The sequence below is a fragment of the Eleutherodactylus coqui genome, chromosome 6 (assembly GCF_035609145.1).
Source record: "Eleutherodactylus coqui strain aEleCoq1 chromosome 6, aEleCoq1.hap1, whole genome shotgun sequence".
Lineage (NCBI taxonomy): Eukaryota > Metazoa > Chordata > Amphibia > Anura > Eleutherodactylidae > Eleutherodactylus > Eleutherodactylus coqui.
The window spans coordinates 209,554,576-209,626,664 of NC_089842.1; the positions used below are offsets into that span (position 1 = coordinate 209,554,576).

The following is a 72,089-nucleotide window of genomic DNA, read 5'->3' on the forward strand; positions in this document are numbered from 1 at the left end:
TGTTGGCCGAAGCCAACCTGCATTTCATCTTACATTACCTCAGCTTTAAGGGAGGCACTGCAATGGGATATTTTTATGTACCATCAGGGGTTTCCAGGGAGCCACCCATGCTGTGGGTGCACACAGACTTTCCATAGCGGAGTTCTACCTACCTGTGACAATTTAAATTACCCAGACTGACTGGGGCATGCAGTGTGGGCCGAAGCCAACCTGCATGTCATCTCACGTTACCTTAGCTTTAAGGGAGGCACTGCAATGGGATTTTTTTATGTATGGTCGGTGGCTTCCTGGGAACCACCCCTGCTGTGAGTGCACACTTCCCATCGCGGTGTTTGACCTGTCTGGCACAAAGACACTGACTGACTTGGGTAGGGGGCAGAGTGCGGATGGCTTTCCCCTTGCGGTGTGAATTGAGCTATCCGACACCTAGACAGAATGAATACTGTGTGGGCACATTGATTCCCCATAGCTATGTAACTCATGCCCACGTTTGCAGCTCCTGACGGAGGTGGCACAGGTTTGGAATGAAGATCGAACGCCAATTTCTCATTGATTCTCTACAGCATTGTGGGCTGTCGCCCCGCCCCTTTTAAAGAGGGTCGCTACCTGGCCCTGCCAACCCTCTGCAGTGTGTGCCTCCGGTTCCTCCTCATGGCAGACGCACTTATAAATAGACATGAGGGTGGTGTGGCTATGCAGCCAGCGTGTGGCATGAGGGCAGCTGAAGGGTGCGCAGGGACACTTTCGTGTGCGCTGCGGACGCAGGGTTGTGCGGTGGGGTTGGGCAGCATGTAACCCAGGAGAAGAGGCAGCGGTGTGTCCCGCAGGTGGTGCTTGTGCTTGGTTGGAGGTAGTGTGGTGCTAAGCTAAGGTGTGCCTTGCTAATGAGGGTTTGTCCGAAGTAAAAATTGTTGGGGGGGGGGGGGGGCACTCTTGCCGCTATTTTGGCTTAATAGTGGGACTGGGAGCCTGAGATGCAGCCCAGCATGTTGCCCCTCGCCTGCCCTATCCGTTTTTGTGTCGTTTTCATCAATTTCTTGGGTTTTCCCGATTTTCACAAATGAAAACCTTAGTGGAGCACCGGTCATATACAAAAATGCTCGAGTCGCCCATTGACTTCAATGGGGTTCGTTACTCGAAACGAACTCTCGAGCATCGCGGAAAGTATTTTGGTGCTCGCTCATCTCTAGTGGAGACTATACTAGCAGCCAAGGAGAAACCAACCCCATGTTACTGCCAATCATTTTGGCATTAGATGCTCAACAATTAGAATAAATTAAATAGGTTTATTTTTGAAGTTTAGGTGGATACTGTATCTAGAAGAACCCTACTAAAATATGAGGAGTGCATTGAAATTTCATGGTTATGTTTCCTTGTTCAAATTTGCTATTGCTGGAAGCTAACGGTGGTGACCACTGAGCCAATGCATCATCCATTTTAAAGGGGAACTCCAATGGTTAAAAAAATTTTGACTGCAAATATTGAAATCAGATATTAAAAAACACAATACTCATCTGTTAAATCCTCCATCTGCCTTCTGCCAATGCTCCACCAGAACAGTGATACTGCATGTACAGAGGACTTAGCTCACAAGTATTGGATCTTTTGTTATTTTATGCCATATTCTACTGCTCAGGCTCTGGGATCCTGCCACTTACTAAAACCAGCTTCCCTGACGGCTGTGACAGCAGCTTCAGAGAGCAGCGCTGCTGGACACTTTCAGTGGCTTCCCCGGCTGCTTCTTCTTATCCGGAGGCAGTGACAGCAGCTTCAGAGAACAGTGGCTGTGGGGACTGAGGGAGCAGCAGTGCGGCATCAGGGACTAGACACCACAGTGCTGGGTGACACTGAGGAAGGGGGACGGGGATGCTGTGGTGCAGGTTACTGCAGTAACACTAGCCGATGCCGCACCCCACATGTGCTGCCAGTGCAGGGAGGTCGGCAGGGAAGCCTCTGTCACCACTGGATAAAAAGAAGCTGCTGTGCCGCCGGGGAAGCCACTGTTAATCAGTGCCTGGACCTCAGAGCCCAAGCAGGGGGAGGCAGCCCTGCAGCCAATTAAAAACTGGGGGCGTGCCCAGGCTGTCAAGCAGCCTGTATCTTGTCACCACCCACACTTCCCGTAATAATATCGTACTGAACTTAAAGGGGTTGTCTCGCGCCAAACGTTTTTGTTTTTTTTCAATAGGCCCCCCGTTCGGCGCGAGACAAACCCAAAGGATGGGTTAAAAAATATATATATATATTACTTACCCGAATCCCCGCTCTGCAACGACTTCTTTCTTCCTTCTCCAAGATGGCCGCCGGGATCTTCACCCACGATGCACCGCGGGTCTTCTCCCACGGTGCACCGTGGGCTCTGTGTGGTCCATTGCCGATTCTAGCCTCCTGATTGGCTGGAATCGGCACACGTGACGGGGCGGAGCTATGATGACGACGCGGGACCAGCTCTCCGGCACGAGCAGCCCCATTCACAAGGCAGAAGACCGGACTGCGCAAGCGCGTCTAAAAACGCCAGAAGACATCAGAATTAGACGGATCCATGGCGACGGTGACGCTAGCAACGGAGCAGGTAAGTGAATAACTTCTGTATGGCTTATAATTAATGCACGATGTACATTAAAAAGTGCATTAATATGGCCATACAGAAGTGTATAACCCCACTTGCTGCCGCGAGACAACCCCTTTAACAATGGAGCACCAAGATGACTGGTCCAAGCAAAACTGAGCATGCTTCTCTGAATCATTCTAGTGAGATGTTATCAGCACTATAAAAGGGTTTTTGATCATTGCTATTGTAGGTAGATACATATGCAAGGCCTTATGTTAACTATGGTGCCATAGGTATTTAATAGGATGATGTAATGTTACAGTTTAATGATTGTCATGGCGCATAAGGCACCTGATGTATGACTAAAGTAAAGACTAATAGAGAGTAATATTGTATATTTTAAGTCCTATCGAATGCAGTGATAAACATGCGAACAGCAATGGGGTCAATACAGAGATCTCTCCCGTGATTTTTTTGATCCCAGGACTGGGACTGTAACAAGGGGGCGCCCTCTACGTCTAGAGGAAATCCAGAATTATTCTTACTGTTAATTCCTTTTCTATGAGTCCATCATGACAGCACACGTGGAGGTTGCCCTCTTGACCTCATGGGATAGGAAGACGAGTTCAAAAGGCCACCTGCCACCACCATTCTCCAGTGGCTTCAAATTATCACAACGGGTACGTGGCCCAGTCTTTTTTTGCTTCTGAAAAACAGCATACTGTTATGTTACGTGCACCATATACAGTCATTTACCAGGATGGGTAAGTATGTGCTCTCATGATAGACTCATGGAAAAGGAATTAACTGTAAGAATAATTCCCGATTTACTATTACGTCCATCCTGACAGCACACATGGAGGCAATACCAAATACCACAGGCACATTAAGGGGGACCACGGCCTGGAGGATCTTCCGCCAAAGGCCAGTTCTCTAACAGAATGGAGATCCAAGAGATAATGCTTAGAAAATGTGTGGACACAAGACCGTATTGCAGCTTTACATATCTGTTCTGTAGAGCTTCACAACCTTCAGCATATGGGGAAGCGAGAGCCCTTGTAGCATGGGCTCTTAACCCCCCAGATCTCTGGCTTTATATGCTTCCTGAATTGATGTTTTAACCCCTTAGTGACCAAGCCTGTTTGCGCCTTAATGACCAGGCCAAATATTGCAAATCTGACATGTGTCACTTTAACATGGAAAAACACCAGAAAGGTTTTGCATATCCAAGCGATTCTGACATTGTTTTTTCACCACATGTTGTACTTCATTTAGGCAAAAAAATATACCAATAGAATTTGTGTTTATTTATTAAAAGCGCCCAAATTGGGAAACTTTTGAAAAAATCGTCATTTTTTTCACATTTCCAACTGCAATATCTTAAATATGTGCAAACATAATATAGAAATTTTTGCTAAGATTTATATTTCCGCCCATTTACTTTATTTTGGGTGCACATTGGAAAAACTTTCGTTTTTTTTAAACCATTTAGGAGACGTACAAATTTAACATTACTTTTTAGCATTTTGAGAAACACTTTGTTTTCCTGCACCAAACCAAGATTGGAAAGGCTCATCAGTGTCAGATAAATAGATACCCCCACAAATGACCCCATTTTAACCCCTTAAGGACATGGCCTATTTTGGCATTGAGGACCAAGCCATTTTTGGTATTTTTTCATCTCCATTTTTCAAAAGCCATAACATTTTGGGGAATGTACGGCTTTTTTGATCACTTTTATTGCATTTTTTGGGAGGCAAAATGCTAAAAATTCGCATTTTGCCTCTGTTTTTTAGCTTTTTTTTTTACGCTTTTTGCCGTACAAAATAAAAAGCATGCTCAACTTTTTGTACACGTTGTTACGGACGCGTCAATACCCAATATGTTGGGTTTTAATTATTTTTTTTACCTTTTTTATGCTAATATTAGAAAAAGCATAAAAAAGGGGTTTTTTTAGATTTTTTTTTTACATTTTTATTTTCTTTTTTTTCACTATTTGAGTCCCTCTGAGGGACTTTAAGGGACTTGCAGCACTATGCCTATTATCGCTGTCATAAGGCATGGCAGAGCTACTGCTCTGCCATGCCTTATCGCTTATACAGCGATCATAGGCATAGGCAATATAGGACGCCAGTGTCTGGCGTCCTGTTGCCATGGTGACAGGCTGGGCTCTCGCGATGACATCGCGAGAGCCAGCCAGAGACACAGAGGGAGTGCACTCCCTCTGTGAACTCTTTCCCTGCCGCGATCTAAGTAGATCGCGGCAGGGAAGGGGTTAACAGCGGGATGTCGGCTGTGACTGACATCCGGCTCCCACTGCGGGATAGCACGAGGTCAGCCATGATCTCGCGCTATCCCAATGACGTACCGGTACGTCATTTTGCGCGAAGTACCAGCCTGCCATGATGTACCGGTACGTCATGGAGCGGGAAGGGGTTAAAAACTACACCCCTTAGTGTATTCACTGAGGGGTGTCATGAGTATTTTGACCCCACAGTTTTTTTTCAGGAATTAATTCAATTTAGAGGGGAAAAAGTAAAATTTTATATTTTTGCAAATCTATCATTTTAAAGACATATTTTTTTCCTATAGTTTACATGAAAATGAGGATTTACACCCCAAAATGGATACTCCTTTTTCTCCCGTGTTCAGAAATATACCCATTGTGGCCCTAATGTTAGATCTGAGTCCACAACGCGGCCCAAAATGAAAGGAGTAGTCAGTGTCTTTCAAAACACAAATTTTGCTTGAAGTCCTTTTAGGCCCCATAGCACACATGTAGAGTTCTTGAGCGCCCAAAACCATAGAAAACCCCCACAAATGACCCCATTTTGAAAACTAGACCCCTTAAGGAATGAATTCAAGCCAAGCAAAAGGAAAAAATTGTGATTTTCGTTTTTTTTGGCAATTCTGTCATTTTAAAAACAGCTTTTTTTTGTACAGCACACATATGAATGAAGACTTGCACCCAAAAATGGATACCCCTGTTTGTCCCGTGTTCAGAGACATACCCATTGTGGCCCTAATCTTATGTCTGGATGCACAACAGGGCCCAAAATTAAAGGAGTAGTCAGTGGCTTTCAGAAGATAGATTTTGCTTGAAGTCCTTTTAGGCCCCATTGCCCACTTGTACAGTACTTGAGCGGCCGATACCATAGAGAACCCCCACAAATTACCCCATTTTGAAAACTAGACCCCTTAACGAATTTATCTAAGAGTGTACTGTGTATTTTAACCATACAATTTTTGAATAGATTTAAGCAAAGCAGTAAGAAAAAATTACGATTTTCATTTTTTGGGCTATTGCGTCAATTTAAAAACAGTTTTTTTTTGTACAGCACACATATAAATGAAGATTTTCACCCCAAAATGGATACTCCTGTTTGTTCCGTGTTCAGAAACATACCCATTGTGGCCCTAATAGACTTACAGGACACATAGCTAGGCCTACAATGAAAGGAATACCCGTTGGATTTCAGGGTACAACTGAATAAATTCCGCTCAACAAGCTGCTCCTGAAACTGCATGAAGGCGAGCGTTCCTGGGGCTTCTTGTAAAATACGTATTACAGGTAGCGGTCTGAATAACGCTGGGCTCGCGCAGCCGTAGGCGGAATCCGCTTGCGGAGGCCTGCAGCGGATCCCAGCTGTGAGCCTGGCTGTGACCCTGCGTATGGCCGCGTAATGTACTGCGCATAACTGCGTACTCACACAGGCAGTCATGCGCAGTACACCGTCGCAAGGAGATTTTAAGTTTCCTGGGCTCCCCGACTCCTGCACATGTGTCCGGCATTTTGTCGGCGGTCGCATGTGCAGAATCCGGGTAAGTTCACGGAGTAGGATCGCGTCAGGGTGCAAATACGGAGGCCTCTGGTAAAAAGTTTCATCTCCTCTCACCGATCGCATCGGTGAGGGGAGATGAAACTTCAATTTTTTTTTAAAACTTTTACGTGATCGCCATTATCCATTGTATGACGGCGAACAGGTGATCAGGAACCGCTCACCGCGGCCCCCCCGTGAAATCTGCAGGCTCTTGGCTCAGTTTTGTAGCCAGGAACAGGGAGAATTTCAATTATCCTGGCAATCCACAGCTTTTGCGCATACCTCCGCCATTTTGGCGATGGGCATGTGCGCAGAAGCTGGGGTAAGGTCCACGGATAAATCTGGGGGCCTTATGTACGTACTTTCATCCTCCCTCATGGATATGATCTATGAGGGGAGATGAAACGTATGCTTTTTAAACTTTTTAAAAACTTTTTAAAACTTTTTTTTTTTTTAACTTTTTTACACTTTTTTTTAACTTTACATGATCACTGCTGTCAGTTGGATAACAGTGATCATGTCCCCGGTATAATCTCTCTGCTCCTAGCTACACATGGCAGCCAGGAGCAGAGGTATTTTGAATTTCCCGGGACCTGAGCCCCTCTGTGCACGCGCCCGATGATTGGCATGCGCAGAGGGGGACTTCGGGTCCCGGAACACCGGGGATATCGGCGGACCTCAGGTGAGTATTTTCACCTCCCCTCATGGATCCAATCCATGAGGGGAGGTGAAACTAGCACTTTTTTTTTACATTGAAAACTTTTTCGCGATCGCCGCTGATAGCGGTGATCGCGGTCCCCGGTAACACCTCCTGGTTCCCGGCTATCTCCAGGAGCTGGGAGCCAGGAGATTTTGAATTTGCTGGGGGCTCCCGGGCTTCTGCCATGCGCTTGATGTCATCGTCTGGCGCGCATGCGCAGAAGAGCGGTGGCGGGTCCGGGAGGACCAGATCTTCAGCGGGCAGCGCGGAGAAGGCGGGTGAGTATTTTCAGCTGCCCTGATGGATCTGATCCATCAGGGCAGCTGAATCTTTAACTTTTTAAGCACTTTTATTTACTTTACTGCGATCGGTGCTATCCATTGGACATTTTCAAAACTGCTCTGAGCTCTGCATAGCTCAAGAATTTAGAGCAGGCATAAGCCGGATAGGAACCTTACTGTTCCCCATCTGTTGCCTGTGCTCCCTAACCTGGCTCACTAGCCCATTTGTATATGGACAATTTAAGCTTTTGTCTAAAGATGATTGCCTTCTACCTCCTGCTGACAGGATTTCCTGCTGGAGGGACCTAGAGTGGAACCCATCTGCAGACAAGTGGTCCTATGATCAAATACCCTTGTTTTGTTTAAGGAAAGAGGAGTAACCTTTCGAGGAATCAAGAAATACCCTGAGAACCTTTTAGGTCTCTGAGTTTAGGCTGGAAATAAAATATTTCAAACTCATTTTAACAGGAAATCTAATGTATTTTTGGTACGCTGGGTGGATGGGAATAACCCAGGGAATAGTAGAACTAATAGTCTTCATTTTAGACTAAATTCAGAAATGTACTGATTAAGGGACTTTAAAGTAAGTATGGTTCGAATGGAACCGTTAGGTTAATAGCCCAAGCAAAGATGAGTAATAACAGGAAAAAACTATATCGCTTAAGGAATTGGATAACACCTCCATATGTGTTCAGTCTGAACTCCCTGCTTCAATCTCTCTTGGAGAAGAAGGGACTGGGTTTGGCGTAACTATAACCCTTTTAGGGAAAAAGGCAAACATTCTATTTTGGATCCTGGAGATACTTTCGTTCTGGGACAAAGAGAGGCTATTATGCTAGTCATCTTTTGAGTAGGTTCATCTACCCATTTTGCCCTCACCTGCAGTTTTTGCAAAAAAAGATTTTTTTTTCAATAACTACTCCCCCTGAGATGGGAATGGAGCATAGCTTATTTTTTGAGACGGTGTCTTCTAACCAGGCCTTAGGCCATAGAGCACGCCTTGCAGAGTTTTCAAAAGCTGCGCTTTTTGGCTGAAAGCATACGGTTTGCTGCAGAACCTGCTAGCTTCAGATGGTTTCTTGGCTATGAAAGCCACAGACACATTGAGCGTGCCACTGAAGTGGCTGCTATTATGGTTTCTGGAAGACTACATGAAGTCTCACATGATTCCATGGGGTCTATCAGCTGGGCTCCAGCAAGGTGATCGCATGTAAATCAATTTTAGGCACTTCACTCCAGAGTTCAAAGTTTTAAACTTTATGGAAGCTAGCCAGTCTTTTACAAAGTTGCTCCTTTCTGCTTTAGCTGTTGGATTTAAAGTAGAATCTAATTTAAAATAGAATCTCTCTATATCATATATTATTTTCCCTTTTTGTATAGAGAGCAAGGAACTGCTGAGCTAAATTCTGGATCCATTCTAATCCAGCTAAGGTATAGCGCCACATTCCCTCAAGGTGCTAATGAATTTGGGTCCTTATTTGCTGGTCTGGAGGGATCCAGCTGGGGTTAGAAACTGGTTCTCTGACCATCTGGCGGAGATTACCCATCAAGGATTCCAGCTCCACCCTGATTAGCCTTCCTCAAGCCTTGGCTATGGAGTTTCATCCTGCATTAACAGGTGAGTGCCATTATACCAAAACATATACTATGAGTTTTTGTTCAAGTGAACTACTCACCATCCCTTGACTATGGATTTACATCTTGCATTAACAAGAAAATGCCATTATACCAAAACATATACTATGAGTTTTTTTTTTCCACTGAACTACTCACCAGGCCTTGGCTATGGAGTTTCATCCTGTATAACCAGGAGAATGCCATTATACCAAACATATACTATGAACATTTGTTCCAGGCAAACTGCTCAACAGGCCTTGGCTATGGAGTTTCATCCTGCAAAAACAGATAAATGCCATTATACCAAACATATATCATGAGTTTCTGTTCAAATGAACTACTCACCAGGCCTTGGCTATTGAGTTTCAACCTGCATTACCAAGATAATGCCATTATACCAAACGTATACTATGAGTTTTTGTTCCAGTGAACTAATCACCAGACCTTGGTTATTGAGTTTCAACCTGCATTACCAGGTAAGTACCATTATACCAAGCATAGGCAACAAGCTTTTTGTCCAAGTGGACTACCCATGGTTTGTAGATTTCCCTTACTACTTCCATGCTGTCCATAGCGTTAGGAGGAGACACTGAGCTGTAATACAGCAGGAGAAGCTCATTAGGGATTCAAACCTGCCAACTTCCCTTATAGCCCCGCAGAAGAGGCTCTCTGGGGCAGTAGAGCCACCTCCTTCGTCATTGAATTTTGGTGGGTTGATGCCACCGGAGCGCGCATCTGACATCTTCCCGTGCAACGCGGCGCCAAGCCATCATCCAGTGCTCCTGCACCGGCTGCCACTAAATGTCAGCCCCTCTGCAGGGATGCCAAGCATTTGCAGAGGGGCAGCGATCGAAAGACCACCTCCGCTCTCTTGAACAGGTAACCGGACTGAGTGAGCTTATACCCTGCAGGGTGCTCAGTCCGGGCCCTTCTGCAGGGATGTCGCAGCCTTTGCAGAGGGGCAGTGATCGAAAGACCGCCTCCGCTCTCCTGAATGGTTATGCAGACTGAGTGAGCTTGTACCCCGCAGGGCGCTCAATCCGGGCCCTTCTACAGGGATGCTGCAGCATTTGCAAAGGGCAGCGATCTATAGACCACCTCCACTCTCCTGAGCAGGTACTGGACCAAACTTCCGTGGTTAGCGCTTTCTCTGCTATACATGGAGAACTCCCTCTATATCCTGTTGGGACAGGAAGAACACTGGAGAATCGTGGTGGCAGGTGGCCATTTGAACTCTCCTCTTCCTGTCCCATGAGGTCAAGAGGGCAATCTCCATGTGTGCTGTCAGGATGGACGTAATGGTAAAGAAGGTTTTTACACAAACATAGAATGGGGAATTCTTACTGTAAAAGCAGTGAGACTATGGGACTCTTTGCCTGAGGACGTAGTAATGGTGAATTTGATAAAAGAGTACAACAGGGGCCTGGATGCCTTTCTTGAGCGATACAATATTACGTGTTATAGCACTGATTACATCAGAAGGGTCGGTGATCCGGGGATTATTTTGATTGCCAGATTGGAGTTGGGAAGGATTTTTTCCCTTAAATCAGGAAAATTGGCTTCTACCTTATTGGTTTTTTTTTGCCTTCCTCTGAATCAACATTGTGGGGGAAGAATAAGCTGAACTGGATGGATATGTATCTTTTTTGGCCTTATATACTATGTTACTACATTAATGTACCTGATGAGGCTTCTATGCAGTTGTTCTGATGTTGGTTCAGAGAAATATGAGCGGAATGATTAAACCAAAGTGAGTCACAGGAATCCTATATTGTAGTGGCTTCATTGCATTTACTGTGTTGAGTGTGCTAAGCTAACAAACTTCCATACAACCTGGGAAGAAGGAAGCTAGATGTGGAATCCCAGCAGCCACCTGTATTTGAAATAATATTTAGAGCCCTGCACGTAGATTGAATGACACTATCGAGAGTTACATTGCTAAATTCTAACTACTACCTTGCAGAGTACGGGAGCTCAGTGATGAAGTAGCGGTGGAAGTAAGGTTGGGAGATCGAAAACCGATATATCGAAATATCGATATATCGCTAATGCTTTGGCGATACTTTTCATCGATATTGTTATGCCCGATATATCGGTAACATCGATAGTTTAAGTCAATATAATATTGATTTTTGTAAAGAAGAAACGTGTCTTGTGGTCCGGTGACCAGATTTTTTTTCTTAATATTCCGCCCTTTCCTCTGTGTTGTACAGGATGTAGTTTTGCTGGCGGCACTAATAAACTTATAAACAAGTTCTAGAAACTTTTGGAAAGCGTGAAGTGACTCTTTGTCACCATAAGGCTGGGTACACACACATAGGGCGGATTTACAGCTTATTTGCCACGGATTGCCGTTGCATATCTGTATTGCGGCCATTCCGTTGCGTTTGCAGTGCAATGCAGTGCAAATATGTTTGGCCAAAATGCCATTCTCACAGGGCGTATATTTTTCCGCAGAGCCGCAGTGCGGATATGCAACTGCGGCGTGGTTTTCAAAGATGCAGCATGTCCATTCTCTCGACCTTTCTGCTGCGCTTTTTTTTCCATAGGCCCCCATGAACGCAGCTAAAACCGCTATAAAATCCGCAATAGCTTTTTTTGCCTTGGTTTTTCAAAGCGGTTCCACAGCAGATTGTTCGCATGAGAAAAGAGAGGCAATAAAGTTTGTTCACAGGAAGTGGTACAGCGGCCATTTTAGGTGCTTGGCGCCATTTCAGCCTGGACATCGTGCAGCGAGAAAGCAGGGAGCAGGAGCTCCTCCGGCAGCACCACACCCAGCGGCACCACCTCCCCCAGCGGCACCACAACCCTCGGTGGGACCACCAGCACCACCACCATCACCACCACCACCGGCAGTGGCACCACAACCCCCAGCGGGACCACCAGCTGGCCCACCGCCACTACCTCCACCGGCAGCGGCACTACAACCCCCAGCGGGACCACCGCCAGTGGCGGGAAAACCACCACCAGCAGCGGCGGCACCACAACCGCTAGCGGCACCAGCAGCATGACCACCACCACTACCACCACCGGCAGCGGTACCACAACCCCCAACAGGACCACCAGCAGCTTGCCCACCACCACTACCACCACTGGCAGCGGCACCACAACCCCCAGTGGGACCACCGCCAGTGGCAGGAAAACCACCGCCAGCAGCGGCTGCACCACAATCCCTAGCGGCACCAGCAGCTTGACCACCACCACTACCACCACCTGCAGCTGCACCACAACCCCCAAGCGGGACCACCACTACCACCACCGGCTGCGGGACAACTAACCCCGGCGGGACCAGCAGCTTGCCCACCGCCACTACCACCACCGGCAGCGGCACCACAACCCCCAGCGGGACCGCCAGCTGGCCCACCACCACTACCACCACCACCGGTAGGGACATTGCCGCCCGCCCTGGGAAAAATACACCGGCAGAGGCGGGAACATCCCCACCCCGCCAGTGGCGGGAAAACCACCACCAGCAGCGGCGGCACCACAACCCCTAGCGGCACCAGCAGCATGACCACCACCACTACCACCACCGGCAGCGGTACCACAACCCCCAGCGGGACCACCAGCAGCTTGCCCACCACCACAACGACCACCGGCAGCAGCACCACAACCCCCAGCGGGACCGCCAGCTGGCCCACCACCGGCAGTGACACCACAACCCCCAGCGTGACCACCAGCTGACCCACCACCACTACCTCCACCGGCAGCGGCACTACAACCCCCAGCGGGACCACCGCCAGTGGCGGGAAAACCACCACCAGCAGCGGCGGCAACACAACCCCTAGAAGCACCAGCAGCATGACCACCACCACTACCACCACCGGCAGCGGCACCACAACCCCCAGTGGGACCACCGCCAGTGTCGGGAAAACCACCGCCAGCAGTGGCTGCACCACAACCCCTAGCGGCACCAGCAGCTTGACCACCACGACTACCACCACCTGCAGCGGCACCACAACCCCCAAGCGGGACCGCCACTACCACCACCGGCTGCGGGACAACTAACCCCAGCGGGACCAGCAGCTTGCCCACCGCCACTACCACCACTGGCAGTGGCACCACAACCCCCAGCGGGACCGCCAGCTGGCCCACCACCACTACCACCACCGGCAACGGCACCACAACCCCCAGCGGGACCACCAGCAGCTTGCCCACCACCACTACCACCACCGGCAGCAGCACCACAACCCCCAGCGGGACCGCCAGCTGGCCCACCACCGGCAGTGGCACCACAACCCCCAGCGGGACCACCAGCTGGCCCACCGCCACTACCTCCACCGGCAGCGGCACTACAACCCCCATTGGGACCACCGCCAGTGGCAGGAAACCACCACCAGCAGCGGCGGCACCAGCAGCATGACCACCACCACTACCACCACCAGCAGCGGTACCACAACCCCCAGCAGGACCACCAGCAGCTTGCCCACCACCACTACCACCACCGGCAGCAGCACCACAACCCCCAGCGGGACCGCCAGCTGGCCCACCACTGGCAGTGGCACCACAACCCCCAGCGGGACCACCAGCTGGCCCACCGCCACTACCTCCACCGGCAGCGGCACTACAACCCCCAGCGGGACCACCGCCAGTGGCGGGAAAACCACCACCAGCAGCGGCTGCACCACAACCGCTAGCGGCACCAGCAGCTTGACCACCACCACTACCACCACCTGCAGAGGCACCACAACCCCCAGCAGGACCGACACTACCACCACCGGCTGCGGGACAACTAACCCCGGCGGGACCAGCAGCTTGCCCACCGCCACTACCACCACCGGCACCACAACCCCCAGCGGGACCACCAGCTGGCCCACCGCCACTACTACCACCACCACCGGTAGGGACATTGCAGCCCGCCCCGGGAAAAATACACCGGCAGAGGCGGGAAAATCCCCACCCCGCCAGTGGCGGGAAAACCACCACCAGCAGCGGCGGCACCACAACCCCCAGCGGGACCACCAGCTGGCCAACCGCCACTACCACCACCATCAGCGGCTCTACAACCCCCAGCGGGACCACCGCCAGTGGTGGGAAAACCACCACCACCAGCGGCGGCACCCCAGCCCTAGCGGCACCAGCAGCTTGCTCACCACCACTACCACCACTGGCAGCGGCACCACAACCACCAGCGTGACCGCCAGCTGGCCCACCACCACTACCACCACTGGCAGCGGCACCACAACCCCCAGCGGGACCACCAGCAGTTTGCCCACCACCACTACCACCACTGGCAGCAGCACCACAACCCCCAGCGGGACCGCCAGCTGGCCCACCACTGGGAGTGGCACCACAACCCCCAGCGGGACCACCAGCTGGCCCACCGCCACTACCTCCACTGGCAGCGGCACTACAACCCCCAGCGGGTCCACCGCCAGTGGCGGGAAACCACCACCAGCAGCGGCGGCACCACAACCCCTAGCGGCACCAGAAGCATGACCACCACCACTACCACCACCGGCAGCGGTACCACAACCCCCAGCGGGACCACCAGCAGCTTGCCCACCACCACAACGACCACCGGCAGTGGCACCAAAACCCCCAGCGGGACCACCAGCTGACCCACCACCACTACCTCCACCGGCAGCGGCACTACAACCCCCAGCGGGACCACCGCCAGTGGCGGGAAAACCACCACCAGCAGCGGCGGCAACACAACCCCTAGCAGCACCAGCAGCATGACCACCACCACTACCACCACCGGCAGCGGCACCACAACCCCCAGTGGGACCACCGCCAGTGGCGGGAAAACCACCGCCAGCAGCGGCTGCACCACAACCCCTAGCGGCACCAGCAGCTTGACCACCACGACTACCACCACCTGCAGCGGCACCACAACCCCCAAGCGGGACCGCCACTACCACCACCGGCAGCGGGACAACTAACCCCAGCGGGACCAGCAGCTTGCCCACCGCCACTACCACCACCGGCAGCGGCACCACAACCCCCAGCGGGACCACCAGCTGGCCCACCGCCACTACCACCACCAGCAGCGGCACTACAACCCCCAGCGGGACCGCCACTACCACCACCGGCAGCGGAACCACCACCAGCAGCGGTGGCAGCACCACCACAATCTTCTACCACTGCCGAGAAAGGTAATGTACAACATCCCCATCTTCGTGGCGCGCCAACCCCCCGGATGGCCAACGGATGGGGATAAACGTCCCCAGAATGATAATGTTGGTGAGTAAATTGCCAGCTGCCACTACCATTGCCTCCCACTCGGAATGCAATGTAACATTCTTTTCTCTCTCTACCTTGTAGGTTGAAAGTAAGCTGCAGATTTCGGATCGGGACGTAAAGGCGGACGCCTGGCTGGTGGTCTGCTCCGGAATGTATCCCGATTGGGACTCTGCCAGTGCTGCCGTGCAAAGTGAGATACGTAAGTTGACATTGCTATTTGCCAGGTTTTGTGTGTCAATTGTTTGATGTAGTAACGATGTCCTGGATTTAACCACACTCTTTATTGCAGCAGGAGATGGATAAAATTGTTTTGCAGGCTTGTCTTACAACACAATATTTATTTTGCAGTTAAAGATGTGAAGAATCGGTGGCGGTCTGTACGGGATCGTTTTAAAAAACATGAGAAGGACTGCGAGAAAAGTGGCTCTTCCCCATCTAAGAAAAAATGTCCCCACCAAGACGCATTGGCCTTCCTCAGGACCAGTAGAGAATTGCGTCCGTAAGGTTAAAGGGGTTGTCCCGCGCCGAAACGGGTTTTTTTTTTTTCAACCCCCCCCCCCCGTTCGGCGTGAGACAACCCCGATGCAGGGACGTACAGAAAGCTTACCGGAGCGCTTACCTTAATCCCCGCGCTCCGGTGACTTCTATACTTACCTGTGAAGATGGCCGCCGGAATCCTCTTCTTCCGTGGACCGCAGCTCTTCTGTGCGGTCCATTGCCGATTCCAGCCTCCTGATTGGCTGGAATCGGCACGTGACGGGGCGGAGCTACACGGAGCCGGCATCCTGCACGAAAGGCTCCATAGAAGAAAGCAGAAGACCCGGACTGCGCAAGCGCGGCTAATTTGGCCATCGGAGGGCGAAAATTAGTCGGCACCATGGAGACGAGGACGCCAGCAACGGAGCAGGTAAGTATAAAACTTTTTATAACTTCTGTATGGCTCATAATTAATGCACAATGTACATTACAAAGTGCATTATTATGGCCATACAGAAGTGTATAGACCCACTTGCTGCCGTGGGACAACCCCTTTAATTTAACATCCGGCTTCCTTCTGTTTGTGACATAATTTGAAGTTTTGGTTGTACCTCTCTAAACTGTACTGTTGTTTCTTCCACAGATCCAGCGGGAACGTCCAGGCGGCACAAGTCGGGAGCGTCCAGAGTTCACAAGGCGATATTGACCGGGCAGAACAGGGGTCTGAGGATGCTGAACCACGAGAAGGTACCCCAACCTTGGACGACAGCCAGCTGAGCACACCAGATTTGGACCACATTTCTGTAACACCAGAAGTGGCGGATCAAAATGTGTCGCGTTGCAGCAGTACTGGCAGCAGAGCAGGGAGTAGCAGGGAGGTCAGTTCCGAGTGGTCGAGTCGCAGCGTTGCAGCTCGACCGCGGCGGAAAAATACTCAACCAGATGCCGCCCAAGAAGCGCTGGCGATGTTGCGCCTAACACCGAGGGTCAGTGGGACACGATGGGTGCCGCCGTAGCGGCACTCATTCGTGAACTAACTTCGGAGCATCAGTGGGGTATTCCACCAGTAATTTACGCAGTTCTTGAGGTTTTTGCGGCTCAAAGGCCCATTGCCGACAGCTGCGACATAATTAAGGCTATGAAAAATGCGGCCTTTGCTGTGCCACTGTCTACACGCATGTTGCCTCCACCCCAATCTTTCCCTGACCAGGGTTTCTAGGACGCCGGGATACCCCATTCAGTATGTCTCTCAAGACACTGGCTACTCCGACACGGTGACGGCCGGGTCCCCTTCCCAACTGTCGTTTCTGTCAATGATGAGCAGCCCTTTGCATCAAACATCGCAACACACTGCCTCTGTCTTGTACTCGCCACCATCCAGTTCACAATCAGGTAGTGGAGAAGGGTCGTTCATGAGTTATACGACATTGCAGTGATCACGACAGTTGCAGGTGGATCAATGCAATGTCGTGTACGCAACCACTGGATATAGCATCTTTCATACTGCTGTAGCCTTCTGGGACACTGCATGGGTTGCCGGGTGCCCCAGAAATTCAACTGGATGGCCATGGGAAAGATTGGGGACAAATTTTGTACAATCCATCACTGCCGGCTACTTACTGCTCTGCTGCTATATAGACAATGCTGACACATTCCTTCCCTTCAGTTGCATGACTGCGAAATGCTCGAATAGTGGTGTAACTGAACGCGAAGGAATGTGTTTTTCCTTGTGCCTTTTTTTATTACATGGCTGGCTGTCCTCCTAGGTTGGGGTTACTAACTTATCGTGGTCAATGTCCCTTTTTTTCTTTTACTTTTTTTTTCTTGTGTATGTTCATGTTCGCTCAAATTTACCAAACATTTGAGGTCTGACAACATGAAAAATGTTTAAAAAAAACTGCTGTGAACAGGGGCATTATGCAGGCCTGTTCCCAGCAGTTTTTTTGCTTGCGGCCTCTCCGTCAAGTTAGGCGAAAGCTAATTGTGTAGTGGATTGCAGCGCTTCACAAGAAACTACCGTCATCAAGTGCCATATGGCTACTGTTTCTGGGGCTATTAAAGGTGGCTTGGTCTTTGCAAAAATTATGGAATTGTAGTTTTCCATTTTGGAATGAATCATTTCTAAAACAACACCGCATTCTGCACTTGATAGGCAGCTATAATTTCAGTTGGATGTGGACTCGCAAATGTAGCAATTCCTAAAATTTTTACAAAAATTAAAAGAAATGAACAGTACTGAAGCACATTTCTTTAAGGCCTCATGTCCACGGGGAAAATCAGGCCCGCTACGGATTCTCCATGGAGAATCCGTAGCGGGTCCCTCCTGCCCCGCGGACATGAGCGCTTAAAATAGGAATTTAAAAGAATTAACTCACCCGCAGCGGGCCGGGAGGGTCTTCTCTTCCTCACGGCCGGATCTTCTTTTCCGGCCGGCGGATGAACTCGGCATGCCGCGCGCATGCGCCGGGAACATCTGCTGAGCCAAGCAAGAAAGATCCGGCCGTGAGGAAGAGAAGACCCTCCCGGCCCCCTGCAGGTGAGTTAATTCTTATTTTAGGTCTCCCGCGGATCTGGACGGCTTCCATAGGCTTCAATAGAGCCTTCCCCGCGGGAGACCCGTATGAAAATGGAGCATGGTCCAGATTTTTTCATGCTCCATTTTTTTTAAAATCACTTTTATTGACCATCCGCGGGTATTTATCTACCCGCGGGTGGTCAATGCATCCCTATGGGATGCGGATCCGCTGGCAGGAGAAGAGTTAAAATCCACAGCGGATTTTAATTCTTCTTTTGCCCGTGGACATGAGGCCTAAGCAATTTGCCACAGAGATTTCTTTTATTAATATGTATGTGTATGTGTACTACATGCTTGCCCGCAAACCAACGTACACATTCTGTTTAAATAGAACTTAAAAAAATGGATTCAGAGCCGGAGAATTCATGCCCTGCTGGTACGCGCCGGATGTCTCCCGAGGTTGTGGTGCTACTTCCTGCATTTGTATACTGACTACTGTGTTAAAATATTTATTTTCTAATTCATGCAGTTTGCATGGTTACATAGTTATGCGTTTACCAAGCATACATTAAAAAATGTAGGCACAAGCAGTGTTCAGAATACTTGTCCTACTCCACATTGGGTTTCGATTTTCACCATTTTAATGTAACTTTCACACGTTGTTTTCGGCGAATAAAGGAAGACGAGTTTTTAATTTTTTTTTTTTTATATATAACAGTTATGGGAACAATATTTTAAACTGCTGTGAACACTTCGGCACATGTGCTGGAGCGTCTTTGATGGTGCATTAATAAAGACATTTTGTTTTGAAATCTTGTCTTCTGTGTCCTTCTGGAGTTGGGGGATCACGCTGCAGTTATTAGGGCTGCACACCACCGACACAGGAGAACTGCCATAGCACGGTGCCTTCGGAACTAAGGAAATAGTCAGTGAAGAGTTTGCGTACCTGCAAAGCGGTAGCCGCCGGGCGACCCGCACCCCAGTTGATGACCATGTCAAAGGCAGGTTCGAGTTCTTCGACATCTACCTCGGGGCGATATTCCCGGAGATAGTTGTGAAGAACACAACATGCCTTGACAAGGTCATCAACTGTGTTAGGGTCTACCATCAGGGTAGTCCCTAGAACCCTCCACTGACTTACCATAATCCCGAAGGCACACTCAACCACTCGACGTGCCCGGCTCAGCCTATAATTAAAAATCCTTTTGCGGGCATTCAGTCCACTTCGTGGGTATGGGCGCAGCAGGTTTGGCATTAGAGGGAAAGCCTCATCCGATACCATCACAAAGGGGACTGGATGTGTGGTTCCCGGCAAAGGTTGGGGGGCTGGGAGCGTAACGCTATCTCGGAGAATTTGCATCCCAATCTGTGAAGTTCGCAGCACCCGAGAATCTCCAGTCCAGCCATAGGCGCCGACGTCGATGCAAACAAATTTGCAATGTGCATCAGCCCCCGCTATCAGGACTACCGAAAAATATTTTTTATAGTTATAAAACTTGGAGCCTGAGTGCGCTGGCTGAAGCACACGGACATGTTTGCCATCAACCGCGCCTAGGCTGTTAGGAAATTTGGCAACAGTTTGAAAGCCTGCTGCAACACGGTGCCAAGTGTCCTCGGATGGTGAAGGCATCACAATGGGCTGCAACTTCTGCCAGATGGTGCTGCATGTGCACCTCAGAATTTCGGTGATGGTAGATTTACCAACTCGAAATTGGAGATGCAGGGATGCATAGTTCTCTCCTGTGGCCAGAAAGCTAGAAAAAAGCAGAGAAGAAAAAGATATGTTAATACACTCACAAGACCTGCATTGTCACAACACTTAAATATACACAGTATTCACTTGTTACACTCTACACGCAATTTATAGGAGAACGTGGTAGATTTTGTGGCACAGAAATAAGATCTGCATTGCAGCAGGAGGGAGCATTTGGGATGTTGGATTTACACTTTACAAGCTCTACATTTTTCCTCATCCATTCTCCCCATCCACAACATTATAGTAGATGGGGAGAGAGAATGAGAAAAGACAAACATGTTCCCTAATCCCGCGTAAAATGAACAAGGCTCCAGAGGGCGCAGGTGCGCAGCGCACCGATAGTAGAGGCAGTTTACTTGTTCGGTAAGTTCAACATTCTCTCTTCTGCCGATTGGTTTCTGAAGTCAACCAGCGTCAGCCTGATGGTCGTGCTAGGTGGCAGAAGAGAGAATGTTAAAGACAACGGACAGTTTAAACTGCTTCTCCCAAAGGTTCCGGATCGCAGGGAAGCCACGGTGGCAACACGTAACTCCGGCAGCCTCCTCATTGCAAGCTGCACGATACATGCTATAACTTTTGCTTGTGATCACCTCGCTATGTGTATAGCCGTGGGCAGGAAGGGTAAAAAACCTTTTCTGCCTTCTCCTCGGGGGTACTGGAAGAGGATCAGTGCAGGAGTGCACCTGCACCCAAAGTGTTTGATGATTGGGTGCTGATGCACTCCCGTACGGAAGTGCGTGGTCTGTATCGACATCGGAGCAGCGGAGGCAAAGGATGATGTTGGGACAGACACGACATAGGGTTGGAAATGGTTAAGCATGGGGTATATATGCATGGAAGGGGCGAGAATAAACACACCCACGCACATTAGGATAACGAACAACTGTACAACTCCTGCATGCTGGGCGTGAATTTCACAATGGAGTCTTCCGCTGGATTAATTAACATAGCCGCTGAGATAGGATTGCAGATTAAGCGCAGTCCTATGCAGACGTCCATGGTGTGCATACGCAAAATACATGACAGAATTAACAAAAGTGATAGGATAACAAAGGTTACATACCGCAGGGTGATAAGCAGCCTTCCTCATCTGCGTATCTTGGAACGTCAGGTCCCGGTGCACCAGCTCCAGAAGGCGCTCAAAGACCTCCATGGGCAGCCGACAGAATGCAACGAACTTCTCCGGATGGCTGCAGAGAGAGAGAAAGAGAGAGAGCAAAATTAAATAACAATTCTCTGTGCAACGTCAAACCTATTCCCGTGCAATACTTGGCTTAATTTTTCAAATCCTGGAAAAGGCTAGCAAAATGCCCCTTGGTCCCCCTTTCCGTAAGAAGGGGGTGGACCCAGAACCGACGGTGGCGTCGGGAAGCACGATCAGTCTGCAGTAAAAAATTGGCAATAATTAATAAAAGACATGGCCTCAATCACACTAGTGCACACTGTATCAACAAACACTTTACAGCAAGGCAGTTAAGCACACATTTTCCAATAAGAAATTGCTCACCTTTTTTGATTTTTCGGTCTGCATCAAGACAACCAGCAAGAGAAGTTTGCGCCGGTATGCACGGCGGAGCCTCAGTCTGCGTGCTGCTTCCATGCTGCAGGTGATAGACAAAATAGCCACGGATCCTGTGCTGTTCCCTCCCTGTGCAGAAATGGGCAGGGACAATGACATCACAGGAAACATTTTTTTTTTCCGCCAAGCCTAGAATCTGCACCTAAAATACGCACGCCAATCCGCACCTAAAACCGCGACTACCATGAAAAATCCACAGCGGTTTTAGCCTGGGTTCACACTTGGCGGATTTCCCGCGGAAGTCCTGCGGTTTTTCCATTGCGGATTGGCCGCAACCTAGCCGCTTCTGCGGCAAATCCGCAATTGCAGCTTTCATGTTGTTGCGGTTTTATATGAGTAAATTATTGCGGTTTAACCGCAACAAAATCCGCATCAAATGAGCTGCGGAAAAAAACGCAGCGGAATTTATTGTTTAGTCGCGTATTTCCTGTGCAAATACGAACAGCACTGACCCCTTGTTCAGGGAAAGCAGCAGAGCTTAGCAAGATGGAAAGTGGCCGCAGTATTCGCTTAAGAAAGTATTACAGAAGAAAATTTCTGATCTGTGTACTGCTTATGCAGGCAGGAAAATCCAACAAGGTCAGCTATATGTGAAATAAAAATGTGTGTTTCACTTGCTAAACTTGCGATAGTAGTATGTAGTGGGCTAATGTATTGCTGAAAATTTTATGTTGCAGACCTGATGGGGATCCACCCGGCGGTATTGGGTGCATCCGCTGTTGATGGAGCGTGGGACTAAGGGGCACTTTGTAAGCCTTTACCAAGATTTGAAAAAGTACGTCTAGTATTGGCCGAAATTTGCTTCGCCGCTACTCAAGCAGTAATGTTATTAAATCACTGTTTCTCTCTCTCTGTGTTTCCTCTCTCTCTCCCTCTACCTGTCTTTGTCTCTCTGTATATCTCTCTCCCTTCTTTTTCCCTCTCTCTCTCTTTCTTTCCCTCTCTCTCTGTCTCTCTCTGTCCTTTCTCTCTCTCTACCTCTCTTTGTCTCTCTGTATGTCTTTCTCCCTTCTTTTTCCCCCTCTCTCTCTCTCTTTCTTTCCCTCTCTCTCTCCCTATCTCTGTTCACTCTCTCTCTCCCTCTCTGTATATCTCTCTCTCCCTTCTTTTTCCCTCTGTCTCTCTCTTTCTTTCCCTCTCTCTTTCTCTCTCTTTCTGTTGCTATGTCTTTCTGTGCCCCCCACACAGACAGTCTCACACTCTATTTTTCTCTCTTTCTGTAGCAATATCTTTCTGTGCCCCCCCCCCCCCCCCACACACACACACACATAGTCTCACACTGTCTCTCTCTAGCCATCCGGAGAAGTTCATATTGTTCTGCCGCCTACCGCAGGAGGCTTTCGAGCGTCTTCTGGAGCTGGTGCGCCAGGATCTCACATTTCAGGACACCAGAATGCGCAAAGCGATCACTGCAGAGGAAAGGCTGCTCATCACCCTTCGGTATGTAACCAAATTATGCTTTTTTTAACAATTAGATATTTAATGATTCTGACTGCAGACTGGTTAAATGGCATGCAGCAAGTTTCCACAGGAAATCCTCAATTGTACGCTGACATAGCATTTGAACCATTATGCAAGCCCTGTTATCATGACTGGGAATTTTAAAATTCACAGTCATTGTCACAAGGCTTGTAAAAAAAGGTCTGACTTTGACTTGAAGGAATGCTGCCTTTCAATAGGTGGCACTGTGGAGGATTTATTCCACCTCCCTTATTTGCATATTACCCAGAGGAGCGTGCATGGCCATTTGAGTCTCCTCACTTAGTTTATAGTATATAGTTGCTCTCCCGAGCGTTTTTGACCCCCTTGAACCATTGTGGCACGCACGGATCCTTCTGGGAGTGGGACGGAATTTGATCCCCTGCAGAGTGCTCCATAAATCATTGCCAGTGCAGTCTTGTTGATGTGCATATGTGTGAGTTCTAGGTGTACTCTACCGATGCATCAGTCAGCTCCTGGAGTGAGTTTAGGTTGTCGTTTTATATCAAACGGTAACTTTTCATATAAATCCCTTGTAAGCTAGTGCATCTGTACGCATTCATCAGACATCACAATTACAAACCCCTGTGGCCACACGATCTCAGAGCCGAGTTGCCCGTGCGGACAAACCCAAAAAACTCCCACCACTGACCATCTGTCCCGCTAAGCAACATAGAGTACAGGAAAGGTGCAGGTTAATAAATTTTTTAACAATTAACTTGGCCCATGTACTGCAACGATACCATGCCGAGAAAGAAAGAGCAAAAAAGGACAAATAGTCTAGTCTTTATTCAAAAGCTTTGTTGTAATGGAATGCAGATAGCAAGGAAGTTCCAGTCAGTTTGGCCACATCTTTCCATTGACAGAAAATGCTGCAAATGTAATCTGTGCATCTGTATGTGACATGCTACTGTAGTTCATTTGAATTCACTAATCCTTTCCCCCTTTTTCTCTGCTTCCTTTTCAGCTTTCTGGCCACAGGAGAGAGCTATGCATCCCTGCATCTCCAATTTCATGTTGGTAAATCTACCATCACTGAAATTGTGAGGCGCACATGCAGCGTCATCTGGCAGAAGTTGCAGCCCATCGTGATGCCTTCACCATCCGAGGAGACTTGGCAACGTGTTGCAGCAGGCTTTCAAACTGTTGCCAAATTTCTTAACTGCATAGGCGCGGTCGACGGCAAACATGTGCGTGTGCTTCAGCCAGCGCACTCAGGCTCAAAGTTTTATAACTACAAGAAATATTTCTCTGTAGTCCTGATGGCGGTGGCTGATGCACATTCTAAATTTGTTTGCATCGATGTCGGCGCCTATGGTAGTACTGAGGATTCTCGGGTGCTGCGAACTTCACAGATTGGGATGCAAATTCTCCGAGATGGCGTCACGCTCCCAGCCCCACAACCTTTGCCGGGAACCACACATCCAGCCCCCTTCGTGATGGTATCGGATGAGGCTTTCCCTCTAATGCCAAACCTGCTGCGCCCATACCCGCGAAGAGGACTGAATGCCCGGAAAAGGATTTTTAATTATAGGCTGAGCCGGGCACGTCGAGTGGTTGAGTGTGCCTTCGGGATTATGGTTAGTCAGTGGAGGGTTCTAGGGACTACCCTAATGGTAGACCCTACCACAGTTGATGACCTTGTCAAGGCATGTTGTGTTCTTCACAACTACCTCCGGGAATATCGCCCCGAGGTAGATGTAGAAGAACTACACCCTGCCTTTGACACGGTCATCAACTGGGGTGCTGGACGTCCTGCTGCAACCGCTGTGCAGGTACGCGAACACTTCACTGACTACTTCCATAGTCCCGAAGGCGCCGTGCCATGGCAGTACTCCTGTGTGGGTGGTGTGCAGCCTTAATCGCAGTTTGATCCCCCGGCGACCAGCTCCAGAAGAATGATGAAGACCACAAGTTCTACCAAACGTTTATTTGCTGCATGCCATGAGAAATTGCACAATACAAAATTCTTCATTGTTGCGCTAATGCACTGTTTTTCCTTGTTGTAAAACTGGTTCGTTAATAAAAACAAAGTTATTTGGCAGAACAGTTCCCTGAGCAGCTTAATTTTTCAATATTTTTATCGTTTATTTTTTCGTAGTTGGGCCACCGCAATGAGAAGTGATATTGCAATTTTAGTACAGGCACACTCACGACTCACATGTCCTGTTTTGGGTATCTGATGGTGAAATCCCAACATAAACATTTTTTAAGAACAAATTACAAAACGAATAAATAACAAATGTCCTTGACTTGCAGAATTATTATTACCCCAACCTTGGAGGACAGCCATCCAGCTAGCAGCCACACAATATGTGCTAAATAAACGCCAGCTCGTCAGCGTATGGACATTTCTTTTTTGAGGGAGAAGAGCCACTCTTTTCACACTCCTTTTCATGCTTCTTGTAGCGATCACGTACAGACCGCCATCGATTTTTGACGTCTTTCACTGCAAGGTAAAGAAAAACGTTACATACAAGGCCATCCAATTTTTTCTTTCTTCATTCTCTCCTTTTTGCTGCAAGGAACAATCCAGGTTAATCAGACACATCATCGCAGCAATAGCAAGGGAATCAGGAATTTTGGTACATACGAATGTCAACTTACATATCTCACTTTGTCGGGCAGCTGTGGCGGTGTCCCAATCTGGATACATCCCCGAACAGACTGATAACCATGTGTCCGCCTTCACATCTCTGTCACTGTAGCCCTCGTCGGCTGTGTCCCAGATTTGGGGCTTACTTTCAACCTACAAGAAAGGGATATAAGCACATGCAGTCAAGCAGAACGTAACTTCACATGAGTGTCCATTCCGCGTTGTTTTGTCCCGCCGAATTGCCAGAGTGTGAAGCGACCATAGGCCAATCCAATAGGCGGCAATGTGGCAAAGCCGCATTTCGTCAGGCTGCTGTCGCAATTCTGTATTTGTGCTCGTGGCTCGCAGAGCCGAGGACACAAATTACGCTCACCCGCCGCCGGCTTCAGGTATGAAAACGTGCCAAGCAGTGACATCTGAAGCCGGACGGCGAGTAGGCGATGGTCCCTGCAAGTGCCGAAAGATGAAAGCCGTGGTTACTGCCTATAAACTCACCAGCATAATCATTCTGGAGACGTTAATCCCCATGCGCTGGTACCACGCCATCTCTGGTATTTGGCTGAGGTCGGGTTGATTACTATTAACTTCCTGCCTGGCCAAAAAAAAAAAAAGGAAAAAAAGGTTGCCGATCCATAGCCTGCAGCACTGGCTGTGTGATGAAGGTGGGAATGAGTGTACGACACGCATAATAAGTTTATCTTTGGCCGTTGATATCATAAGGCGTGTGTTGGGGCTCCATTGCTGTTGGTAGTGGTGCTGCCAGCGGTGGTTGCAGGTGTACCGCCAGCAGTGGTGGTGGCAGGGGTGCCGCCTGAAGCGGTGGGTGCAGGGGTGCTGCCTGTAGCGGTGGTGGCAGGGGTGCCGCCTGTAGCGGTAGGTGGTTGCAGGGGGGCCGCCTGTAGCGGTGGTGGCAGGGGGGCCGCCTGTAGCGGTGGTTGCATGGGTGCCGCATGTAGCGGTGGTTGCATGGGTGCCGCCTGTAGCGGTGGTGGTGGTGGTGGCGGCATGGGTGCCGCCTGTAGCGGTGATGGCAGGGGGGCCGCCTGTAGCGGGAGGTGGTTGCAGGGGGGCCGCCTGTAGCGGGAGGTGGTTGCATGGGTGCCGCCTGTAGCGGTGGTTGCATGGGTGCCACCTGTAGCATTGGGTGCAGGGGGGCCACCGGTGGTGGTGCTGCCGCTGCTGCTCACGCTGTGGTGCTGGTGCCCCCGGGGATGATGGTGGTGATCCTGCCGCTAGGCCCACGCTGCGGGTGGTGGTGAGGATGACGGAGGAGCTCTAGCTCGCTGCTGCTACTCGCCAGGAGGTCCCGCCAGAAATGGCGCCAGTGTGCTAAAATGGCCGCTGTACCACTTCCTGCAAAATTTCAGCTGCGGAACCGCTGCCAAAACCGCAATAAAATAAGCTATTGCTGATTTTATTGCGGTTTTTGCTGCTTTCATGGGGGCCTATGGAGGAAAAAATGCTGCGGATACGCCGAAAGAATGGACATGCTGCGTCTTCAAAAACCACGCCACCGTTGCTTATCTGCATTGCGGCTCAGCGGGAAAAAAAGCCCTGTGAGAACAGCATTTTGGCCAAACTCATTTGTGCTGCATTGCATTGCAATCGCAACGGTTTGGCCGCAATGCAGATATGCAATGGCAGACCGCAGCAAATACGGGCTACATCCGCCCTGTGTGAACCCAGCCTTAAACGCAGCACTTCTCCTGCGGATTTATCAGCGGTAGAACCGCTGAGAAATACGCAGTGAAAACCGCATGTAACTTTTGACTTATTCTCCCATGGCTGAATGGGTCCTTCTTTATTGAGTTACTTAGTATGCTGCAGAATACGTGATCTCCGGTTTTCTATATGGGTTTATGGATGTCAAAATGTTAGGGACATAGACAGGGGAGTTCTCTTTCGTTTATTTTCTTTTCTTCTCTCCTTCAAACCTTTTGCTGCTTCTTTCATTTTTTAGGAGTAGCCTGGTAGGCCTGTGCCCCCCTTCTGATTGTAATAGTTATGGGATTCAAACCTATCCTTAGTTTGGTTGGATGGGTAGGGTGGGAAGGGAACTGGTGCTCAATTTCGTTAGTAATTATTCTCCCCACATTGTTCTTTTGCACGAAACACATTTGCAGGGCTCTAAAGAGATGGCACTCAAACATTTGTTGGCTCGGCCTATCACTCCACATACTCTAGCTATGCTAGAGGCGTGACAATACTAGTGGGTAAATCAGACACGTTCACATTCAAACAGCTGCATATTGACCCTAATGGTCGCTTCCTTATATTGCAGGGCTTCTTTAACGGACAGCTTCTGACCATAGTCAATGTTTATTTGTCACCTCCAGCAGATATTCAGGTGCTGCATGATATCGTGGCTAAGGTGATACTCCTAGAGACAGCCCCACTGATACTGATGGGGGATTTCAACCACCTAATGGACCCAATATGTGACCGCCTTTGGCAGACGACTCAGGTGGGATCTCAGTTGCCTATGGGGGCTTCTGCTTATCTGCTAGAGGAGATGTGGCACATAAAGCACCCACACAATATTGCATACTCTTGTCATTCAGTAACTCGTGGTTCTTTTTCTAGAATTTACCTGTGCTTTGGGTTCCCAGAGTGTCCTCCTTTGGTGTGTGACATCTCTTAAATACCCTAAAGTAATTCAGACCACACACTGCTACAGCTGGTCCTAAATTTGTGGGGGAGGGACACTTGTCCCCTGTGGAGACTTAATCCCCTTTGGCTTGACCAACAGGAGGTGTGCACTTATACTGACCAGGAGGCGGAGATTTACTGGGAAATTAACACTGCTTCGGCATCCGAGTCCACGGTCTGGGAGGCCTTTAAAGCCTTCAGTAGAGGGTCTTTTGCTGGGGTCATCTCACTTTATAGAAAGTCTCTGCAGCAGGCAAGGGAGCACTTAGAGAGTTGTCTCTCCAAGGCAGAAACCTGTTATATTATGGCTCCCACTGAGGCAAATCACTCTGCACTTAACTGTCTGAGAAGAGAATATAAGTTACTACTGCTTGATTATACCAAGAAAAGACTCTTGAGCTCTCAGCATGGTGTCTTTGATCAGGGGGATAAAAATGGTCGACTTCTAGTCTACCTAGCCAGCCAGAACAATGTTATTCCTCCACTAGTAGGAATCCAGGATACTTCCGGGGCCATGGTCACTGACCCTGAGCTCTTCAATAATGTATTTGTTGCCTTGTACACAAATCTGCATACTTCCCAGCTTGTTTGCCCTGATTACGCTCTGAAGTCCTACCTTGACGCTATTACTTTCCCGACATTACCCCACACTAGTGTTACAATGCTGGATGGTGAATTGGAGCAGGAGGAGATTGTAGAAGCTATTCAGTCTTTCCCAAAAAGGAAATCCCCGGGTCCTGACAGGCTCCCCATGAAATGGTACAAAAAAACCGCGAAATTTATAGGTCAAAAACTCGTGTTATTCAACAGTATTCTTCGGGAAGGGGTTCTGTCACCAACCATGTGTGTAGCTTTGATAGTCTTGATTCCTAAGCCTGGGAAGGACCCAGGGGACTGTGGTTCATACTGGCCTATCTCCTTACTCAATAACGATATTAAAATCCTGGCTAAGGTTCTAGCAGTTCGTCTTAATAGGGCCCTTAGTCACATCATACACGCTGATTAGTCAAGATTTATGCCAGGCAAGAGTACAACTATGAATGTCAGAAGACTTTTCACTAACCTCACGCTGTTGCATTCCAACCAAGGGAAGCATACCTTGGTCTTTATTGATCAGGCTAAGGCCTTTGGCTCAGTGGAGTGGAGCTATCTGTGGGAAGTTATGGCTTGTTTATGGTTCGGGACAGCCTTTATTAAGTGGGTACAGATGCTATATCATTTTCTGGTGGCCCAGTCACGGACAAACACCCATATATCTAGGCAATTTTTCCTTCGTAGAGGGATGCGTCAGGGCTATCCTCTGTCCCCAGCCCTCTTTGCTATCGCAATTGAGCCGCATGCAATACAGATTCGAGCGTCAACGGCGGTCACAGAGTTCCAATTGAGAACTCATGAAGAGCGAGTGGCATTGTATGCAGATGATTCTCTTCTGTTTCTGCAAGACCCAGAATCCTCTTTAGCCTCAGTGTTCTCAATTTTTAACATTTACGGAAAGTACTCCGGAGAAAGGGTTAACTGGGATAAAACTTGGCTGTTGGCGGTCGATGCACCTGTGGCATCATTAGCCCTCTCTGCCCCCCTGGAGTGGACAGATAGCGTCACCTATTTGGGAATAGTGGTGCAGAGATCTACTGACCATTTTTACACAGATAATATTGCTCCACTTTTGGACTGGGTAAGAGACATGGCAACAAGATGGGCTTCACTCCCATTAAACCTAGTTAGTTGTATAAACCTAATTAAAATGTAGTTATTACCCAAATTTTTCTATATATTTCAGAATGCCCCTATCCTGATCCCTAAAAGATTCTTTACAGTTCTCCATAAAATACTTCTTTGCATATTATGGTGGGGCTCCACCCCAAGAATAAAGTTGGAAACTCTCTGCCTGCCCACAGATGGAGGGCGGTGAGCTCTACCCCATTTCTACTCTGACTACCTGGCTAGTCAATTAATATGTGTGGGGTGGTGGCTCTAGTCTACCGACTATAACCCAGTGGTGGGACTCGAGCACAGAGTGGTGAGCTCAGAACAAAGTTTGAGAGGCTTACTACTAAGGGGTCCGACCTCACGTGTAACTTCCCTACCTGCACCAATGTGGGTGACTCTAAAAATCTGGAACGCCGCCCTTCATTTGATACCTGATGAGGCAGCCAGGTGGACCCCTCATACCCCTCTATGGTGTAACCCCAACCTCTCACACTTGCAATGTATGCCTGATATAGTCTTCTGGAGACACCATGGGATCATTACCCTCTCATGTGTTGTTGAAGGTGGCATTTTCTGTACCTTTTTACAATTGCAGACACGTTTTGACCTCCCTAGTAGCTCCCTTTTTAGGTATTTTCAACTTTGCCACGACCTCAGAGCCTAATTGGAGGGCCTGAGTATCCCCTTGTCTTGACTGGGCTGTAGGAGTTGACACAGATGGCTAATATCCTGAAGCTGCTCTCCTGTTTCTATACACAGCTGATGTGTAGTCTTGCTTCACTGGGAGACAGGGCTCTTGAAAAATGGGGCTTGGATATACCGGACCTGGACTCGGATGACCGGAGAGGCCTTTTGGCAGGCTTTAGGCCTCCCTTATTAAGTACTAGAGACAGGCTAATATAAATCAAGTTCCTTCATAGAGTCTATTATACTCCTAGCCATCTAAACGCTATGGGCTTATCTCCTAGTTCAGACTGCCCAAGGTGCTTGATGGATACAGGAACAACTATGCAGATGTTCTGGGAGTATCATGTTTTACAAGCTTATTGGAGGGATGTTCTTGAGTTCTTAGAGACACACCTGGGAGCGCCACGTATCTTGCACCCTAAGGTCTGTCTCTTTGGCCTTGTGGAAGACATTCCGATCAATGCAACAGCATGCACCCTATACAAATAGCTTTTTTCCTATGCTAAAAAGATAATATTACTTAATTGGAAACATCCCAAAAAAAACACTAGGGCAGCCTGACTGCGTGAGTTAAACAGTGTTGGGCCTCTATATAAATTGACATATATGGCTAGGGGATGCCCTGCCAAGTTCACCAAGACATGGGGTCGGTAGGTTGACTGCCCCAATACTGCACTGGGCGTATCTGACTAACTTCTCTTTTCTGGGAAAACTGAAGGTCTTTTCTCTATTGGTTGTTGTGACTCGCATGGACAATATGTATATACAATATTGGTACTGGAATTGTGGGTTTAGTTCATAGTTTGTTTGTTCTATTTGTTATGATTCCCCAGGTTGGGAGTTTTGTCCCTTTGTTATAATAGCCTAAGCTGTTTAAAATTAAAAAAAAATTAAAAAAGGGTATTATAAACTCTGAAGTTAGTGACAAAACTATTGTTTTCATTTTGTGAAGTATTCTTGATGACTCTTCCTTGTTCTGTATTGTGATGTAAGACATGCCCAATAAACTTTCCTTTAAAAAAAAAAGTGCAACTGAATCATTGTCCATAATATCAGCAATGTATGTACACAACGTACTCCATTTTGCTTGCTAATCAAGGATGAAAGAGATGAGATCACCGTTGATACAAATAATTCTCTTAAGGCTGCAAATAAGCAGCATCCTGGGAGCCACTTATCGTATCTTCCCTATTTGTTTTGCAGTTGTGTTTTCACTATTCTTTTGGGAGCAATTTGTCTTTGTCACTATTAAATTATTTTTGCTTGCAGTTACCTTTGGGAAATAGGCAGAAAACAGAGAAGATTACACCCCTGGTGGATGCTGTAATGTATAATTACTATTGCCATACAAATTTCCGGTTATAGTCTGCTCATTAAAAAAAATACATTGAAACCAGTTAAAGGAAATGTCTTGCAATAGTCTGCATTAAGGTACAACTTTTTGGCACATAACTCCCGAAAGCTGTTCCAGCAACTTTCATTCCTGTGATTTTACACATGAGCAATAGTTTGTCAGAGAATAGAGGTGGAGCAGGACTTCACTTTTACATTGAGTGAAAACCTCTCATTAGTCTATATATTTCATCTAACGAAAACTGAATGATTAGTGACTACTGAGCGACTTCTTGCTCAGTACCTTGTTGGGGGCCATGTGTACACGTATCAACAGTCGCTCTATCGTTGATTATTGGAGCAATTATTCAGGTAACTATCAGCTAGGGTAAAGTTACTTTTAGAAATTACTGCTTTAAGTGAACAAGAGTGAATGGCAATAAAGGAGCAGGGTTGGCTGTGACAAGCCTATGGAGTCACCCTGTTTTTAGCCACCCTCACCCAGTGACATACAGTTTTTACCCTATTGCTGGAGAGGAAGGTCTGAAATAGGCCAGGTACAGCAAGAATAACTGAAATCAGCTTCTATCCATTCGGTTAATCCAAAAAATAGCGGACTATATACTTTTCAGGCTGTTCTTCAGCTCAGGACTCTGCTGCACTGGGTCCTGATCCCATCGAGCTGAACTTGCACGATTAGTGGAATAATCGGTTCCCGTTGGCAGATTTCAGCAAAATCATTGTGAATTGGGGCAGCCAATTCCAACTCCTATTAAAGTCAATGAAAGTAAGGTTGGGCTCATACGACCGTAAGCATAAAATGCTGCATGTATCACGCGGCGTTTCACCACTGTGGAGCGTGTGGCAGCAATTTGGCCTGCGCATGACAGAATATCTCACACACACTGTCATGCGCAGTCTTCCTGATTTCTTCTTTTGTTTACATTTCCCGCTCTGTCAAAGGTGCATATAAATGATGCACAAACGCATCAAAGCCTCCCAAATTGCATGGAAATATAGCTACACATCTGGTCAAAATAGTGGTGTAGGGGTCAATCACAGCACAGGGGTGTCATTGAAAACCCACATAGGGTCTCTGAGATCAAATATTGTCTCAATATACACAACAGGTGTGCTGCTTGTTTTAAGGCTGGGTTCACACAGGGCAGATTTGCCGCGGATTGCTGTTGCATATCCGCACTGCGGCAGAACCGCTGTGTTTGCAGTGCAATGCAGCACAAATGAGATTTGCCAAAAAGCTGTTCTCACAGGACGGATTTTTTCCGCACAGCCGCAGTGCGTAAATGCAACTGCGTCGCGGTTTTAAAAGATGCAGCATGTTCATTCCTTGGTCTTTTCCGCAGCGCTTTTTTGTCCATAGACCTCTATGGATGCAGCCAAAACCGCCCCAAATACGCGACAAAAAGTAAAAAGTCCGCGGCAACATCCGCAAGCCAAAATGAACCTTTGAAGCGGTTTTGCCGCAGAAGCAGTTCTTCTGCGTCAAAACCACAACGAAAAAAACACGGCAAAACCGCGACAAATCAGCCCTGTGTGAACCCAGCCTAAAAGAAATATCATAAATATTACAAGGAGAAATTCTGCCAGGTAAACACAACACTCAAGCACATGCCCGCTCCTAGGAACAGCTGCAGAGCTACCAAAATCAAGGAAGACAGCAGGTTTGCTGCTTGTTTTAAAAGCAATGTCAAAGCTTGCAAAGGACAAATTCTACCAGGTGGGTAGAACAGCCAAGCAAGGACCTTCTCCAAGGAACGGTTGTAGAGCTACAGCTGTTTCTAGTGCTTTGAAAAGTTTTTTTGGGGGAGCTAAAAGAGAAGAAAACATGGCTGAAGCAGGAGAAAGAGAGCAGAAGCAGCAGCACCAGTATCTCGAGGGTACAGTGTGGTCTTTGATGTAAATCTATGCTCAGACATATTTGAGTAAATTACTAGCATGCTAATTAATCAGTTGACTCTGCCATGAGGGTGCAGAAGTCAGGTGTGTAAAATCCATGGTTCATTATTATGAACATCAGGGGAGCCACATTGTCTGTGGACAGGTGGATGTGTCTGCCAGTTATCACACTCCCAGCTGTGCTGAACATCCTTTCTGATAGCACACTGGCAGTAGGGCATGCCAGCACCTCTAAAACATGTTGTGAAAACTCTGGCCACTCATCTAACAGACACCCAGAAGTGAAAGGGGCCAACACCATATCTTAGTACATCCATGTGGGAGCCTATCTTGGACCATCATCGATAAGTGCTGTCTGTGACTGTGAGTCCTACCCTGTGCTGTTGCTCCAGACTTGGACGGCCTGCAAAACTATGCCACACCTCTGTTAGACTTTCCTGTGACATCGGCTATGGTGGTTCTACAGCAGCACCTTCCTGCCCGTCTGCCATGGGCCATAGAACTGCAAGCCATTATGGATGCCATGGGGAAATGCTCTGCTCGAGGTGCTTAACAGTCTGTCCTGATACTGCTGCATTTTGAGGTCCCTGTCCACTGCCAGAATGAGATTTGTCATTTTGGCTTTGTAGCAGGGATCAAGGAGGATGGCCAACACTGCAGCATTAAAGTACTCATATGCTTCTAAGTGCCTAAAGGTCCTTTTGCACACAAAGATAATCGCTCAAACTGCCGAAAGTTTGAAAGATTTATACCCCATTTACACTGACAGATGATTGCTCAAAAGTCGCTCAAACGACGATACTTTATAGTAGCTAATTAGCTACTATAGAGATATGCAGGTGCAGCGGCACACTGCCACTATCTCTCTGTAGTGTTTTCTGCGTTTACAGCTTGTGCCCCGCTGTGAATTCACAGAAGGACACACGCACAGAGAATCTTATCAGTGCAGCCAGCTGATAACTGCCTGCGCCACTGATAACAGCTCATCGCTCAATTCTAGCAAGCTATAATTCAGCGATCGACTCGTGCACGAAAACTGCACGATGTCAGTGCATTTGGACAGAACGAGAATCGCTCAAAGGAATTTTGAGCGATTCTCCTGTCCAAATCAGCCTTTAGTCATGCGTTTGCATAAAATTACATACTTGGTTTCTCTTACTGAGAACAATCACACATAAAATTACAAGCACAGATAATCACTCCATTAGCTAATTAACCCCTTCCAGTCCAATTTGTATCCTGGTTTTCCTAGGGGGCTTACTCTTTTTCTGCTGTTATACAACGGCACTATATGCTGGTTAAAGCTAGTACTGCATGAGGTGACACGTTGGATAGGCTCCAACAGCAGAGATGCTGGCAATATACAGTAAGAGAACCCTGATGAATGTCTTCCAACATTGGAGCTGTACAGCCTGAAATCATAATGTCTTCACGGGTCAGACAGTGGATTGGAAAGGGTTAATCATCTGTGTTTTCCTCTTGGACCTGTGTTTAGGCGATTGTTATTGCATAAACAATTCACCTAGCTAAGCAAACATCTGGCCTGCACATTCTATTGTTCTGCCTTAGGCGAGGCTCCTCATGGTTGAGTAAACACTGCACTAATTGAATATACAAAGAAAGTAAAACCATCACTGGCTGCTGGAAACACTCAATGAACTGCATTTAGACTGAAATAATTTTCAGTGATCAAACAATGGATTGTATGCCAGCGAAAAACCTTGGCTAACGATTATTGAATGACTGCCAGTGTTTACATGTAACGATTATTACTCATTTTTGTCTGTTTCAGCGAACTTTGAGTGATAATCGTTGCATGTAAAAGGGCCTTAAGGGAGCTTTGAGGCATATGCACCCTACTTCGTCTTTGCATGGCGCTGCCCCGCGACATTTGACTGTTCCTCCTTCAATTGTGAGCTGCAATCCTGACTCTTCCTGTCTGTCAATGCTGGGTCAAACTCCACTTCATCTTCCACCTCTCTTTTTTTTTCCTTTTTTTTTGCAGTGTTTGTATTTTTTTGGATTATTATAATAACAAATTAAAAGTGGAGGATTCTGTTTAATTATCCAAATGGCATAAAATATTTAAATTGTAATACCGTAGAACGTATATCTATGCTGAATGTAGTCAGGTAGCAAAAATTCCCTCTTTTCTTTCCCCTCTTCCCTCCCCCTTTTCCTTACAAACGAGAGAGTGGTTTGTCATTAGGAAGCTTATGCATGGCTATTAACCCTTTCCAATGCAATTTGTATTCTGGTTTGCCTAGGGGGCTTACTCTTTTTCTGCCGTTATACAACGGCGCTATATGCTGGCTAAAGCCAGTACTGCATGAGGTGACACGTTGGATAGGCTCCGACAGCAGAGAGGCTGGCAATATACAGTAAGAGAACCCCGATGGACGTCTTCCAACTTCGGAGTTGTACAGCCTTAAATCTTAATGTCTTCACAGGTCAGACAGTGGATTGCAAAGGGTTAAACAAAAGCTTCTGTCTGTTTTTGTAGCATAGCCATTTACTCCAAGTCTCCAGATATCTATCCAGATTCTCATCTCGGAGGAATCTAGTTTTTTCATAGCTGTTCATGGTATTTAGCTCATTGTACCACTCTTGAATGACAGGGGGATCTGTATCTTTCCAATGTCTGGGAATTAATACTTTGATGGCATTTATGAGGAATGGAAGCAAGTTTGTCTTTCCCATGTTGCCATTAGCTAGATTCAAATTTAATAGTAACAGTTTAGGGGTGATAGTAATTTTGGTTCCTAAAATAGAATTAATCCAAGTTTGCAAGTCATACCAAAACGGTTGAAGTAATGGGCAGGAGAACCATATATGTATATATGTGCCTTTTGTTTTGAGACATCGCCAGCAGAGTAAAGAATAGTTTAGATCTATTTTGTTGAGAAGTTCATCGGTTTTCTACCATCTTGATGTTGTCTTTGGCTTCTCTATGGGGCATAAAACCTACTTGTTCTGCATTAATTAGGTTAGGTAATAGAGTCTTGATTCTATTAGCGAGGATTTTCGCATAGAGTTTAATATCATTATTGATTAATGAAATAGGTCTGTAGCTACTGCAGAGCGATGAAACTTTTTCCTCTTTAGGAAAAAAATATAAAAATGGACAGTTAGTGATTCATTTAAGAAGTGATTTGTATTGCTAATCTGATTGAAGTAGTGCTGTAATTGTGGGGATAGGACTTTGTATGTTTTAGAATATACAGAGCTAAATCCATCCTGGCCTTGGCTTTTTTTTCCCTTTAGGAAGGAATTAATGGCATCTTCAATTTCAGCCAAGCTGATTGGTCTCACTGCCTTAATCAAAAAACAAAACTTTAAAATGTTTATCACTAGAGATGAGCGAACCTACTCGGCCATGCCCCCTTTTCGCCCGAGCACTGCGATTTTTGAGTACTTCTGTACTCGGGCGAAAAGATTTGGGGGGCGCCGTGGGTGAGTGGGGGGTTGCAGCGGGGAGTGGGGGGGAGAGGGAGAGAGAGAGGGCTCCCCCTGTTCCCCGCTCTTCCCCCCGCGCCGCCCCCCGGTGCCCCCCTAATCTTTTCACCCGAATACTGAAGTACTCGAAAATTGCGGTGCTCGATCGAGTTAATACTCGAAACGAGTATACTCGCTCATCTCTATTTATCACCAAAATCAAAGATAAAAACGAATGCTTACATTACAAAACAGAGGATATAGCAAAGATATGCAGCTCCTATTACTCAGATCTATACAATTTAGATAAGAAAGGCAACACCAAATCCAAAAAATCTGTCACAATCCAAAAAATCTTAGATTCCATTTCTTTCCCACAGATCTCAGAACCCCAAAAATTATCTCTAGCCAATCCAACTTGTCTTCTTTTTCATTGTCCTTGAGTGGACTTTATATCACAGTGTGCACCAGGAACCGGCACCTTTGTTTCCACATCCCCCTGAGTACACATTGCCTGTGAAGGGATGACCACACACATTGACCCACCCTCATCTCCTTCTTTGGAGGTTGGGCATCGGTGCATACAATGTCTTAACTTCCTCTAGTTTTTTGGACTGACCCATTGACATCCATGACACTAAATGTTCAAACAACTCATCAGTCTGGTCCTTATGAACTGGTTTGGAGGGTGCAGGAGAATTTGGCATGGGGTGAAGTAGAGGGAGACGTTTATGATTGACTAGTACAAACTGACCGCTGTGTGCCTGCAGCTATGTAGTATTCAGGCACTAGGAAGGAGTCTTGGGTGGTAGCCAGCAAGAGCAGGCAACATGGTCAGGCAAGCCGGGGGTCTGTACATGGTGAAGTCAAAAGCAGCACAGAGGATTGAGCAGAAATGTGGTCAGGAAGCAAGTCAGTGGTTGGTACATGGTGAGACAATCTTCTTTTAAGGAAGCAGGTATAGAAGGAGCAGGTTTACAGGCTGGGGGCTCGGAGCACAATAAATGTGCATGGAATAGGGGAACAGTGCCAGACTCAGGGGAGCTGTCTAGCAGGCTGAATAGCTCAATCAGCTGGGGCATCGACTGGAGCACGAGTCCATCCTAGGAGTCCTGTGTGAGGTTGGGGGCATGGACACCAGATGCCAGCTTCCAGGAGCTTTCCTCCGGCCCATATCCTTTCCAGGTTGTTGGAGTTGTTCCAAGACCAACGGGACTTGCCTGTGATGTTCCTCCAAGTTATCAGAGAAGATACTGATGTCATCGAGATATGGCACCACAACTTGGACCAACAGGTCTCGAAACACATCGTTAATAAAGTGCTGAAAGGTGGCGGGAGCATTGCAAAGGGTATTGCCAGGTATTCGAAATGGCAATACCTTGTTCTAAATGCCATCTTCCATTCATCTCCTGGGCAAATCCATATCAGGTTATAAGCCCCTCTTAGATCTAGTTTAGTGAAGATATTAGCAAAACAGAGTCTCTCCAGTATCAAAGGAAAAGGGTAGCGATTTTTAATTGTAATCTTATTTAACTCCCTGTAGTCAATACATGGCCACAGGGTTGAGTCTTTTTTTCCTACAAAGAATATGGGTGCACAAGCCAGGGAGAAAGAAGGCCGAATTAAACCTTTCTGCAAGTTTTTGTCCAGGTTTTCTTTGAGTACCTTCAATTCTGGCTTCGAAAATTCGTCTGAACAGAATAGTGGCTCCAGGGAGCAATTCTGCTGGATAATCATATGGCCGATAAGGTGCTAGTTGGTCAGCTTTGTTTTGGCTGCAGACATCCCTGAACAATTGGTACTGAGATGGTAACTTCTTGCAGGTCTGATGACAAACCTCGGGGTCTTGCACTGGTTTGAGGGTGGATGGCGCCATCTGACAGTTCTCCATACAGTACTCTGAGGGGAAGGCAATGGTCCTTGACTTCCAGTTGATAGAAGGGTTATAAGTACAAAACCAGGGGATCCCGAGGATCACCGGAAATGTAGGAGAGGAAATGAGCTGATAATCAGGTTCCAGGTGGATTTTAAGCATACCGAACGACCACCCCGCCATGAGATCGTGAGTGCCGTTTGATTGCAATGGCAGCGAAAGGCCTGCTGAAAGCCTTCAGGGCTGCCATTGCAGATTGCTTATCAAGCCATGCATGTGGTGTGGCTTGATAGACTGCCTGTCAGATCGTGGTATAATCTAATTAATAATGTATTATCATAGTATTACATCATACAGCAGTAGAGATCAAACCATCACAAATTCTTGACTAATCTAATGTAAAAATCCATTTAAAAAGTTTTATTAATTATTAAAAAAATGAAAACTAACAAAAGTTTAACCCCTTTTGCAATATTTGCAATAAAAAAAAAATCAAAATATGAAAACCCCAAAACAATTTGCTATCGTTGCATCCATAAAAGTCCAATCTAGAAGTAATGGATTATTTGCCCAACACGGTGAACTTCATCAGAAAAATAAACAACAAAATTGCACTTTTTGGTCACCCCTCTCCAAGAAAAGATGTAATAAAAACCAATCAAAAAGACATGTGTTCTACAAAATGGTTCTAATAAAAACTACAGAATATCCCTGAAAAAAACAAGCCCTCACACAACTATGTTGACGGAAAGTAAAAGATGATGTTAGATGGCAGCAGAAATACTTACAACATTTTTTTTCAAAATGTATTTTAAATTTTAAAAATAGCATAGGAAAAAAAACTATATAAATTTGGAATTCTAGTAATCGTGCTGACCCACAGAATAAATTTATCATGTCATTTTTTTCTGTAGTGTTTACACTGTAGAAACAAGATCCCCCCAAGATGGCGGAATTGCATTTTTTTTTCCCATTTCACCACTCTTAGAATTTTTTAAAAGGTTTTTCAGTAGATTATATGATACATTAAAAGGTACCACTAAAAAATACAACTCGTTCCGCAAAAAACAAGCCCTCAAAAAACCTACATTGATGGATAAATAGTAGCATTATGATATTTTTAAAAGTGGGGAAGAAAACTTAAAAAAAAAAAAAAAAAAAGAGTCACAACCTTAGGGTGCCCACCCACTGGCGATTTGCGTTTCTCTGCGTTTTGCGTTTTTTCTCAAGAGCAATTAGAATTGAATGTACTCCTGTCCACTGGCGTTTTGCGTTGCGTTGCGTTGCGTTTTTTAACATAGGAACTGTCAGTTGCATATGTGTCCTTATTTTTCTCCTAATGCACCCATGAAAGTCAATGGAAATTAATGGAAAAGCCGCGAAAACGCGGCAAAAAACGCCGCGAAAAACGCGGGAAAAACGCCGCGAAAACGCGGCGTTTTTCACGCACGAATATCGCAAACGCCAGTGGGTGGGCGCCCTAAAGGGGTAAAGGCAAAGTGAATATAAAGAAATAGAGATGAGCGAGCGTACTCGTCCGAGCTTGATGCTCGTTCGAGTATCAGGGTACTCAAGATGCTCGTTACTCCTTTATTACAAAATGGGCAGTGTGAGCAGGTCCTGTCGTGGATAGCAGAAAATGCATCCAGCAATGTATCGACTACGCAGTCTTCTACGCTGTCCACTGCTGCAACTCTGAATCCGCTGGCTGCTGCTCCTCCTTCCTCCCAGCCTCCTCACTCCATGAAAATGACACATTCTGATGAGCAGGCAGACTTCGCTGTCCTCGACCCCATCCGGCAATGTCTCTCAGCGCAACGTCCAGCTGTCGCTAGCGCAAGCGCAAATACACCGCCACGCACCAGCACGCTCAAGCATTAAACGTGCACATTGCCAAATTGATCAGCCTCGAGATGCTGCCGTACAAGGAAACGGAGGCTTTCAAAAACATGATGGCGGTGGCGGTCCCACGCTACTCGGTCCCCAGTCACCACTATTTTTCCCGGTGTGCCGTCCTAGCCCTACACCAGCACGTCTCCCGCAACATCAATCGTGCCCTCACCAACGTGGTTACTGGGAAGGTCCACTTAACCATGGACACATGGACAAGTACTGGCGGGCAGGGCCACTATATCTCCCTGACAGCACATTGGGTGAATTTGGTGGAGGCTGAGACCGAGTCAGAGCCTGGGACCGCACACGTCCTACTCACACCCAGAATTGCGGGTCCTTCCTCGGTTCTGGTATCTGCGGTGGTCTATGCCACCTCCTCTAAACCCTCCCCCTTCTCCTCCTCAAACAATGAAAACATTCTTGGCACATGCTTTCGCTTTGGTCCGTCTTGCGCTGGTCCAAGAATTTCACCTCTATCGGCACAATACAAATGCCCCCGGCCGTCCCTCTTAATCATGGCCACAGTTCCGAAAACCAACAAAATACAAACGGGGTCCTATTCCATTATACCTAGCTGAAGCATTCAGCCGACCGGTAGAGCAATAGTGGCTTCCATCTTGTTGGTACTGATCATAATTACATATTTTAGTGTACAGCTGAGGTAGGAATAGAGCCGACTATAGAACACAGCATCCCTGCAGGGCTGGGGACAGAGTAGCAGCAGGCACATATCCTTGTTGGAAGCAGGCAAGCTGAGATCCACATACTCCCGGACTGATTTTGGACTGATTGATGAGGCCTTTACTTGTGATCATCTTTGGTAATTCCTGACAAAGAAGAGTGGTATAGCCAGAAACTTGCATTGCTAGCACTTTAAAATGGTCAACAGAAAACATATGAATGAAGCCTTTCTGTATTTCTGATTGAGATGAGGAGGAGTTCAGACTTTTAATACCTAGAATATCCTTTTCATTGCTATCAAATGCCCCTCTTGCCTCAGAAAATACTAGCTTTTTCACATAGCTATTGTCGCTTCCACTTTTGTTCTCTGGCTTTACTTTTGTCCATTGGCTCTTATTCGTATCTGAAGGTTTGATTTTGCCCATGGAGGCAACATTCAAGGTGGAGGCGCGAAACCGAGCCTGACCCTGGGCCCGCTAACGTGCTTCCCACACAGACTATAGCGGGTCCTGGGCATGGTGTCTTGGCCTTGCAATGCCACCTCCTCCTCCCGCTTGGGGTCAGGGGATCAGCAATGCGCATCATGTATTTTCTCTCGTGTTACCACAGTTATCAGAGAAACTTGTTTGGGCCAAAGGAGAGGAGCGTAACTGCATTAACGTTACAGGGGCTGCCTATACTTCAGCTGCAGAAATGTTACAGGGGTCTGCCAATACTGCTGCTACATAAATGTTTCTGGGGTCTGCGTATACTTCTGCAACTAAAATGTTACTGGGGTCTGTCTATACTGTTACTACTGAAATGTACCTAATACTGGGTTCTGCCTATACTGCTGCTACGGAAATGCTACTGGGGTCTGTCTATACTGTTACTACTGAAATGTTACTAATACTGGGCTCTGCCTATACTGCTGCTACTGAAATGTTACTGGGCTCTGCCTATACTGCTGCAACTGAAATGTTACTGGGGTCTGTCTATACTGTTACTACTGAAATGTTACTAATACTGTGCTCTGCCTATACTGCTGCTACTGACATGTTACTGGGGTCTGTCTATACTGTTACTACTAAAATGTTACTGGGCTCTGCCTATACTGCTGCAACTGAAATGTTACTGGGGTCTGTCTATACTGTTACCACTGAAATGTTACTAATACTGGGCTCTGCCTATACTGCTGCTACTGCAATGTTACTAATACTGGGCTCTGCCTGTACTGCTGCTAAGGAAATGTTACTGGAGTCTGTCTATACTGTAACTACAGAAATGTTACTGGGGTCTACCTAGACTTCTGCAACATAACTGTATAACTGTTAGTGGGGTCAGTTTATACCTTTGCTACAGGAATATTACAGGGGTCTGTGCATAGTATGGGTGCACTAAGTTTTCCCATCGCTGTGTTCTACGTATCTGGCCCCCCAAAAAACCCCAGCCTGACTAGGGCATGCAGTGTATGTATATGTATCATATCATCATCATATCATCATAGTATGTAAGGCCGAATGAAGACAATGTCCATCTAGTCCAGCCTGTCTATCCTACTGTGTTGATCCAGAGGAAGGCAAAAAACCCCAAGGCCAGAAGCCAATTAGCCCTTTTGGGGGAAAAATTCCTTCCCGACTCCCTAATGGCAATCAGACTGTTCCCTGGATCAACCCCTAATAGTTCCTACCTGCCTGTAAACCAGGATTGACACTTAACCTAATATTTATATCCTGTAATATCCTTCTTCTCCAGAAAGACATCAAGTCCCCTTTTAAACTCCTCTATGGATTTTGCCATCACCACTTCCTCCGGTAGAGAGTTCCACAGTCTAACTGCTCTTACAGTAAAGAATCCCCTTCTATGTTGGTGATGAAACCTACTTTCCTCTAATCGTAGCGGATGTTCTCTTGCTACCGTCGTGGTCCTGGGTGTAAACAGATCGCGGGAGAGATCCATGTGTTGTCCCCTCATGTATTTATACATGGTTATTTGGTCGCCTCTTAACCTTCTTTTTTCTAGAGTAAATAGTCCCAATTTGGATAGCCTCTCTGGGTATTCCAGTCCCGTCATTCCATGTATTAGTTTAGTTGCCCTTCTTTGAACCCCCTCAAGCACTGTGACATCTTTCCTGAGCACCGGTGTCCAGAATTGTACGCAGTATTCCATGTGAGGCCTGACAAGTGCCTTATATAATGGAAGGATAATGTTCTCGTACTTCGCCCCTATACCTCTTTTAATGCACCCCAAGACTTTATTTGCCTTTGCAGCAGCTGACTGGCATTGGTTACTCCAGTTTAGTCTATTATCCACTAATACCCCCAGATCCTTTTCCATATCACTTTTCCCTAGTCGTACCCCATTAAGTGAATATTGGTGACATCCGTTTCTCCTGCCCATGTGCATAGTCTTACATTTTTCAACATTGAACTTCATTTGCCATTTTTCTGCCCAAGCCCCCAGCTTATCCAGGTCCGTTTGTAGCCACACATTGTCCTCCGTTGCATTAATTATATTGTACAATTTTGTGTCATCTGCAAATATTGATATTTTGCTGTGCAGCCCCTCTATCAGGTCATTGATAAATATGTTGAACAGAGTGGGGCCTAATACTGAACCCTGTGGCACCCCGCTAGCGACTGTGGTCCAATCAGAGTATGAGCCATTTATTACCACCCTCTGCTTTCTATCATTGAGCCAATTTTTTACCCACTTACACACGTTTTCGCCCAGTCCGAGCTGCCTTATTTTGTATATTAGCCTATTATGTGGCACGGTGTCAAAGGCTTTAGAGCAGTCCAGATATACAAGATCAATAGATTCTCCCTGGTCCAGCTTAGAGCTTACTTCATCGTAGAAAGTGATCAGATTTGTCTGACATGAGCGACCCTTCATGAATCCATGCTGGTGAGGAGTTATTCCCTTAATCTCCTTGAGGTACTCATTGATGGCATCTCTCAGAATCCCCTCGAAAATTTGTCCCGTTACTGAAGTGAGACTTACTGGCCTGTAGTTACCAGGCTCACTTTTGCTCCCTTTTTTGTAAATTGGAACCACGTTGGCAATGCGCCAATCCAATGGTACTACACCGGTCTTGATAGTGTCTAGAAATATTAGGTATAGCGGCCTAGCTATCTCGTCACTTAGTTCCCTTAGTATCCCTGGGTGTAATCCATCTGGGCCCGGCGATTTATCAATTTTAGTTTTCTTTAGATGCTTCCGCACCTCCTCCTGCGTTAGGTATGAGATATTTTGTGAGGGGTTCGTTTTATTCCCCTGCATCTCGTGTGGCATTTCCTTTTCTTTGGTGAATACACTTGAGAAGAAACTGTTTAGTAGATTTGCTTTCCCTTCGTCATCATCAATGATTTCTCCTGCATTGTTTTTTAAAGGGCCAGCGCTCTCCCTGCATATCCTTTTGCTGTTAATGTAGTTGAAAAATAGCTTCGGGTTGTTTTTGCTCTCTTTGGCGATCCGTCTTTCTGCTTCCTCCTTGGCAGTTTTGATCGTATCTTTGCATATTTTATTTTTTTCCCTGTATGATTTTAGCACTTCTTCGCTGCCTTGTTGCTTTAGTAGTTTGAACGCTTTCTTTTTTTCGTTTATTGCCCCTCTTACTGTCTTGTCGAGCCACATTGGTTTCCTTTTAGCTGAGTTTCTTTATTTTTAAAGGGAATGAACTGTTCACATGAAGTGATTTAGGATCCTTTTGAACTTTTCCCATTTGTCCTCCGTACTGATATTTTTGAGGATGTTGTCCCAATTAATGTTACCGATAGTAGTTCTAAGCTCATCAAATTTTGCTTTACTAAAGTTTAGTTTCTTTGTCACTCCCTGATAAGGCTTCCTATTGATTGACAGCTGGAAGTTGATTATATTGTGGTCACTGTTCCCCAAGTGCCCCTCAACCTGCACCCCCTTTATACGTTCTGGTTTGTTGGTTAGTACTAGGTCCAGAGTCGCTCTCCCTCTTGTTGGTTCCTGCACAAGTTGGTTCAGGTAATTGTCTTTAATTACTCCCAAGAATTTGTCACCCCTGTGAGATTTGCAGGTTTCCTTCTCCCATGTTATATCTGGGTAATTAAAGTCCCCCGTGATAATTACTTCGTTTCGCTTTGACACCTCTTCTATCTGCCTTAGTAGTAAGTTTTCAGTTTCTTCTGTTGCTTTTGGTGGTCGATAGAAGACCCCTATCAGGATTTTGTTATTTTTTCCTCCCTGTATTTCTACCCACAGAGATTCCACCTGTTCGTCTCCTACTCCTATATCCTCCCGTAGCCTCGGCTTCAAGTTCGATTTGACGTACAGACATACCCCTCCCGCTTTCTGGTTCCTTCGGTCTCTTCTGAAGAGATTGTACCCCTGCAAATTCACCGCCCAATCGCACTTATCATCAAGCCATGTTTCCGTAATTCCGACTATATCATAGTTTTCATCAGTCATTCTCGCTTCAAGCTCACCCACTTTACCAATCAGACTTCTTGCATTCGTGGTCATACAATTTATATCATTTTTTTTGTTTTTTAAATTTGTTTTGTTGCTATTCGTACTTATGGCTGATCTATCAGTTCTAACTGTACTAACCCCACCCCCTGCTCGACCCCCATTCCCTTTGCTTGGACCCGGATCGCTAGTTACACTGGCTACCCCACTATTTCTCATTTTACCCTCCCCCCCAGTCCCTAGTTTAAACACTCCTCCAGCCTTCTAGCCATCTTTTCCCCCAGCACAACTGCACCCTCCCCATTAAGATGCAGCCCGTCCCTACGGTAGAGCCTGTAGCCGACAGCAAAGTCAGCCCAGTTCTCCAGGAACCCAAATCCCTCCTTCTTACACCAACTCCGGAGCCACTTGTTTACCTCCCTAAGATCCTGCTGCCTTTCTAGTGTGGCTTTAGGTACAGGTAGTATTTCCGAGAAAACTACCCTGGAGGTCCTCGCCCTAAGCTTGGACCCTAAGTCCCTGAAATCATTTTTGAGGGCCCTCCATTGACCTCTAACTTGTTCATTGGTGCCAACGTGCACCATGACCGCTGGATCCTCACCAGCCCCTCCCAGTAAACTGTCAATCCGATCCGCGATGTGTCGAACGCCAGGAAGACAACACACCGTTCGATGATCCCGGTCTTTATGGCAGATTGCCCTCTCTGTCCCCCTAATAATTGAGTCCCCCACCACTAGAACCTGTCTAGCCTGCCCTGCGCTCCCCGTCCCCGTCTCACTGGAGCAGTCATCCCCCTGGCGTTCAGAGGGCATGTCATGCTGCAGCGGTGCTGGCTCTGTAATGGCATCGCCCTCATCTGCCAACGTTGCAGACATGTTGGGTTGTGCCAGTTCAGGACCAGCCTCCCTGGATCTATACCCTCTACACCTCCTTCTATCTGACACCCAGCTGACTGCCTGCTCCCCCTGCTCTTCCGTACTACCATCCGCCCCTGCCTCTACCCCAGCGAGTGTCTGCTCAGTGAGCACCAAACGCCTTTCCATGATGTCAATGGCTCTCAGTGTTGCCAGTTGCCCATTTAGATCCAGAATTTGGGCTTCTAAATGTGCGACGTGCACGCATCTTGCGCAACAGTATGCACCCTCGATCGGCTGATCAAGGACCGCATACATTGCACAAGTAGCACACTGGATGACATTGCCAGACATGGAGCTCATCCTAATGAGGATCTACAATTTACTTGTGGAAGTAGTGAAGATAGACTTGTTCACACTCCGCTCACACGCTGCTACAACCGCTCACACGCTGCTGCAACTGCTCAACCACTGACCCGCTGCTGCAACCGCTGACCCGCTGCTGCAACCGCTCACCCGCTGCTGCAACACTCACCCGCTGCTGCAACCCCTCACCCGCTGCTGCAACCCCTCACCCGCTGCTGCAACCCCTCACCCCCTGCTGCAACCCCTCACCCGCTGCTGCAACCGCTCAACTGCTCACACGCTGCTGCAACCGCTTACACGCTGCTGCAACCGCTCACACACTGCTGCTCTCGCGCAACCTCTTACCCTCTAACGTGTAAGCCGAAGCCAACCTGTATTTTATCTCACGTTACCTCAGCTATCCGGGGCACTGCAATGGGATTTATTTATGTACCGTCGGTGGGTTCCAGGGAGCCACCCATGCTGTGGGTCCACACAGACTTCCCATAGCGCAGTTGTACCTGCCTGGCACTATGAAAAAAACCCAGACTGACTAGGGCATGCAGTGTGGGCTGAAGCCAACCTGTACTTTATCTCACGTTAGCTCAGCTATCCGGGGCACTGCATTGGGACAAACAAGATGAGCGATACAGCACTAATGAGACGTTCACAGCTACGCTAGCATTGGAGTCCGCTCTAGGCCCGCGATTGCTAAGGGTTTGTGCAGAGGCCTATGTCCTGGGTGCAGTGAAAGTCCGCTTCCTTCCTACGATTGCTGAAGCTGTTGGCCGAGGCCTATGTCCCGGGGGAACTGTAACTGCACCAGGTTGGGGCTGTGCAACTTTTTCCAGGCTAATCCAGTCATTGGAGCGGGGAAAGAAAACGTAACTGATTTACTGAGCCCATCGCAGATGAACTAGCATCGAAGTCCGGTTCATGCCCGCGTTTGCTGAGGGTGTGTGTTGAGGCCTATGTCCCGGGGGAAGTGCAAGTACACCAGGTTGGGGCTGTGGAGTTTTGTTTTGCTAATTCAGTCATTGGAGCGGTGAAAGGAAAGCTAATTGATTTAATGAGCCCGTCGCAGATGAACTAGCATCGAAGTCTGCTTCATGCCTACGATTTCTGAAGCTGTGGGCTGAGGCCTATGTCGTGGGTGCGGTGCAAGCCTGCCATGTTTAGCCGCTCTGATTTATTTATTGTTCATTTCTTGGGTTGCCTAGGATCCACCTATACTGTTGGTGCACACTTAGTTCCCATCGCGGTGTTTGACCTGTCTGGCACAAAGACACTGACTGACTTGGGTAGGGTGCAGATGGCTTTCCCCTTGCGGTGTCGATTGAGCTATGCGACACCTAAACAGAATGAATACTGTGTGGACACATGAATTCCCCATAGCTATATAACTCATGCCCACGTTTGCAGCTTCTGATGGAGGTGGCACAGGATTGGAATGAAGATCGAACGTCAATTTCTCAATTTCGCATTGTGGGCTATCGCGCCGCCCCTTTTAAAGAGGGTCGCTACCTGGCCCTGCCAACCCTCTGCAGTGTGTGCCTCCGGTTCCTCCTCATGGCAGACGTACTTATAAATAGACATGAGGGTGGTGTGCTATGCAGCCAGCGTGTGGCATGAGGGCAGCTGAAGGCTGCGCAGAGACACTTTTATGTGCGCTGCGGACGCAGGGTTGTGCGGGTGGTGGGGGGGTGGGCAGCATGTAACCCAGGAGAAGAGGCAGCAGTGTGTCTCGCAGGCAGTGCTTGTGCTTGGTTGGAGGTAGTGTGGTGCTTAGCTAAGGTGTGCCTTGCTAATGAGGGTTTGTCCGAAGTAAAAATTGTTAGGAGGGGGGAGGGGGGGGCCTTACTCTTGCCGCTATTGTGGCTTAACAGTGGGACCTGGGAGCCTGAGATGCAGCCCAGCATGTTGCCCCTCACCTGCCCTATCCGTTTCTGTGTCATTTTCATCACTTTCTTGGGTTTTCCAGATTTTCACAAATGAAAACCTTAGCGGAGCATGGGTGATATACAAAAATGCTCGAGTCGCCCATTGACTTCAATGGGGTTCGTTACTCGAAACGAACTCTTGAGCATCGCGGAAAGTTCGACTCGAGCAACGAGCACCCAAGCATTTTGGTGCTCGCTCATCTCTATACAGAAACCACGATCACAAGTGGGAAGGAGGAGGCATTATTGGTAGATGGCCCATGGTAATGGCTAGGAGCAGAGACAACTCTGATCCCATCTTTTTAGAGGCTGTGATGTATAATTATCCATCGCAGGAATGAAACTGCTGTCATGGGTCTAAGAATTTTGTAACCCTGGGTTCAAGAAACATGGGAGAAAGACATATCAGGAGAATTAGTTGTCTAAACTAATAATGAATTCAACAGGATGTTATGCTTTTTCCATTTTTTCTAATTAAACCGCAGGGACTGTGCCATAATATTTATTACAACCTGAAATTTAGTTGTTGGGGTTGCTTTAATGGGGAAGAGGAGTATATAAAAATTGAAAACTCCCTGCTTTATTTGCGAATTCCAAAGCCATGAATCGAATGCAAAAGGCCATAGGAACTTGTCGATATATTTCTAATGATCGTACTGTACTGGAATCAAAATGCGGCATAGTTTCATTTATAAACTGTGAAAAACACCGTAAGTAGAATTATTTTATTTATCAAACTTTGATGAATTATCCTTAGGATGGGCTGTCAGTGTTAAAGTCCCAGAGAACCCTTTATTTCTACTAAGCTTCCCAATCACATTTCTCTTGCAGAGTGCAGCAATATTTCTTTACATCTTGTTGCATTAACTTTACGTTCTTACTTTACAACACTTCTATTTTCTAATACAGTGAAGCATTTCCACAGCCATCATTATGTATTTCTGAGCGAATGTGTTTTTAGTTTTAAAGCACAGTGGATCTCAGGTATAAAATCAAGTGTTAATGTATTTAATAGCAACTGTCAACTTTCATTTTCCAAGGCTGTGATTTGAAACAAAAGATTTCCATCTGTTTCTTACAACATCTTTAATGCCGGCGACTCAGTTTTTTCATGCATGTGGTTGAAACGTAATGTTGATTTCAGATATACCCACAAGCATTGTGGAAAACTCTACCCAAGATGCCATATAAGTGTTAGAAGTGACTTTTCTGTTTCTGCTTTTCCATAAAGCTGCTTTAAAGGAGATGTCTCGAGGAAGCAGTGAATTTTTTTTTTTGCCCAGTCCCCCCCATTAAGTACACATTACTAAGCCCCCCTGTAAATGACATTTCTAGCTGGTTCGTACTTACCGTTCCAGCGTTTCAGCAACTTATAAAAGTTTCCCCAAGATGGCCGCCAGCTCTTTTCCCGTCGCTCGCTGCAGCCCGACGTGCGCGCTCCCGAGACGCTGCCAGCTGTGTCTCCATGGCAACCAGACGCCCCGCAGCCGCCGACCGGACCCACCGCAGCCGCCGACCAGTCACCCACCGCCAGGCAGCAGGTAACCGGCGCAGCCCCCCCGGCGCAGCGACAGCCCCCCCTCGGCCCAGCGCTAGTTCCCCCGGCCTAGCGACAGCCCCCCCCGGCCCAGCGACAGCCCCCCCCGGCCCAGCGCTAGTTCCCCCGGCCTAGCGACAGCCCCCCCCGGCCCAGCGACAGCCCCCCCCCGGCCCAGCGCTAGTTCCCCCGGCGCAGCGACAGCCCCCCCCCCGGCCCAGTGCTAGTTCCCCCGGCCCAGCGACAGCCCCCCCGGCGCAGCGGCAGCCCCCCCCCCCCCCGGCGCAGCCCGGCGCAGCGGCAGCCCCCCCGGCCCATGACTTACCAGGACAGCTGGGCGGCTTCTCCGGACAGCTCGGCAGCTCTGCACCTTCCTCTAACAGAGGAAGGTACAGAATGGCCGCTCCAGCGCGCTCCCGAGCAGTGACAGCTTGTCTGCGCATGCGCAGAAGAGCTGTAGCGGGGAGCACACTGAAGCGGCCGGCGAATTTAGACGGAACCATGGAGACGAGGACGCTAGCAACGGAGCAGGTAAGTGGAATAACTTCTGTATGGCTCATATTTAATGCACGATGTATATTACAAAGTGCATTAATATGGCCATACGGAAGTGTATAACCCCACTTTGTTTCGCGAGACCACCCCTTTAAGTTAATCAATATTTCACAACTATTATGCTCACTCACTTCCGTACAATTATAGCAATTCTGTAGAACATGCCAATTATTTTAAATCAGTAAGGCCAGGTTCACATCTGTGCCGGAGGTTCAGTCGCTGATCTGACACAAAATACTATAACAAATAGTGCTGCATGCACCATGTTTTCAGGTAGAATGCAAGGCAGCTGAGCGGAAAGCGAATGGATCCCATTACAGTCAATGGTCTGTTCGGTTCCATCATAAGACCGGTCTGTCCAGACATGGAATTCCACGTTCCTGCTCCCTGAATGTAGCAGGAAAACAGAAACCCTGCCACAGATGTAAAAGCAGTCTAACCTCTATGTTTATTTTGAAATTTTTTGCTTGACCCACAACTCCTTTTGCTTGTATAAAAAAAAAGACAGCAACGCTTGAAGGTCTTTTGTGTTTACTCTTTTCTAACAAATTTATTCCCGCAATGTCCTTGCAGACAAAACAGGTTCTGGTGATCTCAGCCACTGAACAATAAATGCAATATACAATGTGTACTGAGAATTTGTTTTTCAGATTTCACATATTGGTGACTGTATACTGAAAGGGAGGAGACACAGCTTAGATATTAGAAAAAACTTTCTGACAGTGAGGGTGATGAATGAGTGGAACAGGTTACCACGGGAGGTGGTGAGTTCTCTTTCAATGGAAGTCTTCAAACAGAGGCTGGACATCTGTCAGCTATGATTTGATGATCCTGCATTGGGCAAGGAGTTGGACCCGATGACCCCGGAGGTCCCTTCCAACTCAACGATTCTATGGTTCTATAGTGGGTCTTATTAGGTAATTAACATGAATAGAAGATAGCCTACGTTATACACTGAAAGGCCATTTTAGTGAACATCTTTTGGCCTTCAGAATCACTGCATTTCATTTCATCATGGTGTTGAAATAGTTCTGTAAAAATATTGTCCCATGTGGGCAGGAAGCTTTTTGTACTTATACGGAGGTACTGACATTGTCTGAACAGCTGATGGGAAGGGTTCGTTGAGGCAACCCTGGCTCACGCCTCAAACGCGCTTCATCCGCCGGTGCTCTAGAAGTGCTGAATAGCTGTGGAGGAAGTCGCAAGCGTCCGCAGACTTCCTCCACTACAAATCCATGCTCAGAACCTACAACCTCGCCCTCCACCGCGCCAAACAAGTCTATTTCACCTCTCTAGTCTCCTCACTATCGCACAACCCTAAATGGCTCTTTGATACTTTTCACTCCCTTCTCAGCCCTAAACTGCAGCCCCCTGTGACAGATCTCAGTGCTGTGGAGTTGGCAGCTTACTTCAAAAAGAAAATAGATGACATCCATCAGGAAATAACTTCCCAATCCCAGACTAGCCCTGACCCTAGTCTTGTCAGCACTGCATCTAGCTCCTGCTCACTGTCTGTACTCAGACCAGCGACAGAGGAAGAAGTCTCCAAATTGCTCTTCTCTGCTCGCCCCACCACCTGCGCTAGCGTCCCCCTCCCCTCACACCTTCTCCGTTCCTTCTCCCCAGTGGTCATCTCCCATCTCACCACTATATTTAACCTCTCTCTGACCTCTGGCATCTTTTCCTCTTTTTTCAAACACGCCATCATATCCCCACTGCTAAAGAAGCCGACTCTGGGCGCGACTGATGCTGCCAACTACCGACCCATCTCAAACCTCCCCTTCATCTCCAAACTACTAGAACGCCTGGTTTACTCCCGCCTTGTAAGCCATCTATCAGAGAACTCTCTCCTAGACCCCCTACAGTCTGGCTTTCGACCTCAACGCTCGACAGAAACTGCCCTTACTAGGGTATCCAATGACCTACTGACAGCCAAATCGAGGGGCGATTACTCCCTACTGATCATCCTTGACCTTTCCGCACCGTTTGACACTGTTGACCACAGACTCCTCCTCAGTATGCTTCGCTCCATTGGCCTAAAGGACATTGCTCTCTCCTGGTTCTCCTCCTACCTATCTGACCGCTCTTTCAGTGTCTCCTTTGCTGGCTCTACCTCCCCTCCTCTTCCTCTTGCTGTTGGGGTCCCCCAGGGCTCGGTTCTAGGCCCCCTTCTTTTCTCTATCTACACAGCCCCAATTGGACAAACCATCATGAGATTTGGCCTCCAATACCACCTGTATGCTGACGACACCCAGCTATGCACCTTTTCCCGTGACATCTCTGCACCTTTCCTCCAAAACATCACCAACTGTCTGTCCGCTGTCTCTAACACTATGTCCTCTCTCTACCTAAAACTAAACCTCTCCAAAACTGACTTACTGGTATTTCGACCCTTCACTAACCGACCTCATCCTGACATCTCCATCTCAGTGTGTGGCACCACCATAACTCCTAGACAACATGCCCGCTGCCTTGGGGTCATATTTGACTCTGATCTCTCTTTTACCTCCTACATCCAATCTCTCGCCCGAACATGCCAGCTGCACCTCAAGAACATCGCAAGAATCCGCTCTTTTCTCACTGTGGACGCTAAAAACGCTCACTGTTGCCCTCATCCACTCCCGGCTCGATTATTGCAACTCGTTGCTGATCGGCCTCCCCTGCACCAGACTCTACCCTCTCCAATCCATCCTGAATGCGTCAGCCAGGCTCATCTTCCTGTCCAGCCACTACTCGGACGCCTCTGCCCTGTGCCAGTCACTGCACTGGCTGCCCGTTAAATACAGAATTCAAATTAAACTTACTACCTTCATCCACAAAGCCCTCCACAGTGCAGCGCCCCCCTATATCGCCTCCCTCATCTCAATCCATCAACCAGCCCGGGCTCTCCGCTCTGCTAATTAAACCAGACTGAGTGCCCCTTTAATTCGAACTTCTCATTCCCGCCTCCAAGACTTCTCCAGAGCAGCACCAGTCCTCTGGAACGCACTACCAAAGGCTACCTGAGCAATCCAGGACTCGCAGAACTTCAGGCGTGCTCTAAAAACGCACCTCTTCAGGGAGGCATACCGCATTCCCTAAACAAACCACTCTGTTCTCCGCCTGATAACATACTCCCTGACCTACTGACTGCTATCCCTGCTAGCCATCATAAACCGCTCCTGCAGTGACACCGTTTCTGCCGTCACACGGCTAAATGTCTGACCATTATCCATGTGTATAACATCGCTCACTCTTCGCCATACCGTGCATATCTCCAGCCCCTTTACCTTCTGTATCACCCCACTATTCGTAGTATGTAAGCTCATTGGAGCAGGACCCTCACCCCTATTGTATCAATCAACTGATTACTATATGTAACTGTGGTTCTGTAATTTTTGCATTTTGTCCTTCTGTATTCCCCCTGTCTATGTAAGCGCTGCGGAATATGTTGGTGCTATACAAATAAAGTTTATTATTATTATTATTATTTTTGCTGCTTGCACTAAATTCTGACCCTCCCTTTAATATGGTGCAACAGATATCTGGATTCATCTGAGAGGCTGATGTTTTTCCACTGCTCAGTGATCCAATTTTTTAGCTCTTTTGTCCACTGGAGTCTCCCCTTTCTGTTTTTCTTAGGCAGCAAAGTCACTGGAACAAGGAACTAAGGAACAATGAGTTCTGTGTTTGGGCAGGTTAGTTGGAGTAGCAGTGTTGTATTTAGCTGCAATTTACTTGACTGTGCAGTGCCTGTTCATCATAACAATTCTTGACATCACCCTCTGACCTGTTTTGTCAAGGAATTGTTTATGTCCACAGGATCCCCTTTCACTGCATGTTATTCCTCATTCACGCCATTCTCCATACACTCTAGATGCAGTTGAATGTGAAAAACCCCACAAGGCCGACAGTGTATGAAATCCATGACTAGGTCTCATTTGAAGTCACTTAGATCTTTAGATTTTCCAATTCTTATGTGGTTTTAGACTGAAGCTGATCCACAGAAAACTCGCTCACTTGGCTTTATGATGCTCTCCGGGGTCTTGGGTCTACTTTCCATACATAGAAGATCTAATTGTGAAAAGGCAGGTTTCTCAAACATAGTGGCCATTCAGTGTAAAGTCCAATTTGAACCTCCAAAACACCTCTTTTCTGATCTTTTATCACCTTGAAATGCAATAAACTTTGCAAAAATCAGCTTGAAATTTATCGTGCCCAGGTCTACTTCCTATCAATGCATTAAAGATAACAATACACTTCAGGTCAAGGCCAACTAAAATCTAGAGGTTTTAAACTTCATCTCATTCCTAAACATTTTTTGTTCCTAAAAAGATCTTTCGTTCAATGAAAGATCATTATTCCTTCACTCAGAGCCATTGAACTTCTATGGCCAATTTTAAGGGCTGTGTTTGCCAACATGTACTATAGAGTGTAGGGCTACGACGGCGGAGTGATTGTTCACCACATGAACATTTGTTGAATGGTTACTCAACCACCAACTAGTTTTTATCTAATGTGTATGGCGACCTTTACTTCAAACAATCCTTTTCCTCATTTAGTTAAAGGGGTTGTCCCAAGTGAACAACTTCTTCTGAAAAGGAAGGCACCTCAGCCATCAGCTGTTTACCATGGATTCGGTGTCTAAAACCTCTGGTCATTAGCTGATGTTAATGGGGATAGCCGTGGACAGCCACTTGTTTTCCCTGTAGTAGTTGGTCATTAAGGAGTTAAGGAAGACCAGAAATCAGTGAGTTGGGATTATTGCTGTCTTATTGTTTTTTTACTTTAATAGTTATAAAGAGGCAAAAGGAAGACTCAAGGGTGCACTTGTGAAGACATTTACATATTCCTCAATGCATAGGTTGTTCAATTGGGTATGCTGGGCACAGAATATATTGTTTACAGGCTGCTGTAGCCATTGGCAGAGCTCAGCTGAAGATGGAGAAAACAGCAGATTATGTTCTCTGTAACACACATGCAAAAATAACTGCATCATGTAGGACATTATATAGAAGTACCGAGCAGTGTAGATGTGATACCAGTAACTGTGGGACTGTTAATAGCTCACCATTAGCTCCAGAAGCACATCTATGTGATTCTTTGCTTTTGTCTCCCTTGTCTTCCCCTCACTTCTCTCCATAGACTTTAATAGGCAACTTGTGTCATCACTAGAGATGAGCGAACGTGTTCGTCCGAGCTTGATATTCGTGCGAATATTAGGGTGTTCGGGATGTTCGTTATTCGTAACGAACACCATGCGGTGTTCGGGTTACTTTCACTTCCTTCCCTGAGACGTTAGCGCGCTTTTCTGGCCAACTGAAAGACAGGGAAGGCATTACAACTTTCCCCTGCATCGTTCAAGCCCTATACCACCCCCCTGCAGTGAGTGGCTGGGGAGATCAGGTGTCCGCCGAATATAAAAGTCGGCCCCTCCCGCGGCTCGCCTCAGATGCCGTGTGAGTTAGATGAGGGACAGTGCTGTTTGTACCGGAGCTGCTGTAGGGAAAGAATTGGTAGTTAGTGTAGGGTTCAAGACCCCCCAAAGGTCCTTATTAGGGCCACTGATAGCTGTGTGTTGGCTGCTGTTAGCAGTGGCAATTATTTTTTTTCTCAAAATCGCCTCTGCAGAGCGTTGCACCCGGCATTAGGGACAGAAGTGCTGCATAGGCAGGGAGAGTGTTAGGAGTGAGTGTAGCCTTCAAGAACCTCAACGGTCCTTTCTAGGGCCATATTTAACCGTGTGCAGTACTGTGCTGGCTGCTGTTAGCTGTGCTGCATTTTTTTTTCTTCTCAAAATCGCCTCTGCAGAGCATTGCACCCTCCATTGATACTGCAGGGAAAGAATTGTGTAGGCAGGGCCACAACACAGTTATTATTCATTGAATATACGCAGTGCTGCCTTTTGGTGGAAAAAAACTGAAAATAATTCTATTTGTCCTGCCTCTGTCCGTCCTAAGGGCGGTGGACACGTGTCGGCTGCAACGTTTAAAAATCAGACGCACCCAGCTACGTTTTACTCCTGGCTTTGCCATTTGCTTTCCTTAATTGGGAAAAAAAATACCTGCTCTGCCAGAGTTAATAACTCTGCTACCCTCACGTTCTGTGACACATTAGCAGGGACACAGCACAGTTATTAAACTTCTCATGTTCATTGAATATACGCAGTGCTGCCTTTTGGTGGAAAAAAACTGAAAATAATTCTATTTGTCCTGCCTCTGTCCGTCCTAAGGGCGGTGGACACGTGTCGGCTGCGTGTGCAACGTTTAAAAATCAGACGCACCCAGCTACGTTTTACTCCTGGCTTCGCCATTTGCTTTCCTTAATTGGGAAAAAAAATACCTGCTCTGCCAGAGTTAATAACTCTGCTACCCTCACGTTCTGTGACACATTAGCAGGGACACAGCACAGTTATTAAACTTAGATTATTCATTCACTAGAGGCAGTGGGGCCTTTCGTTTTCAAAAAAGGGAAAAAATTATATTTGGCCTGCAGTCTTGCGCCAATTTATTTCCTGCCTGTGAAATCAAATCACTGGTAATACAGCATGCTGAGGGGTAGGGGTAGGCCTAGAGGACGTGGACGCGGCCGAGGACGCGGAGGGCCAAGTCAGGGTGTGGGCACAGGCCGAGCTCCTGATCCAGGTGTGTCGCAGCCGACTGCTGCGCGATTAGGAGAGAGGCACGTTTCTGGCGTCCCCACATTCATCGCCCAATTAATGGATCCACGCAGGAGACGGTTATTAGAAAATGAGCAGTGTGAGCAGGTCCTGTCCTGGATGGCAGAAAGTGCTTCGAGCAACCTATCGTCAACACGCAGTTCTGCGCCGTCCACTGCTGCAAATCCGAATCCTCTGTCTGCTGCTCCTCCTTCCTCCCAGCCTCCTCACTCCACTACAATGACACCTGCTCAGGAGCGGGAACACTCCCAGGAACTGTTCTCGGGCCCCTGCTTAGATTGGGCAGCAGCGGTTCCTCTCCCACCAGAGGAGTTTATCGTCACTGATGCCCAACCATTCGAAAGTTCCCGGGGTCCGGGGGAAGAGGCTGGGGACTTCCGCCAACTGTCTCAACAACTTTCTGTGGGTGAGGAGGACGATGACGATCAGACACAGTTGTCTTGCAGTGAGGTAGTAGTAAGGGCAGTAAGTCCGAGGGAGCAGCGCACAGAGGATTCGGAGGAAGAGCAGCAGGACGATGAGGTGACTGACCCCACCTGGTGTGCAACGCTTACTCAGGAGGACAGGTCTTCAGAGGGGGAGTCAAGGGCATCAGCAGGGCAGGTTGCAAGAGGCAGTGCGGTGGCCAGGGGTAGAGGCAGGGCCAGACCGAATAATCCACCAACTGTTTCCCAAAGCGCCCCCTCGCGCCATGCCACCCTGCAGAGGCCGAGGTGCTCTAAGGTCTGGCAGTTTTTCACAGAGACGCCTGACGACCGACGAACAGTGGTGTGCAACCTTTGTCGCGCAAAGCTCAGCCGGGGAGCCAACACCAACAGCCTCACCACCACCACCATGCGCAGACATATGATGGCCAAGCACCCCACAAGGTGGGACGAAGGCCGTTCAGCGCCTCCGGTTTGCACCGCTGCCTCTCCCCCTGTGCCCCAACCTGCCACTGAGATGCAACCCCCCTCTCAGGACACAGGCACTACCGTCTCCTGGCCTGCACCCACACCCTCACCTCCGCTGTCCTCGGCCCCATCCAGCAGTGTAGTTCAGCGCACCGTCCAGCCGTCGCTTGCGCAACTGTTGGAGCGCAAGCGCAAGTACGTCGCCACGCACCCGCACGCTCAAACATTAACCGTCCGCATAGCAAAATTCATCAGCCTTGAGATGCTGCCGTATAGGGTTGTGGAAACGGAGTCCTTCAAAAGTATCATGGAGGCGGCGGCCCCGCGCTACTCAGTTCCCAGTCGCCACTACTTTTCCCGATGTGCCATCCCAGCCCTGCACGACCACGTCTCCCGCAACATTGTACGCGCCCTCACCAATGCGGTTACTGCCACGGTCCACTTAACAACGGACACGTGGACAAGCACAGGCGGGCAGGCCCACTACATCTCCCTGACGGCACATTGGGTGAATTTAGTGGAGGCTGGGACAGAGTCAGAGCCTGGGACCGCTCACGTCCTACCCACCCCCAGAATTGCGGACCCCAGCTCGGTGGTGGTATCTGCGGAGGTGTATGCTTCCTCCACTAAAGCACCCTCCTCCTTCTCCTCCTCCTCTGTCTCGCAATCAAGATGTGTTAGCCGCAGCATGTCGCCAGCAGTCGGTGTCGCGCGGTGTGGCAGCACAGCGGTGGGCAAGCGTCAGCAGGCCGTGCTGAAACTACTCAGCTTAGGCGATAAGAGGCACACGGCCCACGAACTGCTGCAGGGTCTGACACAGCAGACCGACCGCTGGCTTGCGCCGCTGAGCCTCCAACTGGGCATGGTCGTGTGTGACAACGGCCGTAACCTGGTGGCGGCTCTGCAGCTCGGCAGCCTCACGCACGTGCCATGCCTGGCCCACGTCTTTAATTTGGTGGTTCAGCGCTTTCTGAAAAGCTACCCACGCTTGTCAGACCTGCTCGTAAAGGCGCGCCGGCTCTGCGCACATTTCCGCAAGTCCCACACGGATGCTGCCACCCTGCGCACCCTGCAACATCACTTTAAGCTGCCAGTGCACCGACTGCTGTGCGACGTGCCCACACGGTGGAACTCTACGCTCCACATGTTGGCCAGGCTCTATGAACAGCGTAGAGCTATAGTCGAATACCAACTCCAACATGGGCGGCGCAGTGGGAGTCAGCCTCCTCAATTCCTTTCAGAAGAGTGGGCCTGGTTGGCAGACATCTGCCATGTCCTTGGTAATTTTGAGGAGTCTACCCAGGTGGTGAGCGGCGATGCTACAATCATTAGCGTCACCATTCCTCTGCTATGCATCTTGAGAAATTCCCTGCAAACCATAAAGGCAGCTGCTTTGCGCTCGGAAACGGGGGTGGGGGAAGACAGTATGCCGCTGGATAGTCAGGGCACCCTCCTGTCTATTTCTCAGCGCGTACAGGAGGAGGAGGAGGAGCATGAGGAGGATGAGGAGGAGGGGGAAGAGACAGCTTGGCCCGCTGCTGACGGTACACCGGCTGATTGCCTGTCATCCTTTCAGCGTGTATGGCCTGAGGAGGAGGAGGAGGAGGAGGAGGATCCTGAAAGTGATCTTCCTAGTGAAGACAGCCATGTGTTGCGTACAGGTACCCTGGCACACATGGCTGACTTCATGTTAGGATGCCTTTCTCGTGACCCTCGCGTTGCACGCATTCTGGCCACGACGGATTACTGGGTGTACACACTGCTCGACCCACGCTATAAGGAGAACCTGCCCACTCTCATTCCCGAAGAGGAAAGGGGTTCGAGAGTGTTGCTATACCACAGGACCCTTGCGGACAAGCTGATGGTAAAATTCCCAGCCGACAGCGCTAGTGGCAGAAGGCGCAGTACCGAGGGCCAGGTAGCAGGGGAGGTGCGGAGATCGAGCAGCATGTACATCCCAGGCAGTGCAACAGTCTTTAAGGGCCTGGCCAGCTTTATGGCTCCCCACCAAGACTGTGTCACCGCTCCCGTCAAGGCTGAGTCGGCGGGAGCACTGTAAAAGGATGGTGAGGGAGTACGTAGCCGATCGCACGACCATCCTCGGTGACGCCTCTGCCCCCTACAACTACTGGGTGTCGAAGCTGGACATGTGGCCTGAACTAGCGCTGTATGCCCTGGAGGTGCTTGCTTGTCCTGCGGCTAGCGTCTTGTCGGAGAGGGTGTTTAGTGCGGCTGGGGGAATCATCACAGATAAGCGTAGCCGCTTGTCAACCGACAGTGCCGACAGGCTAACACTCATCAAGATTGTTAGGGAATTCAATGTTCCGTCAATATGCTGTGAGGCTCCAAATCAAAGGTGGTTATGGCGGCCGCCGTGAGAAAGCTATGAAACACAGAGATCAGGCCTGTGTCTAGAAGCAATCTGAGTTTATTGTGTACATTGCCTTATTCTTATACAAAAATAGGTAGGCGTATCCAAGTGTCGTCCGAATCAAAGGCTAGTGTTACAGAGCTTGAATCTGTTATACTGAGGTCAAAGTACTAAGGTGGTGAATAATTGCGTTTTCTCAATAAACAATGCTTTATTTATTTGAATGTAGACTCCCTGTCTGGTATCCTTGATTCCAATCTACATTTTAATCACATGCCCTACCTAGACAGCCAAGAACAAAGCATTCCACACAACCTTTTGATCAGTGTAACGAGATAAACAAGATCTTGGAGACATGATGGACATTTAAGATTACACCTGTACTTAATGTAATTAAGTACTAACCTAAATGTACAAGCATTTAGCAGAGCTTTTCATAGGACACAGAATAGAGTGTACAATTTAGGCCTACAGCCTCCGGAAACGTATATCAAAGATACATACATATATAAATTAATATGTTCATAACCCTCACAATCCCCCATTTGAAACAGTCCATCTTGAAAAGAGCCTTTGTTGTGGTACTATCAGGGGTGCTAAGCCACCCCTGCCGGTCTTTCTATCCTCTTCGCCGGATCCCCACTGTTGTTGCTCTTTTACGTATGACTGTTTTAACGATATCGTAGAGGGAGCGATTCCAGATAATTTGCTTGTCTCCGTATCCCACAGAATGTCCATAAATTGCAAACACTCAAAAGAATGAACAAAAGAAACAGTATTAGTAATGGGTGAAACATAAAATCCATCATCTTTCCTGCTGTAGGTGACCATCCAGTAAAAATATCATACAAGTTATACTCTGTGTCTACCTGGATCTTAGTACCTATGCTGACCAACTTATCTCCTACCCATACATGTTTTTCTAATTCCATAAGGGAGGGGTTAGTAACATCCAAATTCTTTTGAAGGTGTTCAGTGTCTTTCATTAGTCTTACAATTCTACCCAAGGATACAGTCAGAGTTGACATAGGGATAGCATCTGGGTGCCAGTAGTACCTTAATGTTGCTTCAGCATCTGGCAAAAAGGTGTAAGTTTCTGTAAATCAATGTATCACCGACATGTTCTGTATACATCCAGACAATGGAGTGGTGAGATTATACATTCTGGTGGTTTTAGTTTGGTTGGTAACAAAGCATATATATTGGGGGCCAACTTCTATCAGCATATGGAAAGACGCAGGTAGCACCGTCCAATCACATATGCTGACTGAAAGCTGCTGGAAACATGGCTCATATGCGGCTGTACTCCGTCCGCATGCTAGGCCATCCAGTGTTTCTTCACAGTTCTCTATGCCATGGGTTTTATTTTCACTATAAATCATCATACCTGTGAACTTGGGCAACCAATATTGTAAAGCATATAGAGGCGGTCCAAACACCACAGGTAGTACTACAGACTTACACATCATAAAATCATTTCCCCAGTGCTATACTCATCAGAGCATTCTACACCATCAGCCCGGGGCCGTATCCAGGATGCTACTGGAATTACATTATTGAGAATATTTCTCCACAATTTTTCATTATTTGTCATCACATCTGACTGCTTTGTCCCTCTCGTGAATCATATATACATATTGCAGGCTACATTGTGTATAGTTCATGAATTTACTCATATTTACAAACAAATCCTTTTAAACCGCAAAACCAGATTAAAAAGCGTTAATACATCCTTATCATATCCTAATTAGAGATGAGCGAACGTGTTCTTAACGAACACTTACGCACCCGGACACCGGCTTTTCCGAGGACTTCCGTGTTCGCGCGTAAGTATTCGGGGGGCGCCGGGGGGCGGGGAGAGGCGCGGCGGCGCGGGCGGCAGCAGCGGGGAACAGGGGGGAGCCCTCTCTCTCTCCCTCTCCCCCCCACTCCCCGCCGCAACCCCCCGCGCTGCCACGGCGACCCCCGAACTTTTTTCGCCCGAACACGGAATTCCTCGCGAAGTTCGGTGTCCGGGCGAAAAGGGGCGGAGCCGAACACGTTCGCTCATCTCTAATCCTAATGCAAGACATCGGGGGAGGAACAAGGCATGCATTGTGCCTGAACATTTATCAATCTAGAAACATCCTGTCCTACCCCAGCCATTTTATTCTTCATCACCTCTAAATCTATAGAGTTCAGAACCCCTACACCTGTACCAATTCCCCCTAATAGGGTATCATACCATTTTCGTTTTCCTCTGGTGCAGGGTTTCATTGCCTGAAGAGAAATATTATAATGCACAATGGTTTTCTGGCTCTTTGTGGATGATAAGGGGTGTCAAATGCCTGGGAGTTACCCAGGGCAGAGATGAAGTGTTGCATTATTTCACCTGTGAAATGTGTACCTCTATCTGACTTGATTACCTCTGGTACCCCGTATCTGCAGATTACCTTATTCATGAGCTTCTTTTCAGTTACCTGCTCATTTACTTTTGTAACAGGGTACGCCTCCAACCTGAAAAACATCAACAACAACAAGCACATATTCATACTTCCCAACACGTGGGAGCTGAATGTCGTCAATTTGCAATCCCTGAAATGGGTAGAGTGGTCCTGGCAAGTGCCTTTGTGGTCAATTTACTTCTACCCTGTTGCTTACGACATAGCTCATGCAAAATTGGACAAATGATGTAGCAGCTATAGAGAACCCAGGGGCCAACCCTTTCTCTCTCAAGCATCAGTAGGTAACATAGCTGCCTTCGATAGGTGAGTCTTTCCATGGATCAGCTGGGCCATCATGGGGTACAGGGATCGTGGTAGGCAAGTTACTGACTGTTTGCCATACGCCACCCTGTTCTACTGCTCCCATATTAGTCCATTTATCTTTTTCTTCTTTGCTGGCTTGTGACTGTAATGCCTTTAGTACATCAATGTTCAAATTTTTATCAAAGTCCAAATCATAGTCTCTGACTTGTGCGGTCAGTATCTTCTTTTCTTCTTTCTTCCACGGCTTGAGGGCCGCTGTCTGCGCTGAAGTCTGCTAGGGCGTTGCCTTTTGCTTCTGCACTGTTGGCTTTAGTATGAGCTTTCACCTTCAGGATTGCTACTTTGTCTGGTAGGAGTAGGGCTTTCATAAGGTTCTGTACTGCTACACCATTCTCAATGGGTTGTCCTACAGAAGTTTAAAAATGTCTGGCCTTCCGTATTGGGCCGTAACCATGATCTATGCCGAATACATACCAGGAGTCAGTGTAAATGGTTACCTTCTGTCACTCTACACGCCTCAGTGAGGGCCTTCAGTTCCGCTTCTTGTGCTGAGACATGCGGAGGCATTCTGCTTTTAGAGATCTTGTTGTGTGAACACTGCATATCTGGTGTGGAGTTGTCAATCACCCTGGTACCATCTATAAAAAAAAACAAACTCAAAATATGTATTAACAAGGGGTTTCAGTAACTCTTTAAAACTTAAACTTTCTTGTTGCATCAATGCTAGACAATCATGCTGATATTCTATTCCAAATAGATCACGTTCTTATTTGCAAAAATTTTTTTTAAAAATAGCTGATCTGTAATACATAGATCACCTATGCATCCCCCTCCCCCATTTGATCACCTATGCCTCCCCCTCCCCCATTTGATCACCTATGCCTCCCCCTCCCCCATTTGATCACCTATGCCTCCCCCTTCCCCATTTGAAACAGGATACTCGATTGGAAGAAGAGTAGCCGGGTTCACCATTGAAAAGAAATATTAAAGGGGGGGGCATGAGCAAAGCACATTGCAACCTTATTTAACGAGCTAGAGACAGGTGTTTAGGTTGTACTTGAGTGAGTATACTCTGGATGTCATGAGGGGTGAGAACCACTAGGGGGTAGTCCAGGACCAACTCAGAAGATTTGTCAACCATTGCTTGTACTGCTGCTACCGCACGGACACAGGAGGGGGGCTCCTCGGGCTACCGGATCCAATCTCATGGAGTAATACCCAAGTGACCGTGGACGTCCTCCATGTTTTTGCGTCAATACTGCTGTCGCATGAAAGGCCAGGGACGGCAGTATGAGACAAGTCCCAAAAAGGTGCGAAGCTTTGGCAGCAGAAGAAGATACAGAAATGGCTTGAACTGCAGCCCTGCGTCGTTCTGTGAGATGTCTGCCTTCTTGAGCTAGACAACAACCTTTTGTTTACAAAGCTGTAATTTTTCCTTTTTAAGCCTTGCAGCCATTTTCTGCTAAAAAAAAAAATTTTTTTTTTTTTTAGAAGAGAAATGGATGCAGATTGACATTTTCAGATCCTCAGCACAAAGCTGGAAAGTCATTAACATATTGCAACAGCACAGTCCCCTCAGGCGGAGTCCAGGCCTGCAAAACAGACTGGAGTGCCTGGGTGTACATGTTTGGAGAATTCTGCATTCCTTGTAGCAGGACGGTCCAAGCATTTTTTTTGTTTTCTTTTAGCTTTACATAAATGCCCTTTTGTCTGAAAAAGGGCCGGAGATTCAGACTGTCTCCACTCTGGTTTATTATCTATGACCTTAGGGATTTCAATAGACCTTCTACAAAGGCCATACTAAGTACATGTTTACCCATCTCTTCTATGCCCCTATATCCCAGATCTGACAAATGTTGTTGAAGGGGGGCATAGAATTGTTTTACACTTTCTTCCTTCTCTTTGTGTAATTAGAAAGAGACAAGGAGGATTCTCTCAATTTTTTTCTTTTTTTTTTCTTTTTCCCCAATGTTTCAGACAAATTAAAAATATTTTACCACTTCTCAATTCTCTATGTTTAATTTAATCCTAATCTGTGCCACAATAGTTTTTCACATAATTTTAGATTATCGTTCCCACTGCCTTCCCTGTTTTACATATACTCCTGCATCTCCTCCTTGTCCTCCTTCTCATGCTTCCACTCACTAGCCTAGGATCTAGTGAGCATAGGCATAACCGGTTTGCACCGAGGAGCTCCGCAAGCAGGGCAGCTCTCTCTCCAATCCGGGTTCTGTTGTCCACAATGCCAGCAGGTCCATCCCTCCAGTCCAATGTTTGACCTTGGAGTGGATGACTTGGCATAGGGTGGGGAGGAGACGGTTGGAATTGAGATGAAGGAGGGGGTGAAGATGGAAGAGGGAACTGACCCGACAATGAGAGAACATCTTTGAATTCTTTTCTCATTTCATTTTCAGCTACTGAACAGTATATATATATATGATACAACATACTTCCTATGTAGCCAAATATAACCAATTCTTAATTCAGATTTCTTTGCAAAGACAAGTAGGTCTTCTAAAGCCCAGTACTCCACCCTTTGAAATGTATCTTATCTTCTATAGAACACAGAAACTTCTCCAGACAAATAGCTGTATAACTGGTTCCACTGCCTGTAAGCATTCCTTGTATTGTGCAAATAACCTGGGCTGACTGTTCAAAATGAACTTAGAGTGTAATACACTTGCCCCCACCTTACAAAAACTGCAAATTCACACTCACTAAGGGGGGTTTTATTCATTCCTATACGGACTGATAATATGTGAAGTAGAAATTGGGATTGTATTTACTGTACACCAGATTTCCAATAATGAGCGAATTATGTATAGATAAGAAAAACTCTTAGTACCGTGGTTTTTACACAATTTGCTCAGAATAGGCTACCCAATGACAAACACAATACAACTTATGCCCATTTCTACCCATATACTCATATTCACCACACTGCGACCACTCAGCGGCCAATATATTATAGGGGGCTTTATTCCACCCTGGCATAATTAACAATTCATCGGACACTTCTTTGTTCTTAGCTACCGACATTTTCGTACTATTGCGGATTTTCTTAAACAGCGACATTTTCACACTATGCCAGATTATCACAAGAAATTCTTCAACTATCAGTTTATCAAAATTTTCCTTTAAAACAAACTAGTGTATTACTCTCTGCGTAATCCTGTTCACAGCGCCATTTATGTATTGCTGCAAGGAGCAAGACTTAGTTCAAATTACGCTTTAAAGAGAGTTAGACACTATAAGAAAAAGGTTCATACTGTAGTTGATTGGGACCCTAATAAGTGGGATGGGGACCAATATTCATTTGCCAATTTCTTTAGCTATCTTTCACACCTTATCCTCTTTACCAGCAGTATGGACAATGGCTGGCGGTTTATGTACACCAAGAGGCTTATTATTTTTATTATTATTTTCTTTATACACTCTTCAAATAAAATACTGTTGTTAATTGGAAATGAATTACACTTTAAATAGAACTTTTGTTATTAATTTGACTAAAGTACTTATCAGGTGTTTCAAGTACACAATTATCTCATATTAATATCTTAATTCAATAATATTCAAATTAACACAACTCAATATTTTTGAATTCCACATATTCCACGAATCTGTATATACATATATACACTGTGGTAATCCTGGGCTATTATCTCACACAACTAGTCTCAGGAATAAAATTAGATGCCCCTCCTTTGGTCACTCCATTTGTTCAAGTGAGAGACTTAACATGGAGTCTAAGAGTGACCTTCACTCTATACATTACCACAATATACATATATATATACACCAACATCCACTTAAAATGGAGACACACTTCTCACCTAGGCTGGACTGTGTGGAGGGTGGAGCAAGACCTATTCCTATTGTTCTTCCCTCCCATCTCCTTACATCACCTAGCTCCACCCCCTGTGGTCTGGCTCAGCATTTGGTCATTTTTGCTTCATTTCGTTTCTGGTTACCGGACAGTATACACCATATAACACAGTCTAACTCTCATACAGGTCCTTCCATTTATACACACACATAAAGACAAAAACATTTGCATGTCAGTTACTACTTTTTTAAGTGTCAGTACTTCCTCACTTGTCTAAAAGTGTCGGTACTTCCCAACCCTGCTTATTTCCCCCCGTCTCAACTACTTCTCTTATACCTATAAGAGGCTCCCATCAGGGATTTTATCCCCTGAAAATTTTAGGCTTCCCTGGTACAATTTATACCATGCCTTCCCGAGATCGGCAAGAGGGTTTCATATTCTGTATTCTGTACACTGACCATGCAAAGTAACAAATAAAGACAATAACAGTTAAACACCCGCACAGCATATTCAGCCCACCATATGAATTCTTAAAAAGCTTGAAGATTTATAAGAGGCATGCACTTCTTACCCCTCGGACAGGAAAGGAGCAGCCAGGAAGCACGGATAGATTGTGGCAAGATAAAACCTTACCTTACTGCGCAGTTTTTGTCAATCCGTGGTTCCGAGTGGCTCCTTATCCCATCTGGGTCCGGGGGGGTTCGAGGTGTAGGTGTTCCTCTTGTTCCATCAAGCCCCGCGTTCGGGCGCCAATTAATGTTAGGGAATTCAATGTTCCGTCAATATGCTGTGAGGCTCCAAATCAAAGGTGGTTATGGCGGCCGCCGTGAGAAAGCTATGAAACACAGAGATCAGGCCTGTGTCTAGAAGCAATCTGAGTTTATTGTGTACATTGCCTTATTCTTATACAAAAATAGGTAGGCGTATCCAAGTGTCGTCCGAATCAAAGGCTAGTGTTACAGAGCTTGAATCTGTTATACTGAGGTCAAAGTACTAAGGTGGTGAATAATTGCGTTTTCTCAATAAACAATGCTTTATTTATTTGAATGTAGACTCCCTGTCTGGTATCCTTGATTCCAATCTACATTTTAATCACATGCCCTACCTAGACAGCCAAGAACAAAGCATTCCACACAACCTTTTGATCAGTGTAACGAGATAAACAAGATCTTGGAGACATGATGGACATTTAAGATTACACCTGTACTTAATGTAATTAAGTACTAACCTAAATGTACAAGCATTTAGCAGAGCTTTTCATAGGACACAGAATAGAGTGTACAATTTAGGCCTACAGCCTCCGGAAACGTATATCAAAGATACATACATATATAAATTAATATGTTCATAACCCTCACAAGATGAACAAAGGCTGGATTTCCCCAGACTTCTGTTCTCCACCAGCGGACAGCAGCGATACGTAAGCAATACGTAGGCTGCACCCGCGGATGGAAGCTACGTTCTCTCTCACCATCCAAAACGGGGACATTTCTGCTTCATCAATCTGTGTCTAATATTCCTCCTCCTCCTCCTGCTCCTCCTCCTGAAACCTCACGTAATCACGCTGAACGGGCAATTTTTCTTAGGGCCACAAGGCTCACTCAAATAATTTTTCTGAACAATTTTTATAAGTTTCAATGCGCTTAAAAGCGTTGGAACTTTAACTTGAACCAATTTTTCGTTACACTGGGCTGCCTCCAGGCCTAGTTACCACTTAAGCCACATTAACCAAAGCGATTCACCTGCCATCTTGGTTGGGCATGGCCAATTTTTACTGAGGTACATTAGTACTGTTGGTACACCAAATTTTTGGGGCCCTCACCTACAGTGTAATCATAGCAATTTGTATGTTCTTCGCCTGCACTCATGGTACAGAAAGGTGTGTGGGGTTGGCCTACACTTTAGCTACATAAATGTAACTTGGGCCTTGGCTATACTAAGGCTACTGAAATGGAACTAAGACTGCGCTCCCGCTATACTGCTGCTTCGGAATTGTTACTGGGGCCTGTCTTGAGTGCTACTATTGCTGACATGGAACAAAAAATGCGCTCCCGCTATACTGCTGCTTCGGAATTGTTACTGGGGCCTGTCTTGAGTGCTACTATTGCTGACATGGAACAAAGACTGCGCTCCCGCTATACTGCTGCTTCGGAATTGTTACTGGGGCCTGTCTTGAGTGCTACTATTGCTGACATGGAACGAAGACTGCGCTCCTCCTATAATGCTGCTAGTGATATGTTAGTGGGGCCTGTCCTAATGCTACGGCTGAAATGTTACGAATTCTGGGCTCTGCCTATACCGCTGCTAATGGTATGTCTCTGGGGTGTGGAAACAGAGGCTTCCGAAAGACATGATGGCGGCGAGGCCATTTCCCACCAACGTGGTTACTGTTAAGGTGCATATAACCACGGACACGTGGAGAGGACACGTAGTGCCTCAAAAACATCCCCCTCCTCCTCCAACAGGGAAAACATTCTTGGCAAATGCCTTTGCATTGGTTCGTCTGGTGGCAGTCCAAGAATTTCACCTTTACCGACACAACAAGAGAGCCCCCACACCATCCCCCCGCCACGGCCCACTTAATCCTGGCCGCATTCCGAAAACCAACAAAATACAACCGTGCTACTAGGTCCGCAGTCACCACCACATTACCACCAACGCGGTTACTGTTAAGGTGCATATAACCACGGACACGTGGACAGGACACGTAGTGCCTCAAAAACATCCCCCTCCTCCTCCAACAGGGAAAACATTCTTGGCAAATGCCTTTGCATTGGTTCGTCTGGTGGCAGTCCAAGAATTTCACCTTTACCGACACAACAAGAGAGCCCCCACACCATCCCCCCGCCACGGCCCACTTAATCCTGGCCGCATTCCGAAAACCAACAAAATACAACCGTGCTACTAGGTCCGCAGTCACCACCACATTACCACCAACGCGGTTACTGTTAAGGTGCATATAACCACGGACACGTGGAGAGGACACGTAGTGCCTCAAAAACATCCCCCTCCTCCTCCAACAGGGAAAACATTCTTGGCAAATGCCTTTGCATTGGTTCGTCTGGTGGCAGTCCAAGAATTTCACCTTTACCGACACAACAAGAGAGCCCCCACACCATCCCCCCGCCACGGCCCACTTAATCCTGGCCGCATTCCGAAAACCAACAAAATACAACCGTGCTACTAGGTCCGCAGTCACCACCACATTACCACCAACGCGGTTACTGTTAAGGTGCATATAACCACGGACACGTGGACAGGACACGTAGTGCCTCAAAAACATCCCCCTCCTCCTCCAACAGGGAAAACATTCTTGGCAAATGCCTTTGCATTGGTTCGTCTGGTGGCAGTCCAAGAATTTCACCTTTACCGACACAACAAGAGAGCCCCCACACCATCCCCCCGCCACGGCCCACTTAATCCTGGCCGCATTCCGAAAACCAACAAAATACAACCGTGCTACTAGGTCCGCAGTCACCACCACATTACCACCAACGCGGTTACTGTTAAGGTGCATATAACCACGGACACGTGGAGAGGACACGTAGTGCCTCAAAAACATCCCCCTCCTCCTCCAACAGGGAAAACATTGTTGGCAAATGCCTTTGCATTGGTTCGTCTGGTGGCAGTCCAAGAATTTCACCTTTACCGACACAACAAGAGAGCCCCCACACCATCCCCCCGCCACAGCCCATTTAATCCTGGCCGCATTCCGAAAACCAACAAAATACAACCGTGCTACTAGGTCCGCAGTCACCACCACATTACCACCAACGCGGTTACTGTTAAGGTGCATATAACCACGGACACGTGGAGAGGACACGTAGTGCCTCAAAAACATCCCCCTCCTCCTCCAACAGGGAAAACATTCTTGGCAAATGCCTTTGCATTGGTTCGTCTGGTGGCAGTCCAAGAATTTCACCTTTACCGACACAACAAGAGAGCCCCCACACCATCCCCCCGCCACGGCCCACTTAATCCTGGCCGCATTCCGAAAACCAACAAAATACAACCGTGCTACTAGGTCCGCAGTCACCACCACATTACCACCAACGCGGTTACTGTTAAGGTACATATTACCAGTCTGACTGGGGCATGCAGACACCTTGACAGAATGAATAGCGTGTGGCACATAGGTTCCCCATTGCTATGCCTACGTGTGCAGCTCCTGATGGCGGTGGTACAGGATTCTATTTCTCATTGCTT

At 47.4% G+C, this 72,089-nt stretch overlaps 2 protein-coding genes across 2 annotated transcripts; one reads left to right on the forward strand and one right to left on the reverse strand.

Annotated features, from left to right (window-relative positions):
• Positions 1-19,007: 19,007 nt before the first annotated feature.
• LOC136571822 (uncharacterized) lies at positions 19,008-21,742 on the reverse strand. Its single transcript, XM_066572448.1, has 3 exons — positions 21,651-21,742; positions 20,968-20,985; positions 19,008-19,902 (listed from the first exon to the last, which is right to left on the reverse strand). Exons 1-3 carry the CDS (start codon positions 21,740-21,742, stop codon positions 19,008-19,010), a joined length of 1,005 nt encoding a protein of 334 aa, XP_066428545.1.
• Positions 21,743-22,794: 1,052 nt separating this feature from the next.
• On the forward strand, positions 22,795-24,902 carry LOC136631586 (uncharacterized). Its single transcript, XM_066605869.1, has 2 exons — positions 22,795-22,923; positions 23,930-24,902. The coding sequence occupies exons 1-2, from the start codon at positions 22,877-22,879 to the stop codon at positions 24,822-24,824; spliced, it is 942 nt and encodes a 313-aa protein (XP_066461966.1). The 5' UTR covers positions 22,795-22,876; the 3' UTR covers positions 24,825-24,902.
• The last annotated feature ends 47,187 nt before the right edge of the window (positions 24,903-72,089 follow it).

Excerpts from the sequence above, each read along its gene's own strand:
- LOC136571822 (XM_066572448.1), bottom strand. The coding sequence starts at position 21,742 with ATGGAAAAACCGCAGGACTTCCGCGGGAAATCCGCCAAGTGTGAACCC.
- LOC136631586 (XM_066605869.1), top strand. The coding sequence starts at position 22,877 with ATGCGCAAAGCGATCACTGCAGAGGAAAGGCTGCTCATCACCCTTCG. Across the intron at positions 22,924-23,929 it reads AGGCTGCTCATCACCCTTCG|CTTTCTGGCCACAGGAGAGA; the intron begins GTATGTAACCAA and ends CTTCCTTTTCAG.